The sequence below is a fragment of the Ranitomeya variabilis genome, chromosome 2 (genome assembly GCF_051348905.1).
Source record: "Ranitomeya variabilis isolate aRanVar5 chromosome 2, aRanVar5.hap1, whole genome shotgun sequence".
Classification (NCBI taxonomy): domain Eukaryota; kingdom Metazoa; phylum Chordata; class Amphibia; order Anura; family Dendrobatidae; genus Ranitomeya; species Ranitomeya variabilis.
The window spans coordinates 803699720-803771808 of record NC_135233.1 but is presented as its reverse complement, the minus strand read 5'-3'; positions in this window follow the sequence as shown (position 1 = coordinate 803771808).

Below are 72089 nucleotides of genomic sequence, written 5' to 3'. Positions count from 1 at the left end.
AAAGATTATTAAGAGCAAACTCCGCCAACGGCAAAAAGGCAACCCAATCATCCTGATCCGCAGACACAAAACACCTCAAATACGTCTCCAAAGTTTGATTAGTTCGCTCCGTCTGGCCATTAGTCTGAGGATGGAAGGCAGACGAAAAAGACAAATCAATGCCCAACCTGGCACAGAATGCCCGCCAAAATATAGAAACGAACTGGGTACCCCTATCAGAAACGATATTTTCAGGAATACCATGCAAGCGAACCACATTTTGAAAAAACAAAGGAACCAACTCAGACGAGGAAGGCAACTTCGGCAATGGCACCAAATGAACCATCTTAGAAAAATGGTCACACACCACCCAGATAACAGACATCCTCTGAGAGACAGGAAGATCAGAAATAAAGTCCATCGAGATGTGCGTCCAAGGCCTCTTCGGAATAGGCAAGGGCAACAACAACCCGCTAGCCCTAGAACAACAAGGCTTGGCCCGAGCACACACATCACAAGACTGCACAAAAACACGCACATCACGAGACAGAGATGGCCACCAGAAGGATCTAGCCACCAAATCCCTGGTACCAAAAATTCCAGGATGACCCGCCAGCGTAGAAGAATGAACCTCCGAGATGACTCTACTGGTCCAATCATCAGGAACAAACAGTCTACCAGGTGGACAGCGATCAGGTCTATCCGCCTGAAACTCTTGCAAAGCACGTCGCAGATCTGGGGAAATAGCGGATAATATCACCCCATCCTTAAGGATACCTGTAGGTTCCGAATCACCAGGGGAATCAGGCTCAAAACTCCTAGAAAGGGCATCCGCCTTCACATTCTTAGAACCTGGTAGATATGAGACCACAAAATTAAACCGAGAGAAAAACAACGACCAGCGCGCCTGTCTAGGATTCAGGCGCCTGGCAGACTCAAGATAAATCAGATTCTTGTGATCAGTCAAAACCACCACCTGATGTCTAGCACCCTCAAGCCAATGACGCCACTCCTCAAATGCCCACTTCATGGCCAAAAGCTCCCGATTACCGACATCATAATTTCTTTCGGCGGCAGAAAATTTTCGAGAAAAGAACGCACAAGGTCTCATCACTGAGCAATCGGAACTTTTCTGCGACAAAACCGCCCCCGCTCCGATCTCGGAAGCATCGACCTCAACCTGAAAGGGGAGAGAGACATCGGGCTGGCGCAACACAGGGGCAGACGAAAAGCGGCGCTTAAGTTCCCGAAAGGCCTCCACAGCGGCAGAGGACCAATTGGCAACATCAGCACCCTTCTTAGTCAAATCCGTAAGAGGCTTAGCAACACCAGAAAAACCAGTTATAAATCGACGATAAAAATTAGCAAAGCCCAAGAACTTCTGAAGACCCTTTAGAGAAGTAGGCTGCGTCCAGTCACAAATAGCCCGAACCTTGACAGGGTCCATCTCAACAGAAGAAGGGGAAAAAATGTACCCCAAAAAGGAAATCTTTTGAACCCCAAAAACACACTTAGAACCCTTTACACACAGAGAATTCTCCCGCAAGACCTGAAAAACCCTCCTGACCTGCTGAACATGAGACTCCCAGTCCTCAGAAAAAATCAAAATATCGTCCAAATACACAATCATAAATTTATCCAGATATTCACGGAAAATATCATGCATAAAGGACTGAAAAACTGAAGGCGCATTAGAAAGGCCGAAAGGCATTACTAAATACTCAAAGTGGCCCTCAGGCGTATTAAATGCGGTTTTCCACTCATCCCCTTGCTTAATTCGCACCAAATTATACGCCCCACGGAGATCAATCTTGGAGAACCACTTAGCCCCCCTTATGCGAGCAAACAAATCAGTAAGCAGCGGCAACGGATACTGATATTTGACAGTAATTTTATTCAGGAGTCGATAATCAATACAAGGCCTCAGCGAGCCATCCTTTTTAGAGACAAAGAAAAACCCAGCTCCTAAAGGTGATGAAGAAGGACGAATATGTCCCTTTTCCAGGGACTCCTTAACATATTCTCGCATGGCAGCATGCTCAGGTACAGATAGGTTAAACAAACGACCCTTTGGAAATTTACTGCCTGGAATCAGATCTATGGCGCAATCACACTCTCTGTGGGGAGGGAGAGAACCAATTTTAGGCTCTTCAAAAATATCCCCAAAATCCGACAAAAATGCAGGAATCTCAGAGGGAATAGATGACGAGATAGGAACCAAAGGTATGTCCCCATGAGCCCCCCCGACATCCCCAGCTTAACACAGACATAGTTTTCCAGTCCAGTACTGGGTTATGAGATTGTAACCATGGTAATCCAAGCACTAAAACATCATGTAAATTATACAACACGAGGAAGCGAATCATCTCCTGATGGTCTGGAGTCATACGCATAGTCACTTGCGTCCAGAACTGTGGTCTATTACAAGCCAGAGGTGTAGAATCAATACCCTTCAGAGGTATAGGAACTTCCAGAGGCTCCAAATCAAACCCACAGCGCCTGGCGAAGGACCAATCCATGAGACTCAGAGCGGCGCCAGAGTCCACATAGGCATCCACGGTAATAACTGATAATGAACAAATCAGAGTTACAGACAGAAGAAATTTAGACTGTAAAGTGCCAATAGAAACAGACTTGTCAACCTTCCTAGTACGTTTAGAGCATGCTGATATAACATGCGCGGAATCACCACAGTAGAAGCACAAGCCATTTTTGCGCCTATAATTCTGCCGCTCGCTTCTTGACAGAATTCTGTCACATTGCATTTTCTCTGGCGTCCCTTCAGAAGATACCGCCAAATGGTGCACGGGTTTGCGCTCCCGCAAACGCCGATCAATCTGAATCGCCATTGTCATGGACTCATTCAGACCTGTGGGCGTAGGAAACCCCACCATGACATCCTTAACGGCATCAGAAAGGCCCTCTCTGAAATTTGCCGCTAGGGCACACTCATTCCACTGAGTAAGCACAGACCATTTACGAAATTTTTGGCAGTATATCTCAGCTTCATCTTGCCCTTGAGACAGGGCTATTACAGCTTTTTCAGCTTGAATCTCCAAATTAGGTTCCTCATACAGCAACCCTAAAGCCAGAAAAAACGCATCCACATTGAGCAACGCAGGATCCCCTGGTGTCAATGAAAATGCCCAATTTTGAGGGTCACCTCGCAGCAAAGAAATCACAATCTTAACCTGCTGAACAGGATCTCCAGAGGAGTGAGGTCTGAGAGAAAGGAATAATTTACAATTACATTTGAAATTCAGAAACCGAGATCTATCTCCAGAAAATACCTCTGGTGTAGGAATCTTAGGTTCAGAAATAGGAGTACGTATAACATAATCTTGTAAATTCTGAACCTTCGTAGCAAGATTATTTAAACCTGCAGCCAAACTCTGAGGGTCCATCCTTAAACCGGAGAGATCAGAGCCATTCAAGGATTAGAAGGAGAGAAAGGCAAGGCTGTAAATAGAGCAGAAATACAACTGAGCCAACTAAGTAACAAACATGAGAGGAAAAAAAAAAAAAAAATCTACAGACTTCTTTTACTGTCCTTTCTTCTGCCAATTACTTTAACAGGGCCGGTCATACTGTCATGATTCCCCAATGGCATGGGAACATCAGAAACACAAAAATAACAGACTAGCTCTCGGGTGATGGAAACTCAAGCTGACCGTGACCTAAATCTACCACACAACTAACAGTAGCCAGGAAGCATTCCTACGGCTGCCTAGATGCCATGCGCCAGCCGGAGAACTAACTACGCCTGGAAGAGGAAGGAACAGACCTGGCTTACCTCTAGTGAAATTCCCCAAAGATGATAGTAGCCCCCACGTATATTAACGGTGAGTTCAGAGGAAAAGACATACACAGTATGAAGGTAGATTTAGCAAAGCGAGGTCCACTTACTAGATAGAGGAAGGATACAAAAGAGGACTTCACGGTCAGCTGAAAAACCCTTTCAAAAAACCCATCCTGAAATTACTTTAAGACTCCTGTGTCAACTCATGACACAGGAGTGGCAATTTCAGTCCACAAGAGCTTCCAGTAACAGGAAATGACAAAACTGTAAACTGGACAAGAAAAACAAAACAATAAGGACAAGAGTCCACTTAGCTGATCAGCAGACTAGTAGCAGGAACATGCAACTGAATGACTCAGGTTACAATGATGACCGGCAAGGAAGTGACTGGAGAGCAAGGCTAAATAGGGAACTCCCAAAACTGATGGAAGCAGGTGAGCTGAGGCAGAAAAGCACACACAAGTCTCCAGTACCACCAGCCACCACCAGGGGAGCCAAAAAGCGGATCACAACAGACACCCTTCTAAAACCTGCACCCCTCAAGGTGCTCAAAACCACATTCGAAAAGTTTATTAACCCTTCAGGTGCTTCACAGGAATTTTTGGAATGTGGGAAAAAATGAACATTTACCTTTTTTCCCTAAAAATTTACATCAGATACAACATTTTTTATTTTGACAAAAGTAACAGGAAAAAATGGACCCCAAAATTTGTTGCTCAATTTCTTCTGAGTATGCCAATACCCCATATGAGGGAAAAAAACCACGGTTGCACGGCAGAGATCAGAAGGGAAGGAACGCCATTCGACTTTTTGAATGCGAAATTTGCTGGAACAATTGGCGGATGCCATGTCGCATTTGGAGAGCCTCTGATGTGCCTAACAGTGAAAATCCCCAACAAGTGACACCATTTTGGAAAATAGACCCCTCAAGGAACTAATCTAGGTGTGTGGTGAGCACATTGAACCCTCAGGTGCTTCACAGAAGTTTATAACGTTGAGCAGTAAAAAAAAAAATCACATTTTCCTCACAAATATGATTTTAGCACAAAGTATTGCATTTTCATAAGGGTAACAAGAGAAATTGCACCATGCAATTTGTTTTGCAATTTCTCCTGAATGCCAAAACCCCATATGAAGGAGAAAACCACTGTTTGGGCGAACAGCAGAGCTTGGAAGGGAAGGAGCGCCATTTGACTTTTTGAATGCAAAATTTGCTGCAACAATTGGCAAACGCCATGTCATGTAAGGAGAGCCTTTGATGTGCCTAAACAGTGAAAATCCCCCACAAGTGACACCATTTTGGAAACTAGACCCCTCAGGGAACTGATCGAGATGTGTGGTGAGCACATTGAACCCTCAGGTGCTTCACAGAACTTTATAATGTTGAGCCGTAAAAATTAAAAAAATCTAATTTTCCCCACATATGGTTTTAGCACAAAATATTGCATTTTCATAAGGGTAACAGGAGAAATTGCACCATACAATTTGTTGTGCAATTTCTCCTGAGTACGCCGATACCCAAAATGAGGAAGAAAACCACTGTTTTATAATTAGATTTGACACTTTCACACTAGAAGTGGGCAAAAATTACACCAAAATATGTGCCATAATTTCTACTGAACGTGGCAATACCACATATGTGGCTATACAGTACTACTTAGCAATACGGAGAGACTTGGAGGGAACGGAGCGCTATTTGCCTCCCGGAACGCAGATTTTCCTAGAACAGTTTGCGGACTCTACTGTATATACAGAGCCTCTAATTGCTAATTGAAGAGCAGAATCCCCCCTCAAGTGACCCCATTTGGGAAACTATACCCCTTGGGGAATTTATCTACAGGTGTAATGACCATTTTGACTCCATGGGTAATTTCCAGAAACAAGCAGCAATGAATATTGCCGAATGAAAATTGCAAACTGCAAACTGCAGTATGCTGTAGTAACCAGCAGGTTGCAGTCACCAGTACGTTATGCCCAGCCCGTGCTTCTGGAGGCATGTTCCCATAAGTTAGGCAGGCTCTCATTACTTTAGAAATGCCAAATGTGGACGTAATATGTGGTCTAGGTACACTGTGAGGCCCAGAAGGGAGGGAGCACTTAGATTTGGGAGCGGAGATTTTGCTGAATTTGTTTTGGTGGGTGAGGAGTCATTTAGCTTTTACAGAGCCTTTGTGCTACCAGTAACGTGGGAGCCCCCTATATTTCCGTTAACAGATGACGGACCTGTGCCAGGGCTTGCTTTTTTTGTGGATTGAATTGAAGCTTCTAGTTCGAACATTTTACATAATGTTTGGGATCACATTTATCTGGCACTCTACGCTGACCACTTACTTTGTGGTTTCCATCAAAATCTCTGAGTGACGTGATTCAGATGAAACCCCTGAGGGAGCCATTCACTATAATGAGGCAGCAGAGTTACTCTGGACTCCGTTTGGCATCTGTTCAGCGATGTCCTTCAGAAGTGCACAAAACTGTGGCCGACGTCACTTTTATGCAAGCCAAAAAAGACACAGGATCAAAGGTCAGATGGGGTCCTCCATCTGCCTCATTATAGGGAATCTTCCACCAGAGGTTCCATCTGAATCACGCATTTCAGAGATTTACATGGAAACCCTGGTGTAAGAGCTCAACGCAGAGTGGAGAATAAATGTGGGCCAAGCAATACTGCGATCTATGGGAGGTAGAATGAAAAAATAATCAGCATGTGAAGAATTGGTTTTATTTTTTTTTTTATGCCGCTCCTCCTGCGGTATAAGTGACAAGGCAATTTTATTCTTCAATTACAGCAATACCAGATTTATATTGGGTTTATATGTCTGGCTGCTGTCATATACTAAAAGACACTTTTTATTGCAAAAAATAGTTTTTGCATCACCACATTTTTAGAGCTATAATTTTTCCATATTTTGGCCCGCAGAGTCATGTGAGGTCTTGTTTTTTGCAAGACGAGTTGACAATATTATTGGTACCATTTTCAGACACATAACATTTATTGATCGCTTTTTATTCTGATTTTTGTGAGGCAGAATGAACAAGAAATAGCAATTCAGGAATTTCTTTCAGGGGGGGTTATGCCATTCCTTGTGTGATAAAATTGAATAGGCAGTTTTATTTTTTTGGTCAGTACAATTACCGCGATACCTCATTTACAGAAAAAAAATGTTGCATTGCTTTATTCTTATAGCTATAACTTTTTAATTTTTTCGCTGATGGAGCTTTATGATGGCTTGTTTTTTGTGGGACAAAATGATGTTTTCAGCGTTGCCATGTTTATTTATATCCATCTTTTTGATTGCGTTTTATTCCACTTTTTGCTCGTGGTATGATGATAAACCATTGTTTTTTACCTTGTTTTTTATTTTTTTATGGTGTTCACTAAAGGGGTTAACTAGTGGGACAGTTTTATAGGTTGGGTCGTTGCGGACGTGGTGATACCAAATATGTGTACTTTTATTATAGTTTTTTTTTTTTCAATCAATTATTTATTTAGAGATACAATATCTTTTGATTTTTTTATTATTATTTTTGATATTTTTAAAATATTTTTACATCTATTTAAAAAAATGTTTTTTACATTTTTCTAACTTCTTACTTTGTCCCACTCTGGGACAATAATTTTTTTGCATACTGATCGCTTCTAGAGCATGGAGATTCAACAGCCTCCCCATGCTGCAGAAACTGTCAGCTCTGCAAGTTTGATTTCATGACGACATCAGGTTACCATGGCAATGTTCGGGACCCCACGTGACGCTGCGGGGTCTCCAATCCAAAGACAGAGGGGCTGACAGCCCCTTGCCGATTTCCGTGAATGCTCCAATCGAGTTCTATTGCAGCATTTCAGGAGTTAAAGTGTTGGGAGTGGTCTGTGATCGCTCCTCACAGTTAGTGCTGGGTGTCAGCTGTCAGAATCAGCTGACACCCGATGGCGATCGCCCGCACACCCCTGTGTGCACGGACGATTGCTTAGATGTAATAATCTATCCCTGGTCAAATAGGCCCAGGGCACAGGGACGGATTATTACGTCTGATGTCAGAAAGGGGTTAAGGAATGTTAGCTTCCCCACTTTGGATGTGTACAGAGGAAGCACCTGTCTGTGATCACACCCCCTGCCATGCTAAACACATTTCGACATGACACTTGCCACAGAGCAGGCCAGCACCTCTAAGGTCTAAAGGGCAAGCTAAGGCCATGTGTCCAATTTGGAGACCCAGAAGTTAAATGGGGCAGACCCATCAGTAAGTACATGGAAACATGTGGATAGGTACTCTTCCATCATGTTGTTGAAGTCCAACTACATCCGCCAGATCAACAAGCAGATGTCAAAATATATGCCCAATGCAGCAAATGCACGGACGGACCTCTGAGCCCAATGGACTCATACACTGATGCCCGGGCACAGACTGGACATGAATACTACCTTAATTTACATTTTTTGAAAAACGTATTACATGGTGGTGCCTGATGTTACGGCATCTTACTCCTCCTCTCCGTGCCATGTGTGGACGATAGGCCTAATAATGGTGTGCATTGGCCCTGCCCCTCCTCCTCCTCTCTGAGCTATGTATGGATGATAGGCTTAATAATGGTGTGAATTAACCCTGCACCTCCTCCTGTCTCCTCCTCTCTGAGCCATGTGTGGACTATAGTCTGAATAATGCTGTGAATTAGCCATGCTGTTCCTCCTCCTCCTCAGGAGCCATGTGTGGAAGATAGGCCTAATAATGGTGTGAATTGGCCCTGCCCCTTCTCCTCCACTCCGAGCCATGTGTGGACGATAGGCATAATAATGGTGTGAATTGGACCTGCTCCTCCTCCTCATCTCTGAGCCTCGCATGGACAATAGGATTAATAATGGTGAGAATTGGTCCTGCTCCTCCTCCTCTCTGAGTCATGTGTGGATGATAGGTCTATTAATGGTGTAAATTGGCCCTGCATCTCCTCTTCCTCCCCGAGCCTTGTGTGGATAATAGGCCTAACAATGATGTGAATTGCCCTGCTTCTCCTCATCCTCTCCAAGCAATGTGTGGATGATAGGCTAAATAATTGTATGAATTGGCCCTGCTCCTCCTCCTCTCTGAGCCATGTGGGGATGAGCCTAATGACATGATTAAGATCGAATAGATCGAAACGCGTTGTCTATCCTCATGACTGCATCCACCTTTGTGCAAGGATTTTAATCACGCTATATTTTTATGCACCAATAAAGAATTTCAAGATTTTAGGAGCTGGAGTACACACCTTTTCCTCATCTTCCATGATAAGCCTAATAATGGTATGAATTGGCCCAGCTCCTCCTCTCACACCTCTCCAAGCCATGTGTGGACTATAGGCATAATAATGGTGTGAATTGGCACTGCTCCTCCTCTCCCTCCTCTCCAAGCCATGTGTGGATAATAGGCATAATAATGGTGTGAATTGGCCCTGCTCCTCCTACTCCACTCTGAGCAATGTGTGGACAATAGGCCTAATAATGGTGTGAACTGCTCCTCCTCATCCTCTCCAATCCATGTGTGGATGATAGGCCAAAGAATGGTATGAATTGGCCCTGCTCCTCCTTCTCGCCCAGCCACGTGTGTGGGTGATATGCCTAATAATGGTGTGAATTGGCCTTGCTCCTCCTCCTCCTCTCCGAACCATGTGTGGACGATAGCCCTAATAATGGTGTGAATTGGCCCTGCTCCTCCTGCTTCTCCTCGCCCTCCTCTCTGAGCCATGTGTGCATGATAGGCATAATAATGGTATGAATTGTCCCTGCTCCTCCTGCTCCTTCTCCCCCTCCTCTCCGAGCCATGTGTGGATGATAGGCATAATAATAGTGTGAATTGGCCCTGCTCCTACTCATCCTTTCTGAGCCATGTGTGGATGATAGGCCTAATAAGGGTGTGAATTGTCCCTGCTCCTCTTCCTCTCCAAGCCATGTATGGAGGATAGGCCTAATAGTGGTGTGAATTGACCCTGTTTCTCCTGCTGCTCTTCCTCCTTTTTGTGAGCCATGTGTGGAGGATAGACCCAATAATGGTGTGAATTGACCCTGCTCCTCCTCTCCAAACCATGTGTGGATGATAGGCCTAATAATGGTGTGAATTGACCCTGCTCCTCCTCCTTCTCCTTTCTGAGGCATGTATGGACAATATGCCTAATAATGGTTTGAATTGGGCTTTCTCCTCCTGCTTCTCTTCCTTTGGTGCCACCACCTCATTCATAATCATCACTTTCCAGCAGGCATAGAAGTAGTATAGTAACGCTGACAATGGCATCATCAGCGCTGGCTATATTGGTGGAATATTCAAAGCAGCGCAACATGACACACGTGTTCTGCATGGAGGTCTGTCTACTCATTGGTGGTGAAGTGATGTTGTTCTGCAGAGTGACTCAGCCTGGTCTGGAGGAGGAGCTAGTGTAGTCTGGAGCAGACAGTGAAGGGAAAGGAGCACACAGGAGAGAATAGTGCTCAAGGAGGCTGCGAGTGGGTCTCCAAGGAGGCAGAGCGCAGAGACTGGGTATCGGGAGCCCGAGGCTATGGGGAGCTGCAAGCCCCATAGCAGAACCGGAGGGCATAGTACTACATGTATATTTTGCCCAAATTAAGCCTGTGGTACAGCAGCATTCTGGAGCCTGGAGTCACCGTGCAGAGACCCCAGATGGAACAGCATATGCTGCCTACCATACAGGTACCTGTCCCAGGACAGGGGAAAGAACCAGGACCTTGTTAGAACATTTCAGGCAGCAAGGGACTTATAGTGAGCGCAAAGTGGAAGGCTCCCAACCTGACTTTCCTAGGGGATTTCACTTATTTCCCGGCTGCCTGGACAACTAATGTACCTGTTGCCAGTACCCAGGACTGAGGCCTGTTACCTCTTCAGTAAACCAGGTAAAGACTGCAACGCTGTGTCCTTTACTCATTGATTGGCATACACCATCATTGCCATACACCTTGGGAGCCCTGGGGCCCCGCTTCACCTGTAGGAAGCGTCACCATCATTGCTGCAACAACATCCCCCAGAGGACCCCAGTAACATCCATGAAGTCCGACAGCTCCTCGGGTTGGTAGGCTACTGCAGACGATTTATCAAAGACTTCACTAAGATAGCCACACCACTGCAAGACCTGTTAGTGGGCCAATCCAAGAAAACCAAGGGGGAAAAATCCCCCGTTTGACTGGAATGACAGGCTGGAGGGATCCTTAACTCGGATGAAGTTGGCTCTCACGGGAGATGAGGTAATGGCCTACCCAGAATATGACCAACCATTTGTGCTGTACATGGATGCCAGCAACGTGGGACTGGGAGCAGTGTTGTCCCAGGTTCAGAAGGGGAAAGAAAGAGTAATTGCCTACGCCAGCAGGAAGCTTCGTCCCACTGAAAATAACCCTGAAAGGTACAGTTCCTTTAAGCTGGAGTTCCTCGCTACCATCTGGGTGGTAGCAGAGAGGTTCAAGAACTACCTGGCCTCCGCAAGATTCAGTTTTCACAGAAAACAACCCGCTGACACACCTGGAGACCGCAAAACTAAGTGCCTTGGAGCAGCGATGGATGGCCTGGTTATCCAACTATGAATTGTCCATCAAGTATCGTGCAGGGCACAAGAATGCCAATACCGATGTGCTGTCCAGGATGCCTAACTTACCAGAGATGGGAGAAGATCTGGAAGCACTCAAAGAGATAGAGTTACCTGCTTTCCATCGCCCCAGGGCGACTCAGTATTCCCATTATTTGAGGAACAAGTGCAGCGCCCCAGAGTCCTGGTCGTTGCAGTACTGTTGCTCCGCCACTAAGGGGGGCTATGGTACGTCTGATGGCACTGAAGGAGTTCACCTGACCAGGTATCACAGACACCAATACACTTCACAGTCTGGCCTCTAGGGGGAGCTAAGGGTGCTATGTATTAGGCCACTCCTCACAATCTGGTAAAACTGGGGGTTAGATAGGAAGTTAGTGAGAAGCTGACTGGGTTGGATCCAGGCAACATCCTGTGGCAGAGGGTGTTGCAGGGGAAGATTCAGGGGGGTCCCTGTCAGGGGTGGGATCCTGACAGAGGCCTAGAGAACAGAAAGAACGTAACGGGACCGCGCCTGCACTTCATTGCGGCGGTACTCCAAGAAAGGACAAGAAGCGAGGTTTATTGTGAAGAGTGAGAAACGAGATCAACGCAACAAGGAGATAACACCAGTAGGAGTCGTGCTGTAAGATCGAGGCAACATCCTACTGAGGCGCGTAGCCGGTGGCCGGAAACACCGAAGAAGTATCAGGCTCCAAGCAATACTTCAAATCTACGGCAGGACAGTCAGTTATAGGCGGGCTGTCTTACCTAAATCACCTAAGCAGACATAGGGGGCAACAGTGGGAGAGGGGCGACTCTAGGGTCCCAGAAGAACTCCAGGCCTACCCGTCATACGGGTGCGTCCTATCCATATCATCTGGGGGACGGAGAAGAACATCAGAATCAGTTGTGAGGGAACTTCAGAAACAGACACAACAGTTGTGAGGACTATCCCGTGGTGCTAAGCAGGGAAGGACTACAACACACAAGCGCTAGAAGGAAGGCACAGATTTCCACCTGCAAAGGGAACTCTGGAGGTGCCATCGGACCGGCCGGTTTCAGATATCCCAGTTAACCGTACTCTGGATTGAGGATCCTGAAGCCTTCAGTAAAGAGGTAAAGAGACTGCAACCTGGTGTCCTCGTTATTCATCGCGACCTGCACCACACCACTATCACTCTCAACTTTCAACGTATGATTTTGGGATGTGCGGTTCATGCTCTTTTTTTTCTTTTTGCACAAAGCATGTACTTGTCTCTTTTTTTGGACCAGCACTCCTCCCATTTGGCTCAGGTGATTTTAATTAGCAGGAGACTGCAAAGTAAGGGGTCTAGCCCATTTTGGCTCTCACTGAAGAGCTGGAGGAAGGTGAGTTTAAATGCTCCCTTCATTTTGGTGCTGGTGCTGTGTGGCGGCCATTGTTGCTGTGGCTTTGTGCTGGTGGGGCGGCGCGGTCTGGAGTCATGGGGGCTCAGTCTCGCAGCATGGGTGCTGTGGGGCAACAGGCCGTCCGCCCTGCTGGTGCATGGCCGCTGCGGCGGTGGTTGCCGCACGGCTCCGCTCCGTTAGGGCGTTAGGACCCACTACGAGGTTTGCCGTGAAGGGGCAGTGGGCTTCATACAGTCTGATCAGAATGTTAAACTGAAAACCTCATGTTCAGTATTTAAATTTTTGCCTAGCGGCTTTAGATCAACGTATGATTTTGGGATGTGCGGTTCATGCTCTTTTTTTTCTTTTTGCACTCTCAACTTTAATTGGACGCCCCTCAGCAGGGTCACGGACCAGGTCTAGCCACCGTGACAATCCCAGAACCGAGACAGAAAGGCCCGGTACCAGGTACCCCACGGCCCTGCGATGGTGGGGGAACTCCACAAGCGCAATAACAAGCAAGAAGCCACGCTGAACCCATTGCCCCACCATGGATGGGCAGAGACACAGGACAGTGACCCCGCGGTCCATCTGGTAAAAGAGCTGCTGATGCAAGCAGATTCACACCCTGGTCCAGATGATCCACAAGAGACTCAACAGCTGTGGAAGGAGAAGGGCAAATTGTTTATCTACGACAGTAAGCTGTGCTGGAGGAATATTGATCCATGCACCCACGATTGTTTGTCAATCTGGTTTGGCAGATAGTGGTACTAAGACAAGATGCGCCAATGGTTCTGGAAGTGTACCATGATGGAGCAGGACACTTCAGATGGAAGAAATTAGAGATCCTACTCCATGGAAGGTTCTACTGGATTGGCATGAGAAAAGCCATTGAAAAGTGGTGCCGGGAGTGTGGCCCATGCAACCTGCGCAGAAAGGACCGTGACAGCCAGAGGGCTCCCCTACAGCCAATAGTCACCAAACAGCCACTTGAACTGGTGGCCTTCGACCACGTGAAGCTATCTACAAGCCAGTCAGGCTATGTCTATGCTCTGACCATTGTGGACCATTACTTCAGATTCCAGGTAGTAGTATCTGTCCAGGACCAGACAGCGAAGACAGCAGCCAAAGCCTTCCAGCAACACTTTTGTCAACCACACAGATACCCTGAGAAGGTGCTTACCGACCAAGGCCCAGCCTTTGAAGCGGAAGTGTTTCAAGAGTTCTGCAACCTGTATGGATGCAAAAAGATAAGAACAACCCCATATCACCCACAAACCAACAGTATGTGTGAAAATATGAATCAAATAGTAATTGATTTACTAAAGGCCTTTCCTTTGCATGAAAAAAACTTATGGCTAGAGAAGTTGCCAGACTTGGCAGATTTGTACAATCACATCCTAGTGTATTCCACCAACTGCACTCCAGCCTACCTGATAAGAGGAAGATCTAGCAAATTACCTGTTGATCTAGACATGGGAGTCCTCACACCAGAAACAACTTCGCGAGATGCAGATTGGGATAATGAGCGACAACAGAAATACCGCCATGTACAAGAGTGTGTAGAAAGAAGCTTGTCCCACCACTTGTTCCCAAATCCGATACAACCGATCCACCACAGCATCTACTCCAGGACAATCCGAAGACTCCACCTGACCAGAAGAAAAACGGGGATGAAACCCCGAATTGCAAAAGAAAGGGGAAACCAAAGTGGCAGAACTGGAAAGATTATTAAGAGCAAACTCCGCCAACGGCAAAAAGGCAACCCAATCATCCTGATCCGCAGACACAAAACACCTCAAATACGTTTCCAAAGTTTGATTAGTTCGCTCCGTCTGGCCATTAGTCTGAGGATGGAAGGCAGACGAAAAAGACAAATCAATGCCCAACCTGGCACAGAATGCCCGCCAAAATATAGAAACGAACTGGGTACCCCTATCAGAAACGATATTTTCAGGAATACCATGCAAGCGAACCACATTTTGAAAAAACAAAGGAACCAACTCAGACGAGGAAGGCAACTTCGGCAATGGCACCAAATGAACCATCTTAGAAAAATGGTCACACACCACCCAGATAACAGACATCCTCTGAGAGACAGGAAGATCAGAAATAAAGTCCATCGAGATGTGCGTCCAAGGCCTCTTCGGAATAGGCAAGGGCAACAACAACCCGCTAGCCCTAGAACAACAAGGCTTGGCCCGAGCACACACATCACAAGACTGCACAAAAACACGCACATCACGAGACAGAGATGGCCACCAGAAGGATCTAGCCACCAAATCCCTGGTACCAAAAATTCCAGGATGACCCGCCAGCGTAGAAGAATGAACCTCCGAGATGACTCTACTGGTCCAATCATCAGGAACAAACAGTCTACCAGGTGGACAGCGATCAGGTCTATCCGCCTGAAACTCTTGCAAAGCACGTCGCAGATCTGGGGAAATAGCGGATAATATCACCCCATCCTTAAGGATACCTGTAGGTTCCGAATCACCAGGGGAATCAGGCTCAAAACTCCTAGAAAGGGCATCCGCCTTCACATTCTTAGAACCTGGTAGATATGAGACCACAAAATTAAACCGAGAGAAAAACAACGACCAGCGCGCCTGTCTAGGATTCAGGCGCCTGGCAGACTCAAGATAAATCAGATTCTTGTGATCAGTCAAAACCACCACCTGATGTCTAGCACCCTCAAGCCAATGACGCCACTCCTCAAATGCCCACTTCATGGCCAAAAGCTCCCGATTACCGACATCATAATTTCTTTCGGCGGCAGAAAATTTTCGAGAAAAGAACGCACAAGGTCTCATCACTGAGCAATCGGAACTTTTCTGCGACAAAACCGCCCCCGCTCCGATCTCGGAAGCATCGACCTCAACCTGAAAGGGGAGAGAGACATCGGGCTGGCGCAACACAGGGGCAGACGAAAAGCGGCGCTTAAGTTCCCGAAAGGCCTCCACAGCGGCAGAGGACCAATTGGCAACATCAGCACCCTTCTTAGTCAAATCCGTAAGAGGCTTAGCAACACCAGAAAAACCAGTTATAAATCGACGATAAAAATTAGCAAAGCCCAAGAACTTCTGAAGACCCTTTAGAGAAGTAGGCTGCGTCCAGTCACAAATAGCCCGAACCTTGACAGGGTCCATCTCAACAGAAGAAGGGGAAAAAATGTACCCCAAAAAGGAAATCTTTTGAACCCCAAAAACACACTTAGAACCCTTTACACACAGAGAATTCTCCCGCAAGACCTGAAAAACCCTCCTGACCTGCTGAACATGAGACTCCCAGTCCTCAGAAAAAATCAAAATATCGTCCAAATACACAATCATAAATTTATCCAGATATTCACGGAAAATATCATGCATAAAGGACTGAAAAACTGAAGGCGCATTAGAAAGGCCGAAAGGCATTACTAAATACTCAAAGTGGCCCTCAGGCGTATTAAATGCGGTTTTCCACTCATCCCCTTGCTTAATTCGCACCAAATTATACGCCCCACGGAGATCAATCTTGGAGAACCACTTAGCCCCCCTTATGCGAGCAAACAAATCAGTAAGCAGCGGCAACGGATACTGATATTTGACAGTAATTTTATTCAGGAGTCGATAATCAATACAAGGCCTCAGCGAGCCATCCTTTTTAGAGACAAAGAAAAACCCAGCTCCTAAAGGTGATGAAGAAGGACGAATATGTCCCTTTTCCAGGGACTCCTTAACATATTCTCGCATGGCAGCATGCTCAGGTACAGATAGGTTAAACAAACGACCCTTTGGAAATTTACTGCCTGGAATCAGATCTATGGCGCAATCACACTCTCTGTGGGGAGGGAGAGAACCAATTTTAGGCTCTTCAAAAATATCCCCAAAATCCGACAAAAATGCAGGAATCTCAGAGGGAATAGATGACGAGATAGGAACCAAAGGTATGTCCCCATGAGCCCCCCCGACATCCCCAGCTTAACACAGACATAGTTTTCCAGTCCAGTACTGGGTTATGAGATTGTAACCATGGTAATCCAAGCACTAAAACATCATGTAAATTATACAACACGAGGAAGCGAATCATCTCCTGATGGTCTGGAGTCATACGCATAGTCACTTGCGTCCAGAACTGTGGTCTATTACAAGCCAGAGGTGTAGAATCAATACCCTTCAGAGGTATAGGAACTTCCAGAGGCTCCAAATCAAACCCACAGCGCCTGGCGAAGGACCAATCCATGAGACTCAGAGCGGCGCCAGAGTCCACATAGGCATCCACGGTAATAACTGATAATGAACAAATCAGAGTTACAGACAGAAGAAATTTAGACTGTAAAGTGCCAATAGAAACAGACTTGTCAACCTTCCTAGTACGTTTAGAGCATGCTGATATAACATGCGCGGAATCACCACAGTAGAAGCACAAGCCATTTTTGCGCCTATAATTCTGCCGCTCGCTTCTTGACAGAATTCTGTCACATTGCATTTTCTCTGGCGTCCCTTCAGAAGATACCGCCAAATGGTGCACGGGTTTGCGCTCCCGCAAACGCCGATCAATCTGAATCGCCATTGTCATGGACTCATTCAGACCTGTGGGCGTAGGAAACCCCACCATGACATCCTTAACGGCATCAGAAAGGCCCTCTCTGAAATTTGCCGCTAGGGCACACTCATTCCACTGAGTAAGCACAGACCATTTACGAAATTTTTGGCAGTATATCTCAGCTTCATCTTGCCCTTGAGACAGGGCTATTACAGCTTTTTCAGCTTGAATCTCCAAATTAGGTTCCTCATACAGCAACCCTAAAGCCAGAAAAAACGCATCCACATTGAGCAACGCAGGATCCCCTGGTGTCAATGAAAATGCCCAATTTTGAGGGTCACCTCGCAGCAAAGAAATCACAATCTTAACCTGCTGAACAGGATCTCCAGAGGAGTGAGGTCTGAGAGAAAGGAATAATTTACAATTACATTTGAAATTCAGAAACCGAGATCTATCTCCAGAAAATACCTCTGGTGTAGGAATCTTAGGTTCAGAAATAGGAGTACGTATAACATAATCTTGTAAATTCTGAACCTTCGGAGCAAGATTATTTAAACCTGCAGCCAAACTCTGAGGGTCCATCCTTAAACCGGAGAGATCAGAGCCATTCAAGGATTAGAAGGAGAGAAAGGCAAGGCTGTAAATAGAGCAGAAATACAACTGAGCCAACTAAGTAACAAACATGAGAGGAAAAAAAAAAAAAAAATCTACAGACTTCTTTTACTGTCCTTTCTTCTGCCAATTACTTTAACAGGGCCGGTCATACTGTCATGATTCCCCAATGGCATGGGAACATCAGAAACACAAAAATAACAGACTAGCTCTCGGGTGATGGAAACTCAAGCTGACCGTGACCTAAATCTACCACACAACTAACAGTAGCCAGGAAGCATTCCTACGGCTGCCTAGATGCCATGCGCCAGCCGGAGAACTAACTACGCCTGGAAGAGGAAGGAACAGACCTGGCTTACCTCTAGTGAAATTCCCCAAAGATGATAGTAGCCCCCACGTATATTAACGGTGAGTTCAGAGGAAAAGACATACACAGTATGAAGGTAGATTTAGCAAAGCGAGGTCCACTTACTAGATAGAGGAAGGATACAAAAGAGGACTTCACGGTCAGCTGAAAAACCCTTTCAAAAAACCCATCCTGAAATTACTTTAAGACTCCTGTGTCAACTCATGACACAGGAGTGGCAATTTCAGTCCACAAGAGCTTCCAGTAACAGGAAATGACAAAACTGTAAACTGGACAAGAAAAACAAAACAATAAGGACAAGAGTCCACTTAGCTGATCAGCAGACTAGTAGCAGGAACATGCAACTGAATGACTCAGGTTACAATGATGACCGGCAAGGAAGTGACTGGAGAGCAAGGCTAAATAGGGAACTCCCAAAACTGATGGAAGCAGGTGAGCTGAGGCAGAAAAGCACACACAAGTCTCCAGTACCACCAGCCACCACCAGGGGAGCCAAAAAGCGGATCACAACAGACACCCTTCTAAAACCTGCACCCCTCAAGGTGCTCAAAACCACATTCGAAAAGTTTATTAACCCTTCAGGTGCTTCACAGGAATTTTTGGAATGTGGGAAAAAATGAACATTTACCTTTTTTCCCTAAAAATTTACATCAGATACAACATTTTTTATTTTGACAAAAGTAACAGGAAAAAATGGACCCCAAAATTTGTTGCTCAATTTCTTCTGAGTATGCCAATACCCCATATGAGGGAAAAAAACCACGGTTGCACGGCAGAGATCAGAAGGGAAGGAACGCCATTCGACTTTTTGAATGCGAAATTTGCTGGAACAATTGGCGGATGCCATGTCGCATTTGGAGAGCCTCTGATGTGCCTAACAGTGAAAATCCCCAACAAGTGACACCATTTTGGAAAATAGACCCCTCAAGGAACTAATCTAGGTGTGTGGTGAGCACATTGAACCCTCAGGTGCTTCACAGAAGTTTATAACGTTGAGCAGTAAAAAAAAAATCACATTTTCCTCACAAATATGATTTTAGCACAAAGTATTGCATTTTCATAAGGGTAACAAGAGAAATTGCACCATGCAATTTGTTTTGCAATTTCTCCTGAATGCCAAAACCCCATATGAAGGAGAAAACCACTGTTTGGGCGAACAGCAGAGCTTGGAAGGGAAGGAGCGCCATTTGACTTTTTGAATGCAAAATTTGCTGCAACAATTGGCAAACGCCATGTCATGTAAGGAGAGCCTTTGATGTGCCTAAACAGTGAAAATCCCCCACAAGTGACACCATTTTGGAAACTAGACCCCTCAGGGAACTGATCGAGATGTGTGGTGAGCACATTGAACCCTCAGGTGCTTCACAGAACTTTATAATGTTGAGCCGTAAAAATTAAAAAAATCTAATTTTCCCCACATATGGTTTTAGCACAAAATATTGCATTTTCATAAGGGTAACAGGAGAAATTGCACCATACAATTTGTTGTGCAATTTCTCCTGAGTACGCCGATACCCAAAATGAGGAAGAAAACCACTGTTTTATAATTAGATTTGACACTTTCACACTAGAAGTGGGCAAAAATTACACCAAAATATGTGCCATAATTTCTACTGAACGTGGCAATACCACATATGTGGCTATACAGTACTACTTAGCAATACGGAGAGACTTGGAGGGAACGGAGCGCTATTTGCCTCCCGGAACGCAGATTTTCCTAGAACAGTTTGCGGACTCTACTGTATATACAGAGCCTCTAATTGCTAATTGAAGAGCAGAATCCCCCCTCAAGTGACCCCATTTGGGAAACTATACCCCTTGGGGAATTTATCTACAGGTGTAATGACCATTTTGACTCCATGGGTAATTTCCAGAAACAAGCAGCAATGAATATTGCCGAATGAAAATTGCAAACTGCAAACTGCAGTATGCTGTAGTAACCAGCAGGTTGCAGTCACCAGTACGTTATGCCCAGCCCGTGCTTCTGGAGGCATGTTCCCATAAGTTAGGCAGGCTCTCATTACTTTAGAAATGCCAAATGTGGACGTAATATGTGGTCTAGGTACACTGTGAGGCCCAGAAGGGAGGGAGCACTTAGATTTGGGAGCGGAGATTTTGCTGAATTTGTTTTGGTGGGTGAGGAGTCATTTAGCTTTTACAGAGCCTTTGTGCTACCAGTAACGTGGGAGCCCCCTATATTTCCGTTAACAGATGACGGACCTGTGCCAGGGCTTGCTTTTTTTGTGGATTGAATTGAAGCTTCTAGTTCGAACATTTTACATAATGTTTGGGATCACATTTATCTGGCACTCTACGCTGACCACTTACTTTGTGGTTTCCATCAAAATCTCTGAGTGACGTGATTCAGATGAAACCCCTGAGGGAGCCATTCACTATAATGAGGCAGCAGAGTTACTCTGGACTCCGTTTGGCATCTGTTCAGCGATGTCCTTCAGAAGTGCACAAAACTGTGGCCGACGTCACTTTTATGCAAGCCAAAAAAGACACAGGATCAAAGGTCAGATGGGGTCCTCCATCTGCCTCATTATAGGGAATCTTCCACCAGAGGTTCCATCTGAATCACGCATTTCAGAGATTTACATGGAAACCCTGGTGTAAGAGCTCAACGCAGAGTGGAGAATAAATGTGGGCCAAGCAATACTGCGATCTATGGGAGGTAGAATGAAAAAATAATCAGCATGTGAAGAATTGGTTTTATTTTTTTTTTATGCCGCTCCTCCTGCGGTATAAGTGACAAGGCAATTTTATTCTTCAATTACAGCAATACCAGATTTATATTGGGTTTATATGTCTGGCTGCTGTCATATACTAAAAGACACTTTTTATTGCAAAAAATAGTTTTTGCATCACCACATTTTTAGAGCTATAATTTTTCCATATTTTGGCCCGCAGAGTCATGTGAGGTCTTGTTTTTTGCAAGACGAGTTGACAATATTATTGGTACCATTTTCAGACACATAACATTTATTGATCGCTTTTTATTCTGATTTTTGTGAGGCAGAATGAACAAGAAATAGCAATTCAGGAATTTCTTTCAGGGGGGGTTATGCCATTCCTTGTGTGATAAAATTGAATAGGCAGTTTTATTTTTTTGGTCAGTACAATTACCGCGATACCTCATTTACAGAAAAAAAATGTTGCATTGCTTTATTCTTATAGCTATAACTTTTTAATTTTTTCGCTGATGGAGCTTTATGATGGCTTGTTTTTTGTGGGACAAAATGATGTTTTCAGCGTTGCCATGTTTATTTATATCCATCTTTTTGATTGCGTTTTATTCCACTTTTTGCTCGTGGTATGATGATTAACCATTGTTTTTTACCTTGTTTTTTATTTTTTTATGGTGTTCACTAAAGGGGTTAACTAGTGGGACAGTTTTATAGGTTGGGTCGTTGCGGACGTGGTGATACCAAATATGTGTACTTTTATTATAGTTTTTTTTTTTTCAATCAATTATTTATTTAGAGATACAATATCTTTTGATTTTTTTATTATTATTTTTGATATTTTTAAAATATTTTTACATCTATTTAAAAAAATGTTTTTTACATTTTTCTAACTTCTTACTTTGTCCCACTCTGGGACAATAATTTTTTTGCATACTGATCGCTTCTAGAGCATGGAGATTCAACAGCCTCCCCATGCTGCAGAAACTGTCAGCTCTGCAAGTTTGATTTCATGACGACATCAGGTTACCATGGCAATGTTCGGGACCCCACGTGACGCTGCGGGGTCTCCAATCCAAAGACAGAGGGGCTGACAGCCCCTTGCCGATTTCCGTGAATGCTCCAATCAAGTTCTATTGCAGCATTTCAGGAGTTAAAGTGTTGGGAGTGGTCTGTGATCGCTCCTCACAGTTAGTGCTGGGTGTCAGCTGTCAGAATCAGCTGACACCCGATGGCGATCGCCCGCACACCCCTGTGTGCACGGACGATTGCTTAGATGTAATAATCTATCCCTGGTCAAATAGGCCCAGGGCACAGGGACGGATTATTACGTCTGATGTCAGAAAGGGGTTAAGGAATGTTAGCTTCCCCACTTTGGATGTGTACAGAGGAAGCACCTGTCTGTGATCACACCCCCTGCCATGCTAAACACATTTCGACATGACACTTGCCACAGAGCAGGCCAGCACCTCTAAGGTCTAAAGGGCAAGCTAAGGCCATGTGTCCAATTTGGAGACCCAGAAGTTAAATGGGGCAGACCCATCAGTAAGTACATGGAAACATGTGGATAGGTACTCTTCCATCATGTTGTTGAAGTCCAACTACATCCGCCAGATCAACAAGCAGATGTCAAAATATATGCCCAATGCAGCAAATGCACGGACGGACCTCTGAGCCCAATGGACTCATACACTGATGCCCGGGCACAGACTGGACATGAATACTACCTTAATTTACATTTTTTGAAAAACGTATTACATGGTGGTGCCTGATGTTACGGCATCTTACTCCTCCTCTCCGTGCCATGTGTGGACGATAGGCCTAATAATGGTGTGCATTGGCCCTGCCCCTCCTCCTCCTCTCTGAGCTATGTATGGATGATAGGCTTAATAATGGTGTGAATTAACCCTGCACCTCCTCCTGTCTCCTCCTCTCTGAGCCATGTGTGGACTATAGTCTGAATAATGCTGTGAATTAGCCATGCTGTTCCTCCTCCTCCTCAGGAGCCATGTGTGGAAGATAGGCCTAATAATGGTGTGAATTGGCCCTGCCCCTTCTCCTCCACTCCGAGCCATGTGTGGACGATAGGCATAATAATGGTGTGAATTGGACCTGCTCCTCCTCCTCATCTCTGAGCCTCGCATGGACAATAGGATTAATAATGGTGAGAATTGGTCCTGCTCCTCCTCCTCTCTGAGTCATGTGTGGATGATAGGTCTATTAATGGTGTAAATTGGCCCTGCATCTCCTCTTCCTCCCCGAGCCTTGTGTGGATAATAGGCCTAACAATGATGTGAATTGCCCTGCTTCTCCTCATCCTCTCCAAGCAATGTGTGGATGATAGGCTAAATAATTGTATGAATTGGCCCTGCTCCTCCTCCTCTCTGAGCCATGTGGGGATGAGCCTAATGACATGATTAAGATCGAATAGATCGAAACGCGTTGTCTATCCTCATGACTGCATCCACCTTTGTGCAAGGATTTTAATCACGCTATATTTTTATGCACCAATAAAGAATTTCAAGATTTTAGGAGCTGGAGTACACACCTTTTCCTCATCTTCCATGATAAGCCTAATAATGGTATGAATTGGCCCAGCTCCTCCTCTCACACCTCTCCAAGCCATGTGTGGACTATAGGCATAATAATGGTGTGAATTGGCACTGCTCCTCCTCTCCCTCCTCTCCAAGCCATGTGTGGATAATAGGCATAATAATGGTGTGAATTGGCCCTGCTCCTCCTACTCCACTCTGAGCAATGTGTGGACAATAGGCCTAATAATGGTGTGAACTGCTCCTCCTCATCCTCTCCAATCCATGTGTGGATGATAGGCCAAAGAATGGTATGAATTGGCCCTGCTCCTCCTTCTCGCCCAGCCACGTGTGTGGGTGATATGCCTAATAATGGTGTGAATTGGCCTTGCTCCTCCTCCTCCTCTCCGAACCATGTGTGGACGATAGGCCTAATAATGGTGTGAATTGGCCCTGCTCCTCCTGCTTCTCCTCGCCCTCCTCTCTGAGCCATGTGTGCATGATAGGCATAATAATGGTATGAATTGTCCCTGCTCCTCCTGCTCCTTCTCCCCCTCCTCTCCGAGCCATGTGTGGATGATAGGCATAATAATAGTGTGAATTGGCCCTGCTCCTACTCATCCTTTCTGAGCCATGTGTGGATGATAGGCCTAATAAGGGTGTGAATTGTCCCTGCTCCTCTTCCTCTCCAAGCCATGTATGGAGGATAGGCCTAATAGTGGTGTGAATTGACCCTGTTTCTCCTGCTGCTCTTCCTCCTTTTTGTGAGCCATGTGTGGAGGATAGACCCAATAATGGTGTGAATTGACCCTGCTCCTCCTCTCCAAACCATGTGTGGATGATAGGCCTAATAATGGTGTGAATTGACCCTGCTCCTCCTCCTTCTCCTTTCTGAGGCATGTATGGACAATATGCCTAATAATGGTTTGAATTGGGCTTTCTCCTCCTGCTTCTCTTCCTTTGGTGCCACCACCTCATTCATAATCATCACTTTCCAGCAGGCATAGAAGTAGTATAGTAACGCTGACAATGGCATCATCAGCGCTGGCTATATTGGTGGAATATTCAAAGCAGCGCAACATGACACACGTGTTCTGCATGGAGGTCTGTCTACTCATTGGTGGTGAAGTGATGTTGTTCTGCAGAGTGACTCAGCCTGGTCTGGAGGAGGAGCTAGTGTAGTCTGGAGCAGACAGTGAAGGGAAAGGAGCACACAGGAGAGAATAGTGCTCAAGGAGGCTGCGAGTGGGTCTCCAAGGAGGCAGAGCGCAGAGACTGGGTATCGGGAGCCCGAGGCTATGGGGAGCTGCAAGCCCCATAGCAGAACCGGAGGGCATAGTACTACATGTATATTTTGCCCAAATTAAGCCTGTGGTACAGCAGCATTCTGGAGCCTGGAGTCACCGTGCAGAGACCCCAGATGGAACAGCATATGCTGCCTACCATACAGGTACCTGTCCCAGGACAGGGGAAAGAACCAGGACCTTGTTAGAACATTTCAGGCAGCAAGGGACTTATAGTGAGCGCAAAGTGGAAGGCTCCCAACCTGACTTTCCTAGGGGATTTCACTTATTTCCCGGCTGCCTGGACAACTAATGTACCTGTTGCCAGTACCCAGGACTGAGGCCTGTTACCTCTTCAGTAAACCAGGTAAAGACTGCAACGCTGTGTCCTTTACTCATTGATTGGCATACACCATCATTGCCATACACCTTGGGAGCCCTGGGGCCCCGCTTCACCTGTAGGAAGCGTCACCATCATTGCTGCAACAACATCCCCCAGAGGACCCCAGTAACATCCATGAAGTCCGACAGCTCCTCGGGTTGGTAGGCTACTGCAGACGATTTATCAAAGACTTCACTAAGATAGCCACACCACTGCAAGACCTGTTAGTGGGCCAATCCAAGAAAACCAAGGGGGAAAAATCCCCCGTTTGACTGGAATGACAGGCTGGAGGGATCCTTAACTCGGATGAAGTTGGCTCTCACGGGAGATGAGGTAATGGCCTACCCAGAATATGACCAACCATTTGTGCTGTACATGGATGCCAGCAACGTGGGATTGGGAGCAGTGTTGTCCCAGGTTCAGAAGGGGAAAGAAAGAGTAATTGCCTACGCCAGCAGGAAGCTTCGTCCCACTGAAAATAACCCTGAAAGGTACAGTTCCTTTAAGCTGGAGTTCCTCGCTACCATCTGGGTGGTAGCAGAGAGGTTCAAGAACTACCTGGCCTCCGCAAGATTCAGTTTTCACAGAAAACAACCCGCTGACACACCTGGAGACCGCAAAACTAAGTGCCTTGGAGCAGCGATGGATGGCCTGGTTATCCAACTATGAATTGTCCATCAAGTATCGTGCAGGGCACAAGAATGCCAATACCGATGTGCTGTCCAGGATGCCTAACTTACCAGAGATGGGAGAAGATCTGGAAGCACTCAAAGAGATAGAGTTACCTGCTTTCCATCGCCCCAGGGCGACTCAGTATTCCCATTATTTGAGGAACAAGTGCAGCGCCCCAGAGTCCTGGTCGTTGCAGTACTGTTGCTCCGCCACTAAGGGGGGCTATGGTACGTCTGATGGCACTGAAGGAGTTCACCTGACCAGGTATCACAGACACCAATACACTTCACAGTCTGGCCTCTAGGGGGAGCTAAGGGTGCTATGTATTAGGCCACTCCTCACAATCTGGTAAAACTGGGGGTTAGATAGGAAGTTAGTGAGAAGCTGACTGGGTTGGATCCAGGCAACATCCTGTGGCAGAGGGTGTTGCAGGGGAAGATTCAGGGGGGTCCCTGTCAGGGGTGGGATCCTGACAGAGGCCTAGAGAACAGAAAGAACGTAACGGGACCGCGCCTGCACTTCATTGCGGCGGTACTCCAAGAAAGGACAAGAAGCGAGGTTTATTGTGAAGAGTGAGAAACGAGATCAACGCAACAAGGAGATAACACCAGTAGGAGTCGTGCTGTAAGATCGAGGCAACATCCTACTGAGGCGCGTAGCCGGTGGCCGGAAACACCGAAGAAGTATCAGGCTCCAAGCAATACTTCAAATCTACGGCAGGACAGTCAGTTATAGGCGGGCTGTCTTACCTAAATCACCTAAGCAGACATGGGGGGCAACAGTGGGAGAGGGGCGACTCTAGGGTCCCAGAAGAACTCCAGGCCTACCCGTCATACGGGTGCGTCCTATCCATATCATCTGGGGGACGGAGAAGAACATCAGAATCAGTTGTGAGGGAACTTCAGAAACAGACACAACAGTTGTGAGGACTATCCCGTGGTGCTAAGCAGGGAAGGACTACAACACACAAGCGCTAGAAGGAAGGCACAGATTTCCACCTGCAAAGGGAACTCTGGAGGTGCCATCGGACCGGCCGGTTTCAGATATCCCAGTTAACCGTACTCTGGATTGAGGATCCTGAAGCCTTCAGTAAAGAGGTAAAGAGACTGCAACCTGGTATCCTCGTTATTCATCGCGACCTGCACCACACCACTATCACTCTCAACTTTCAACGTATGATTTTGGGATGTGCGGTTCATGCTCTTTTTTTTCTTTTTGCACAAAGCATGTACTTGTCTCTTTTTTTGGACCAGCACTCCTCCCATTTGGCTCAGGTGATTTTAATTAGCAGGAGACTGCAAAGTAAGGGGTCTAGCCCATTTTGGCTCTCACTGAAGAGCTGGAGGAAGGTGAGTTTAAATGCTCCCTTCATTTTGGTGCTGGTGCTGTGTGGCGGCCATTGTTGCTGTGGCTTTGTGCTGGTGGGGCGGCGCGGTCTGGAGTCATGGGGGCTCAGTCTCGCAGCATGGGTGCTGTGGGGCAACAGGCCGTCCGCCCTGCTGGTGCATGGCCGCTGCGGCGGTGGTTGCCGCACGGCTCCGCTCCGTTAGGGCGTTAGGACCCACTACGAGGTTTGCCGTGAAGGGGCAGTGGGCTTCATACAGTCTGATCAGAATGTTAAACTGAAAACCTCATGTTCAGTATTTAAATTTTTGCCTAGCGGCTTTAGATCAACGTATGATTTTGGGATGTGCGGTTCATGCTCTTTTTTTTCTTTTTGCACTCTCAACTTTAATTGGACGCCCCTCAGCAGGGTCTCGGACCAGGTCTAGCCACCGTGACAATCCCAGAACCGAGACAGAAAGGCCCGGTACCAGGTACCCCACGGCCCTGCGATGGTGGGGGAACTCCACAAGCGCAATAACAAGCAAGAAGCCACGCTGAACCCATTGCCCCACCATGGATGGGCAGAGACACAGGACAGTGACCCCGCGGTCCATCTGGTAAAAGAGCTGCTGATGCAAGCAGATTCACACCCTGGTCCAGATGATCCACAAGAGACTCAACAGCTGTGGAAGGAGAAGGGCAAATTGTTTATCTACGACAGTAAGCTGTGCTGGAGGAATATTGATCCATGCACCCACGATTGTTTGTCAATCTGGTTTGGCAGATAGTGGTACTAAGACAAGATGCGCCAATGGTTCTGGAAGTGTACCATGATGGAGCAGGACACTTCAGATGGAAGAAATTAGAGATCCTACTCCATGGAAGGTTCTACTGGATTGGCATGAGAAAAGCCATTGAAAAGTGGTGCCGGGAGTGTGGCCCATGCAACCTGCGCAGAAAGGACCGTGACAGCCAGAGGGCTCCCCTACAGCCAATAGTCACCAAACAGCCACTTGAACTGGTGGCCTTCGACCACGTGAAGCTATCTACAAGCCAGTCAGGCTATGTCTATGCTCTGACCATTGTGGACCATTACTTCAGATTCCAGGTAGTAGTATCTGTCCAGGACCAGACAGCGAAGACAGCAGCCAAAGCCTTCCAGCAACACTTTTGTCAACCACACAGATACCCTGAGAAGGTGCTTACCGACCAAGGCCCAGCCTTTGAAGCGGAAGTGTTTCAAGAGTTCTGCAACCTGTATGGATGCAAAAAGATAAGAACAACCCCATATCACCCACAAACCAACAGTATGTGTGAAAATATGAATCAAATAGTAATTGATTTACTAAAGGCCTTTCCTTTGCATGAAAAAAACTTATGGCTAGAGAAGTTGCCAGACTTGGCAGATTTGTACAATCACATCCTAGTGTATTCCACCAACTGCACTCCAGCCTACCTGATAAGAGGAAGATCTAGCAAATTACCTGTTGATCTAGACATGGGAGTCCTCACACCAGAAACAACTTCGCGAGATGCAGATTGGGATAATGAGCGACAACAGAAATACCGCCATGTACAAGAGTGTGTAGAAAGAAGCTTGTCCCAGGCAAGACAAAAACAAGAGAGAGACGATAACCAATGTGCCCCTGCAATTCCCTTGTCACCAGGTGAATAAGTGCTAAAGCGTAAGGGAAGAATGCATAAACTTGACGACCTGTGGGAAGCAGAACCATATACCATTTTACCATTAAACTCCGACAATACAAAAGTATGCCTTATAAGCAAAGATGGAGGGGAAACTTCAACTGCGGTATCCAGAGATTACCTTAAAGTATGCCCTGGCAAACTGTGAGAAAAAGAAAAGGACCCAGGAACTTCTCAACCAATGGAGGAAGAAGAAGAAAAATCCACACCGTTCTTGAGATTTTCCCCAGTCTTGGACTCAAATACATCAAGCCATAGTGATACCTGTCCTGACTTTTCCCCAGTTGGAAATACCAGAAGAAGTGACTCAGATCCATCCTGAACCAGAAGAGACTTTACACCAGCGGGCTCAAGCAGCAAACGTCACCCCAGCAGTGGAACCTGAGAATCCACCCTCTGCTATCGGTGAATCTGTCAGACCCATGGTGAATCTAAGAAGTCGCAGACAATTACCCAGTTTACCTACACAATGCAGGCCCACAAGTAGCACAGACACTAGTGGGTACACAACAGCTACAGCAAACATATTAGCCCAGGAACTACGTAGGTCTACTCATAGCACCAAGGGTCAAATACCAGCTTGTTACAGGGACTAAAAATTTCAATAATTGGTGTTACCTGTTTGAAATGTCTGTTAATATTTGTAACAGGTTTAAAATGGACAATGGGGCAATGGACAGTGGATTACCCAAAAACTGTGTTTGTACATAATTGGCACCTTCAAGGTGCACCCTGGTTCTACCCACTTTGCTGTCGTGGGTAGGGCCTTGTTTGTTCAGACCTGAAGCAGAAAACCATCTGGCACAGCCGAACCCCGGATCTGGATACGCCTTGTAGCCCGCCCAAAGACTGCGTTAGGGGTTTATGACGGGTCCCTCACTTCATTACTGATTTATATGAACAAGGACACCCTGGTATAAGACCAGATGTACACTTATAAATTTGTTTGCAAAGTTCAAGCCAATAGTGCCTCCCGTAAGGGAAGAAAAAGTTATTAACCTGTTAATATGTATTTCAAAATGATTTGCACCTTGTTACCTGTTGTTTATGTTTCCTTTTTCCAGTCCAGGAGTACTGGATTTATCGGGGGGGAATGTGGCACCCCAGGAGTTTGGGTTCCACAGTAGTGCTGCCTTCCTCTCGGTGAGGGTAGTGCTATGCTTGGAAACAAGATCTCTGTAGCAGGTAATCTCACACACAACACCTTCTGAATCCAGGCCAGGAGGGGGAGCTCAAAACCCAATTTTAGGGCAGCTTCCCTGAATAAAGATCCTGGTCTGGAGGAGGAGCTAGTGTAGTCTGGAGCAGACAGTGAAGGGAAAGGAGCACACAGGAGAGAATAGGGCTCAAGGAGGCTGTGAGTGGGCCTCCAAGGAGCCAGAGCGCAGAGACCGGGTACAGGGAGCCCGCAGCTGTGGGGAGCTGCAAGCCCCACAGCAGAACCGGAGGGCACAGAATTACATGAATATTGCCCAAATTAAGCCTGTGGTACAGCAGCATTCTGGAGCCTGGAGTCACCATGCAGAGACCCCCAGAAGGAACGGCTCAAGCTGCCTACCATACAGGTACTTGTCCCAGGACAGGGGAAAGAACCAGGACCTTGTTAGAACATTTCAGGCAGCAAGGGACTTATAGTGAGCGCAAAGTGGAATGCTCCCAACCTGACTTGCCAAGGGGATTTCACTTGTTTCCGGGCTGCCTGGACATCTAATGTACCTGTTGCCGGTACCCTGGACTGAGGCCTGTTAGCTCTTCAGTAAACCAGGTAAAGACTGCGACGTTGTGTCTTTTACTCATTGACCAGCATACACCATCATCGCCATACACCTTGGGAGCCCTGGGGACCCCGCTTCATTTGTGGGAAGAGTCACCATCATTGCTGCAACAACATCCCCCAGAGGACCCCTTTAAAGCAGCGTCGGTCCCCCTATTGACCAAACTCCACAGGTGGCGTCAAGACAGACTTTATCACAATTCCCTTTAAAGACCGTTCCCCTTTTACAGTGAGTCCCAGGGCCACAGACCGGGTCGCAGCCACTGTGACATCCCCTTTAATAGCGACCGAACCCAGTGCCGAGTACCCCACTGCCCTGGTGGGTGACTCAGAAACAGTGGACAATAATGCATAGCCTACATGCACAATTGCATGGCTGCAAGAGAGCTAAAGAACCCCGCAATGGGAACATAATAATAAATGAACAGGTATCAAAAACCTCAATGGAATCAATAGTAAGATATGTGTGGGGAGTCTGCAGTGTGGCAGTGCAAGTAACTGACCCTGGATCAAGTAAGGGGCACTAAAAGCATATTGGATAAATGCTAAGTAAACAGGTATATTAGTAGATAACGCATATGTGTATGAAAAAAGTGCTAGGCTGTAGCACAATTACCTACGGTCAGTAGCAGACAGGGGCTCCCCTGGTCAGTGCACCCACTGCACACAAGTTCCTCAAGCCACATATTCATTCAAAAATTATCTACAGAAATGAAAAAGTAAATTGAATGATGGCTAGCAGGATAGCAAGTCAGAGAGCAGCTACAAACTATACTTAGACCACACATGGTAGATCTCCCTATGCACACAAGTTGCAATCCATCCTAGGTATGGAACCCCACGTGTATTGACACAGTGTGTCTTCCTTAGGAGTGACTAAGGAACAATGTACTGCGGGACAGCCACCGCCATCAGTTTTTAAAAACTGTCCATCTCCACGAGCCGGAATGGCAGCATTTAAAAGGCCAGTATGCTGTCTCACTTCAGGGACTGATGACAAAGCGTGCAAACCACCTGTCTGTTGTCGGTAGCATATTCCCTGAAGAAATGCCATGACAGGGAGCTCTTTTGAGCTGTTTTTGGTGTGCTAATTTCAGCAGCGCGGTGAGCAGTAGCAGCCAATATACTGGCTAGGGGCCGCCCACTGTGTCTTTGCACCCTGCTCCCTCTTTTGCTGTGCTGGTTGAGCAGCGTGGCCACTTCCTCTTTCCTCTAACTGTGCACGTCACTAGGATGGCCTCCGCTCTATGTGGGGTCTAGGACTTCCATCATCCCACACATCATCTTCCTCCGACTCCTCAACCCTTCTCTCCTTGCCTTTCTGCACACTGCAGAAAGACCTTACAGTTGGCAACTGAATTTCATCATCATCTGACATGTGCTGTGGTGGTGCACTGATCATGTGTACTAGCCCTCCCATGTACTCATCCAACAATATAACAAGTGATTGGGCATTAGTGCAGTCAGCTTCTTCCAATTCTGGGGCAGGTCAAGTTGGATGGGCCACGGAACCTCAGCCAGCGGATTTGTCAAAAAAACCGAGGAGACTGCTGAATGACTTGGGGCTGAGATAGCTTGGCTGATTCGCAAGGGAGTGAGGTGAAAGTCGAATGACCATGGTACCAACTGTGCATTTTCTGCAGTGGACCGGGTGGAAGATAATGCAAAGGAACTGGAGCCACTGTCACCAATCCAGTCTCACGCCTTTTCAACATCTTGTGGCTTGACCAATCATACAGCATTATTCGGACCTATGAAAGGATGCATAACGATCTGTTGCATTCTTGCAACAGAGGAAGGTATTACATTTGGGCATGTATTGAATGAGGAAGGTATTGAATTTGGGCAATTATTTATTTGGCATAAAAATGGCAATGATACTGTTGATGCCAATAATTAATTTCCCAGAATACCAGAAAACACACACCAGTCCAGAAAATATATTTCTTTGGCCTAGAAATGGCAACGAGATGGCTGATGCCAATTATTTATTTCCCAGACTACTAGAAAACACACACCAGTCCAGATAATATATTTCTTGGGCCTAGAAATGGCAATGAGACTGCTAATGCCAATTATTTATTTCCCAGACTACTAGAAAACACACACTGGTCCAAAAAAATTATTTATTTGGCCTAGAAAAGGCAATGAGATGGCTGATGACAATTATTTATTTCCCAGACTGCGCGAAAACACATACTGGTCGGAAAAAATATTTATTTGGCTTAGAAATGGCAGCGACACAGCTGATGCCAATTATTTAGTTCCTATACTGCTAGAAAACACATGATGGACCAGTCCAGAAAATTCATTTATTTGGCCTATAAATGGCAACGAGATGGTTGATGCCAATTATTTGTTTTCTCTGTGGTCTCGCCGCTAACTCTCTTGCACTGTTCCAGTCTGTCCTCAACTCTGCTGCCCGGCTAATCCACCTCTCTCCTCACTACTCCCCTGCTTCTCCCCTCCACTGGCTCCCAATTCCCTAACGAATCCAGTTCATACTACTAACACTGATCTACAAAGCCATCCACAACCTGTCCCCTCCCTAGATCTCTGAACTAATCTCCCAATATCTTCCCTCACGTAATCTTCGATCCTCCCAAGACCTCCTACTCTCCTCCACACTTATTTGTTCCTCACACAACCGCCTCCAAGATTTCTCCCAAACCCCCCATCCTCTGGAATTCCACGCCTCAATACGTCCGTTTATCCACCACCCTTGGATCCTTCAAGCGGAACCTGAAAACCCATCTCTGCAGGAAAGCCTACAGCCTGCAATAACCATTCTGCCGCCTCACCACCACCCGAGCTGCCGCCTCACCACCACCTGAGCTGCCACTTCACCACCACCTGAGCTGCTGCCTCACCACCACCAGAGCTGCCGAATCACCACCACCAGAGCTGCCGAATCACCACCACCAGAGCTGCCGCCTCACCACCACCCGAGCTGCTGAATCACCACCACCTGAGCTGCCGCCTCGCCACCACCAGAGCTGCCGAACCAACACCACCAGAGCTGCCGAATCACCACCAGAGCTGCCAAATCACCACCACCAGAGCTGCCGCTGCACCCTCAATCTTCTGTCTCTTCCCCATTATCCCGTAGAATGTAAGTCCGCAAGGACAGGGTTAAACTGATTAAAAGCCTTTTCCCATGAACAAAAGCTTATTTTAACATATAGATCTTAAAAATAAGTTTCACAATTGGATGTGTTTAGATAAAATGTTCCTGTGCTGAGATAATCTTATAAATGTGCCCCTGCTGTGTACTGTGTAATGGCTGTGTCTGACCAATGAGGAACGTGGTCTGATCATACCACATATCCTGAGCAGGTGAGGACACAAAAGAGTATACAGACAGTACAGCAGGGAATCACAATTGATTCTTTCTTTGAAGTAAAACATTGTTTAAAAAAAGGCATGGAAATGGCACTCCGCATACAGGCAGTGTAATAATCTGCTGGCCACTCTATCTCTCTCTCTCTGCATACAGGCAGGGTAATACTCTGCACTTTTTCGAGGTGCAAAGGATGTGAACAGGCAAATAACTTAAAGGGATTTTCCCATGGACAAAATTAATTTTAAAGATGATTTTAATCAATACGTTTTGGAATAATAATATTTCCACAGTTGGATGTGTTTTAAAAAATGTTCCTGTGCTGAGATAATCTTATAAATGTGCCCCTGTTGTGTACTGTGTAATGGCTGTGTCTGACAGTCACAGACACAGCCACTGTGTGTGGACAGCCATCTTGAAACAGCAGATAGGCACCATAGTACAGCACAGCTGATAGTTCAAACTTGCATCTTTTAAACGGCAGTGCCAAGTATGTAAACAGGCCCTTTGGATCAGAAGATCGGAGTATGTAAACAGGCATGTTGGTGAAGCGGTGACTGAATGACGCAGCTAAGCAGGACTCCACTATGGTACAGTAGATGAGGCAGAAATTAAACACCAGCTTTATTGAAAAACAGAGGATTATATGCTGGACAATAAGGCTAACAGTTATTGTAATGAGAACATACAAATACATAGAACATAGAAATATTAGATACAAATGGAGATAGCTGGAGCGTGTACATAAGCTGTGCTCCAGCTATGGTAATGAAAATTTCAATACAAACAGTACAAACAAGTTTCACAAACTTCTCTACTCTAACTCACTTACTGACTTTTGTAAACCTATTCAATCTTTAAAATGACTTAGTGTCAAATATTTCCTTATGTATGGTTAAGAATAGTTTAGTTTTTTTCTTTGTAGAAATCTTTGGATGACCCTATGCCTTGCAATGAAATGTTTGTTTTTTTCGGTACCCAGTCTGTAATACAGTAAGGATGCTTTAATTAACAGGCAGTGTGACAAGAAAGATGATGAACATCTATGTGTGGTAGGAGGCATATTAAAATGTAAAAAGTGAATACAATACAGAAAACAGGCTTATATTTTGGAAAATTACAATACACAAAAACAGTCATTTATGGTAACTATGATTATGGCTTATAATTTATGATAACCAGGATAATTACAAAGAATTTATAATTCTAAATTGACTATGCTGCATCATTGCTTTTAATTACTTGGGAAGTTCAATTGCAATTTTAAAGGGTGTGTGCAATATTAACACTGACAGGATTTTTCTATATATCCAGCACAAATGGTAATACATGTGACAGCAAGTATTCAATTTGCATAATAGGGGTTACATGCCGCCTAAATTCAAATGTCAACAAGATTCTCATTTTCTTATCTGTGTGACTACAGATTGCAGAATCCTGATGGTGAGCACGGTGTTTGAGAGAAGTTCCCATGATTTCCAGCGCAAGTGGGCTGCTACGTGACTGCTAATATGTGATTGCATACTTGCGGTCACATACCAACTAGATTCTCATTCACTTCTTTCCATAGAACAATGGCAGAAGCTTATGAGAGAATATTGGGAGAAGTGGTCATGTGCTGACTAGATTCTTCTTTGCTTCTGTAGATAGAAGATTGAGAGAAATGGATGAGAAGCTAGTTGGCACATGACCACGAGTATGCAGATTGCATAATTGAAGTCACGTGACTATCCACTCACTCTGGAGGAAATTCCTGACAGTGTGCATATTGCACACTTTCATGATTCGACAATCTGCAGTCCCATAAAGTGATTGAGAGATGATGTAACGTGAATGAGGGTTTCCAGATATTGTCAAGTTAGAAAAATTCAGTGTGTTGGACATGCCGGATCATTTTTCCCTCCGTGAGGTTAATGCTGTCTTGGACATCTACTTGAATGAAAAAAAAACACAATGCTCTTCTGAAATCTGGGGACCTGGAGGTGGACAGCTAAAAGCTATTATCATGTGTTTGACCAATATTAGTTCTATCTGGGAACCCTTACATGATAATAGCTTTCAGCTGTTCACCTCCAGGTTCCCAAATTTCCTCATGTATTGGGAATTTTGATTGTGAGTCCCAATGGGAACAGTGACTATTATGTCTGTAAATTGCTGAGGAATTAATGTTACAATTAAGTGAGTAAAATAAATAATGCAGCAGATTGGTGGCAGAAATTTGTTCACTTCTTACACATGCTGCAGAAACAAGCCAACATGTTAAACTGATACTATCTTTTGTAATTTACTGCCAGAAACACCCTTCTCAGTTTTCTGTTAGTGGTATATAAAAATCCAAATACAGAACTGCCCCTAAAAGGAAAACATTTGTCAAACAGTTGTACACTTTGTACTGCATTAATGTATTAAATACTTATGTACAAGAAGTCATGAGAAAAACTTAGTGCACCCTATTTAAATGTTATGGTTTTGCATATTAGAACATAACAAAAAATATCTGATCCTTTAATGTACTAAAATTATGTAAATACAATCATGGATGAACAACAGCACATGGGTGTCGCTTGTGGATTGTGGAATCACTGCCCCACGGAGTGGGGAAAGCCTGGAGTAGCGTAATTAAGTACCCACCTGAGTTTTCACTAGATCCCCTGATGATGGGGTTAGACTTCAGCCCAAGTGGATGCCAGGTGTTACTCTGGGATAGATCCCGGTACCGCAGCAGCTAACCCCAAGAGTCAGGACAGCATGAACGGATTAGAAGTCCAACGCAAGACCGGCTACAGATGTTATAGATGTAGCTGCTGGTTCAGACAGGACAGATACTGGAATCAGTAATGGAAGTATGGGTTTCAGGCACCTGTACCACCTGAGTGACAACTGAGATCAGGTACAGCAGGTATAGTTACAGGCACAGGTACCGCAGGTGCGGCTTCAGGTTAGGGTACCACCGGAGCGGTTTCGGTTTCACGTACTGCTGGAGCAGTTTAAGTTTAAGGTATAGTCTCAGACAAGATGGGAATAGGAAAGCAGAACTGGTACTGGTACAGGTTTGACTGGACCGGTTCTGGGACCTGATCACAAGGTAGCAGCTTGCAGACTGACAAACTACAATTGTTGCTCAGGCACCTCCCAAGAGGTGGAGGTTAGTGATGAGCGAGTATACTCGCTGCTTGGGTTTTCCCGAGCACGCTCGGATGGTCTCCGAGTATTTGTTAGTGCTCGGAGATTTCGTTTTTGCCAATGCAGCTGCATGATTTACGACTGCTAGACAGCTTGAATACATGTGGGGATTCCCTAGCAACCAGGCAAACCCCACATGTACTCAGGCTGGCTAGCAGCCGTAAATCATGCAGCTGCGTCCATAAAAACTAAATCTCCGAGCACTAACAAATACTCGGAGACCACCCGGGTGTGCTCTGGAAAACCTGAGCAACGAGTATACTCGCTTATCACTAGTGGAGGTGGATTAAGTACTATGTGTCTCCCAGCTATTGGCAGGAGAGACATAGGATTAAGCGCCTTGTCTCTTTAAGAGACCGGGAGTGTGTGCGCGCTCCCTAAGCATGCTGCCAGGGGAGCAGCAGAGACATGGAAGTCAGAGCAGGAGACATGACAGGACGGCCAGGTCAGTGAGTATATCAGTGGCAGGATCGGAGGCATGCAGGGACATCGGCGTTACAACATGATAAAATACAGTGTCATTATTTAACAAACATTAAGACATAATGTAGAATGAGTGCATGAAAAATAAGTACACCACATGAATTAATAGCTTGCAGAACCATGTTAGTCAGGAATAACTTGTGGCAATTGTCTTCTCTTAGCTGACTGGCTAAACCTAAGGGAAAAGATCCACATTGGCTAGTGATAAATACAGTACATAATGGCAAGTCTCTGCTATAATAAGCACAAACGATGAAAACAGTTCCCTATAATGCTGAGCCACCTATAACCAAAAGGTAGATATAAGTGCAATGATTTAGCTAAGTATAAAGTAATACTAGTGAGAGAAAGCAACCGCATTAAGAATATCAGACCACATGAGAGACCATGCCCATAATAGGTGGGGCACCGTGCCCGCAATAATAGGAGACCGATTTACCTTATAATCTGTAGCTTAGAATGAAGTCCTCTCACCCCGACGCACGTTTCGCCACTTGCCTCTTCCTGGGGACCAGACTGATTCTCCATTACTGAGAAATCAGTGGTTGACTTTATATATAAATGAAGTTTAAGAGCTATTTGGAGATCTGAAGCCTATGTCACTCTAGCTCTAATCCTCACCCAGCGTCACCTTCTCCTTCTTGATTGGCAGCCAATATGCTGTGTGACCTCAGGCATGATCTTCAAGATCATTGCTGATGTATTTCCTCCTTGGCATTGTAGTAACGCCTGAATTCTCCAGACCAGCAATCTGTCAAAACGTCTGCTTTTATACTTTGCTACTTACTTCCCTTAATTCCTATATAAACATTAAGGATGTACTTATTTTTCACACAATGCTTCTGCAATTTGGCATAGTGAAATAAATAATAACATTGTGTAATTTCCCATGTATTCTTGTTTGTATGAGGTTGCACTTACCTAATTTTAAGTCCTCCTTAGGAATAGATTTTTTTATTATGTCCTGATTAGAGATGAGCGGTGTTCGAGTCGAACTGTTCGCCAATTTCAAATTTGAGCTGTTTGGGGCGGTGTTCGAGTCGTTCGACGAACCCAAACAATTTGCTTAAAATTCGGCTGTTCGAGTTTCTGTTCGATAACTGTTCGTTCACCAAAAGCCTAGCTTGATTTGCACATTAAAACTGTATATCATTGTTAATGGACTGTTTCAGTGTATAGTGGGCGGGGGATAGATCTGTGCTGAAATAACGCCGATCTCCTTTTTTTTTTTTCTTTCCCGCATTTACAGAGGGGCGGTGCAGTCTCTCAGCCTATCAGCAGTGCGCACACACACAGCAATGTGCATGTGATGCAGACAAGCAAGGGCATGTGTCATTGGCTGTGTATGTCACATGTCACTCCTGTATGTCCCAATGAGAACCAGCCATTTGCCCCGTCGTCACCATTTCCTCACTGCTGCAGCTTAGTGTTAGACGGCATCGCTGCTGCTGTGGGCGCTATACAGTCAAGGAGTCTTTTTTTGCCAGCAAATTTTCTGAGAGATAGGTTTAGGGAGTCGGGAGTTGGGACTAGTTGTAATATCAGCCCTTTTCAGGGTAGGTTACAGCAGTTCATAGCACTGTTTGCCAGGCAGGTCTGAGCCAGTGCTGTGCAAGTGTTAGTCACAGCATTTGGTGTAATCTAGCTCAGCCAATCCTTTTGGGCTAGTAGCATTGTCTGGTAGTCATCTGAGTAGCCTGTGAAGCTAGCTACACCGCCTGTGTATCTCAATTTTTACTGCATCTAACCCAGTAAATCGTTTTGGGGTTTTGGGCTTAGTAGCATTGTCTGCACGTCAGCAGAGTAGCCCGCCTGTGAAACAAACTATACCGCCTGTGTATCTCTATTTTCACTGCATCTAATCCAGTTGATAGTTTTGGGCCTAGTAGCATTGTCTGCACGTCAGCAGAGTAGCCCGCCTGTGAAACAAACTATATCGCCTGTGTATCTCTATTTTCACTGCATCTAATCCAGTTGATAGTTTTGGGCCTAGTAGCATTGTCTGCACGTCAGCAGAGTAGCCCGCCTGTGAAACAAACTATACCGCCTGTGTATCTCTATTTTCACTGCATCTAATCCAGTTGATAGTTTTGGGCCTAGAAGCATTGTCTGCACGTCAGCAGAGTAGCCCGCCTGTGAAGCTAGCTACACCGCCTGTGTATCTCAATTTTTATGGCATCTAACCCAGTAAATCGTTTTGGGCTTAGTAGCAGTGTCTGCACGTCAGCAGAGTAGCCCACCTGTGAAACAAACTATACCGCCTGTGTATCTCTATTTTCACTGCATCTAATCCCGTTGATAGTTTCGGGCTTAGTAGCATTGTCTGCACGTCAGCAGAGTAGCCCGCCTGTGAAACAAACTATACCGCCTATGTATCTCTATTTTCACTGCATCTAATCCAGTTGATAGTTTGGGGCCTAGCAGCATTGTCTGCACGTCAGCAGAGTAGCCCGCCTGTGAAACAAACTATACCGCCTGTGTATCTCTATTTTCACTGCATCTAATCCAGTTGATAGTTTTGGGCCTAGTAGCATTGTCTGCACGTCAGCAGAGTAGCCTGCCTGTGAAGCTAGCTACACCGCCTGTATATCTCAATTTTTACAGAATCTAACCCAGTTGATCGTTTTGGGCCTAGTAGCATTGGCTGCACGTCAGCAGAGTAGCCCGCCTGTGAAGCTAGCTACACCGCCTGTGTATCTCAATTTTTACAGCATCTAACCCAGTAAATAGTTTTTGGGTTTTGGGCTTAGTAGCAGTGTCTGCACGTCAGCAGAGTAGCCCGCCTGTGAAGCTAGCTACACCGCCTGTGTATCTCAATTTTTACGGAATTTAACCCAGTTGATCGTTTTGGGCCTAGTAGCATTGGCTGCACGTCAGCAGAGTAGCCCGCCTGTGAAACAAACTATACCGCCTATGTATCTCTATTTTCACTGCATCTAATCCAGTTGATAGTTTGGGGCCTAGTAGCATTGTCTGCACGTCAGCAGAGTAGCCCGCCTGTGAAACAAACTATACCGCCTGTGTATCTCTATTTTCACTGCATCTAATCCAGTTGATAGTTTTGGGCCTAGTAGCATTGTCTGCACGTCAGCAGAGTAGCCTGCCTGTGAAGCTAGCTACACCGCCTGTATATCTCAATTTTTACGGAATCTAACCCAGTTGATCGTTTTGGGCCTAGTAGCATTGGCTGCACGTCAGCAGAGTAGCCCGCCTGTGAAGCTAGCTACACCGCCTGTGTATCTCAATTTTTACAGCATCTAACCCAGTAAATAGTTTTTGGGTTTTGGGCTTAGTAGCAGTGTCTGCACGTCAGCAGAGTAGCCCGCCTGTGAAGCTAGCTACACCGCCTGTGTATCTCAATTTTTACGGAATTTAACCCAGTTGATCGTTTTGGGCCTAGTAGCATTGGCTGCACGTCAGCAGAGTAGCCCGCCTGTGAAACAAACTATACCGCCTATGTATCTCTATTTTCACTGCATCTAATCCAGTTGATAGTTTGGGGCCTAGTAGCATTGTCTGCACGTCAGCAGAGTAGCCCGCCTGTGAAACAAACTATACCGCCTGTGTATCTCTATTTTCACTGCATCTAATCCAGTTGATAGTTTTGGGCCTAGTAGCATTGTCTGCACGTCAGCAGAGTAGCCCGCCTGTGAAGCTAGCTACACCACCTGAGTATCTCTATTTTCACTGCATCTAATCCAGTTGATAGTTTTGGGCCTGGTACCACAGTTTGGCCACTCAGTTCTGCTCAGTTTTCATCCATCGGTTGTTGTGCCAACAACTTCAGATACAGAGTTGACAATTAAGCACTAAAATGAGTAGCAAAAGGCCTGCTGTGGTGGAAAAGGGAATAGGCGTGTTGGAAAGGGAAAAAAAGGTTGTGTCCATGGGGTAGGTGGTAAAGCAACAGTAACATCTGCAGAAGAAAGACCATCTTCCAGCCAAAGTAAGATGTCTACTTCTTTTCGTGGACAATCTGATATGATCCCTTTCTTATGACCATCGCTACAAGCATCGCCAAAAATTCCAGATGAGGCACAAAAACAGCAGGTGCTTGAACGGATATCAAGTGCTCATTCAAGTGGGCTCTCCTCCATGTCAACTTCAACATCACAACTACTCCAGTCCTCAGAGTTGTCACCCCAATCGCACTTGCTTCCTCACAGCTCCCAAGTCTCCAGCTGCCCGTCTGAGCATGGGGTAGCACACATGGTTGAGTCTGTAGAGCTGTTTTTGCATACTATAGCCTGGGAATCAGAGGTCTGCTCCAGAGCTTCTGTGAATCCAGACGAGGAAATGATCTGCACTGATGCCCAGAATCTTTGTGAGTCGGATCCAGGCCCAGATGAAGAAGGTTCTGAGCATAATGTAGACCCTCGTTCCCAAACTGTAACTCCTGTTGGTGGAGACAATGAGGAAGATGATGATGAGACTGAGATACCTGATTGGAACGAAAACATGACTTTTCGGTCGGGTCAGGAAGAGGTTGGCTCTGAGGACGACGGGTGTGAGAACACACAGGATGATGATGACGAGGTTGTAGACCCCACTTACTGTCAACCCCCAGTCCGCCAGTCCATGAGGTCAGCAGAGGAGGTGGAGGAGGATGCTAGTGACGAGTCTGACAACGAGGTAACGGTGCGCCTTCCTGGACAGAGACGGAGTACTGGAAGCACGTCAACAACTGCATCCTCAATCCCAATTGTGCCTCAGACCAGAAGTCGTGGTGGCTCTTCAGGTCGCACGGGCTCTAAGCCTTGCATAGCCTGGGCATTTTTTGACATCGCAAAGGATGACCCAACTCATGTTGTCTGTAAGATTTGTCAACAAAATCTCAGTAGAGGCCAAAAAATCACTAGCTTGAGTACTTCATGCATGAACCGTCACATGGATATGAGGCATAAGTTGCAGTGGGAAGCTCACTGTGCTACAATGCGGCCTAATTATGTACAATTATGTGTATGTATGTGTATAGGTGTGTGTGTATGTATGTATATATGTGTGTATATGTGTATATATGTGTATATATATATATATATATATGTACATGTGACATCTTATTGTTACAAAAAATCTTTATGCATATTTTGTATACCCTTATGTAAGTTTTTCTATGTACCTTGCCCTCGGGCATCTATATAAATTTCTTTATGGTTATATTTATTTTTGCATATATCCTGACCCCCTGTTATTTTGTATTACCCCTCTATACATTTGGGTTTGGTGTTTTTTTTTTATACATATATCATTATTTTTGTATGTGTTCCTTGGCTCTATTTCATAGCCATATGCATTTTGTAACTATTATGCAGTTTATCTTTAGGCTTCCCTTCATATGCAGTGCGTTCTGATTCCATTCATTTCTATGCCTGCAGCGCTACTGTTGCTCCATTCCTTCTCTGATCCTGCTCTATTTGTTGTTGTGCGGCCGCACACTTCGCCTGCTCTCCTCTCTCTGCCTGAATACTTCTCTCGGCGGCTCCTCTTCCTCTATCCATGCAAGTGCATCCACTTGCTGGATTGTTTCCTCACATCAGTGCAGGCCTCGCCTCCTCTGACTCACTTCTGGTCCTGTGCTATGGACACAGCACACCGGTATAGTATGTCCTCATTATACTATACATATATAAAGCGGACACTTGCTTAAGTGTACTACTTTCCCTGACGAAGCTGCTTTTTAGCAGCGATACGCGTGAGATCTTTCCACACCCCACATTTTGGCCCTGACATATCTGGGTGTTTTGTGGACTGTTTTCCCTGCTGCCTTTACTTTTCAGCATTGCACAGCGTTCCCTGCTCTCTCTGTGGTCATCTGTTTGTTTGTTTTTTTTCCAGATACATGACTGGGCTCCAGGTTGTATTTATTGCCTGTTTTACTGGAGCTTCTTTACACTTTCTGTGGTTCCCAGGGTTTAATTGCAGGCTCGTACTTTGTGAGATTTAACTCATTTGCAGCATTCCTTTCACCCTTTCAGGGCCACTAGTATATTGTATATGTGTACACGCTCCATGCCCTTTACATTTGCTTTCATTTAGGACACATATAGGGATGCCTATAATGTGTGTGTGCTTTTTAGAGGGCTTGGTCTGTGCTTTTCTGTTATAAACATTCATGTTGGTATACCTCATATTGTATTTCTTGTGAACAAGGTGTTTATCAGCACAGTGTATTTAGCGTGTTTTTTGCAGATTTCGCATTTCCTACATAGGCTGTTATATTGGGGTGTTGTGTACTTTGTTACACGTTTTTTAATTGATTTTATATTTGTATGGTGTTTTTGCTTGTAATAAAATTTATTCTATATTTTGCTATATATTTTGTAGTAGGTGTGCACGTTCTTTTTGGTTCTTTCTCTTCTTTGATCATTTTTGCTGTTTCCATGCCTAATGTAGCACCCTGTTACTTCATTATATACTTGCCTATATTCTAGTGGTGCACCCGCCATTATTCTTATTTCTAGTGGGCCGGGTCAACCACCGTCTGCCCCATCAAGTGCATCCGCATCCTCTTCATCCTCTGTGACTGTGGGGACAGCAGACGCACCTTCCACCTCTTTACCCGCAACAGCCAGTGTGATTGGCAGGTCATCAGGACATTTGCAAGTGGAAACACCTGCTGGTGTTGAGCGCTCTCTGACATCAACACCACATTTTGATCAAGGCAACATAACATCTCCGCCTGCACCTTCCTCACAGACCAGCAGTTTGCCGGGGACACCCTACTCAACTCCGTCTAAATACGGCAGCCAGCCCTCAGTCCCTCAGATGTGGACAAGTAAAAGACCATTTCCTCCTAGCCATGACAAAGCTAAGAGGTTGAATTTCTCCATCTGCAAGCTGTTGGCTACAGAAATGCTGACTTTCCGCCTGGTGGACACAGAGGATTTTCGAGACATTATGTCCGTCGCAGTGCCCCAGTACCAGATGCCCAGTCGCCACTACTTCTCAAAGAAAGCTGTGCCTGCACTACACCAGCATGTCGCACACAACATCACCGCTTCCTTGAGAAACTCAGTGTGTGACAGGGTGCATTTCACCACAGACACTTGGATAAGTAGACATGGACAGGGGCGTTACATGTCGGTGACTGGGCACTGGGTAACTACGGCGACATCAGGAGAAGGGGCTGCTGTCCAAGTCTTGCCATCCCCACGAGTTGCTCATCAATCCTCTGTATCTAGAAGTTCCTCCACTGCTTCTGCCTCCTCAACCTCCTATCGGTCCTCCACCTGCACCCAAAGCCTGTCTGGTAATGCCACCCGCGTTGTAACTGCGCAGAAGGAATCCTGCACACCTCCTCACTATGCTGTCACCAGGGCTCAACGGCATCATGCAGTGTTTACATTGAAATGTCTGGGAAATGTGAGTCACACAGCTGAGGAGTTGTGGTCAGCTCTGGAGACTGAGTTCCATCAATGGTTGTCTCCACTCAACCTGCAGCCAGGGAAGGCCGTGTGCGACAATGCTGCAAACCTGGGTGCGGCCCTTCGCCGGGGCAATGTCACACACGTGCCTTGTATGGCTCACGTTTTGAACCTGGTTGTCCAGCAATTTTTATCCCACTATCCCAGACTAGATGGGCTTCTGCAGAGGGCACGGTCGCTGTGTGCTCACTTCCGCCGTTCGCATCCCACAGCTCGACGACTTACATCTCTACAGAAGTCGTTGGGCCTGCCAGTTCACCGGCTGAAATGCGATGTGCCCACAGGGTGGAATTCAACTCTGCACATGTTGCAGCGACTGTGGCAGCACCGACGAGCCCTTGTGCAATACTGTTGTGAATTTGCTTTTTGCTCCCTCTAGTGGTTACTAGTTTTTTGACTCTGGTTTTTCTGTCATTCCTTTTATCCGCACCTGGGTCGTTAGTTAGGGGTGTTGCTATATAAGCTCCCTGGACCTTCAGTTCAATGCCTGGCAACGTAGTTATCAGAGCTAGTCTGCTGTGCTCTTGTCTACTGATCCTGGTTCCAGTTATATCAGCTAAGTCTGCCTTTTGCTTTTTGCTATTTGTTTTGGTTTTGTATTTTTGTCCAGCTTGTTCCAAATCTATATCCTGACCTTTGCTGGAAGCTCTAGGGGGGCTGGTGTTCTCCCCCCGGACCGTTAGACGGTTCGGGGGTTCTTGAATTTCCAGTGTGGATTTTGATAGGGTTTTTGTTGACCATATAAGTTACCTTTCTTTATTCTGCTATCAGTAAGCGGGCCTCTCTGTGCTAAACCTGGTTCATTTCTGTGTTTGTCATTTCCTCTTACCTCACCGTCATTATTTGTGGGGGGCTTCTATCCAGCTTTGGGGTCCCCTTCTCTGGAGGCAAGAAAGGTCTTTGTTTTCCTCTACTAGGGGTAGCTAGATTCTCCGGCTGGCGCGTGTCATCTAGAATCAACGTAGGAATGATCCCCGGCTACTTCTAGTGTTGGCGTTAGGAGTAGATATATGGTCAACCCAGTTACCACTGCCCTATGAGCTGGATTTTTGTATTCTGCAGACTTCCACGTTCCTCTGAGACCCTCGCCATTGGGGTCATAACAGTTTGCCAGGCCCGTATTAAATGTTTAATGCATTGCAGAAGAGGGATTATAAGAAAGAAGATTCTGAGTTTTTTTTTTCTTCTTCCCCTTTACCTCAGAGTGGCTATGCTTGCTGCAGACATGAATGTCCAGACCTTGATTACAAGTGTGGACCAGCTGGCTACTCGTGTGCAGGGCATACAAGACTATGTTATCAGAAATCCTAGGTCAGAACCTAAAATACCGATTCCTGAACTGTTTTCCGGAGACAGGTTTAAGTTTAGGAATTTCGTGAATAATTGTAAATTGTTTTTGTCCCTGAGACCCTGTTCATCTGGAGATTCTGCTCAGCAAGTAAAAATTGTTATTTCGTTCTTACGGGGCGACCCTCAGGATTGGGCTTTTTCGCTGGCGCCAGGAGATCCGGCATTGGCTGATCTTGATGCGTTTTTTCTGGCGCTCGGTTTACTTTATGAGGAACCCAATCTTGAGATTCAGGCAGAAAAGGCCTTGCTGGCTATGTCTCAGGGGCAGGACGAGGCTGAAGTGTATTGCCAAAAATTTCGGAAATGGTCCGTGCTGACACATTGGAACGAGTGTGCACTGGCCGCTAATTTTAGAAATGGCCTTTCTGAAGCCATTAAGAATGTTATGGTGGGTTTTCCCATTCCCACAGGTCTGAATGATACTATGGCACTGGCTATTCAAATTGACCGGCGGTTGCGGGAGCGCAAAACCGCAAATTCCCTCATGGTGTTGTCTGAACAGACACCTAATTCGGTGCAATGTGATAGAAAAACCGCAAATTCCCTCATGGTGTTGTCTGAACAGACACCTGATTTAATGCAATGTGATAGAATCCTGACTAGAAATGAGCGGAAAATTCATAGACGCCGGAATGGCTTGTGCTACTACTGTGGTGATTCTACACATGTTATCTCAGCATGCTCTAAACGTATAGCTAAGGTTGTTAGTCCTGTCACCGTTGGTAATTTGCAACCTAAATTTATTCTGTCTGTAACTTTGATTTGCTCACTGTCATCTTATCCTGTCATGGCGTTTGTAGATTCAGGTGCTGCCCTGAGTCTCATGGATCTCTCATTTGCTAAGAGCTGTGGTTTTACTCTTGAACCATTAGAAAATCCTATTCCTCTTAGGGGTATTGATGCTACACCATTGGCAGCAAATAAACCGCAGTATTGGACACAGGTTACCATGTGCATGACTCCTGAACACCGCGAGGTGATACGTTTCCTGGTTTTACATAAAATGCATGATTTGGTTGTTTTAGGGCTGCCATGGTTACAGACCCATAATCCAGTCCTGGACTGGAAGGCTATGTCAGTCTCAAGTTGGGGCTGTCGTGGTATTCATGGGGATTCCCTGCCTGTGTCTATTGCTTCTTCTACGCCTTCGGAAGTTCCGGAGTATTTGTCTGATTATCAGGATGTCTTCAGTGAGTCTGAGTCCAGTGCACTGCCTCCTCATAGGGACTGTGACTGTGCTATAGATTTGATCCCAGGCAGTAAATTTCCTAAGGGAAGACTGTTTAATCTGTCGGTACCTGAACATACCGCTATGCGTTCATATATCAAGGAGTCTTTGGAGAAAGGACATATTCGTCCGTCTTCTTCCCCTCTTGGTGCGGGATTCTTTTTTGTGGCAAAAAAGGACGGATCTTTGAGACCTTGTATTGATTATCGGCTTTTAAATAAGATCACTGTCAAATTTCAGTATCCTTTACCGCTGTTGTCTGACTTGTTTGCCCGGATTAAGGGTGCCAAGTGGTTCACCAAGATAGACCTTCGTGGTGCGTACAACCTTGTGCGCATTAAGCAAGGTGATGAATGGAAAACCGCATTCAATACGCCCGAAGGTCATTTTGAGTACTTGGTGATGCCTTTTGGGCTCTCCAATGCGCCTTCAGTTTTTCAGTCCTTTATGCATGACATTTTCCGGAAGTATCTGGATAAATTTTTGATTGTTTATCTGGATGATATTTTGGTTTTTTCTGATAATTGGGATTCGCATGTGGAGCAGGTCAGGTTGGTCTTTAAAATTTTGCGTGAAAATTCTTTGTTTGTCAAGGGCTCAAAGTGTCTCTTTGGTGTACAGAAGGTTCCCTTTTTGGGGTTCATTTTTTCCCCTTCTGCTGTGGAGATGGACCCAGTCAAGGTCCGAGCTATTCTTGATTGGACTCAGCCCTCGTCAGTTAAGAGTCTTCAGAAGTTCTTGGGCTTCGCTAACTTCTACCGTCGTTTTATCGCTAATTTTTCTAGCATTGTGAAACCTTTGACGGATATGACCAAGAAGGGCTCCGATGTAGCTAACTGGGCTCCTGCTGCCGTGGAGGCTTTCCAGGAGTTGAAACGCCGGTTTACTTCGGCGCCTGTTTTGTGCCAGCCTGACGTCTCACTTCCCTTTCAGGTTGAGGTGGATGCTTCGGAGATTGGGGCCGGGGCCGTTTTGTCGCAGAGAGGCCCTGGTTGCTCTGTTATGAAACCTTGTGCCTTTTTCTCTAGGAAGTTTTCGCCTGCCGAGCGAAATTATGATGTGGGCAATCGGGAGTTGTTGGCCATGAAATGGGCATTTGAGGAGTGGCGTCATTGGCTCGAGGGTGCTAAGCATCGTGTGGTGGTCTTGACTGATCACAAAAATCTGATGTATCTCGAGTCTGCTAAACGCCTTAATCCTAGACAGGCCCGCTGGTCATTGTTTTTCTCCCGCTTTGATTTTGTTGTCTCGTATTTACCAGGTTCAAAGAATGTGAAGGCCGATGCTCTTTCTAGGAGCTTTGTGCCTGATGCTCCTGGAGTCGCTGATCCTGTTGGTATTCTTAAAGATGGAGTTATCTTGTCAGCTATTTCTCCGGATCTGCGACGTGTGTTGCAGAGATTTCAGGCTGATAGGCCTGAGTCTTGTCCACCTGACAGACTGTTTGTCCCGGATAAGTGGACCAGCAGAGTCATTTCCGAGGTTCATTCCTCGGTGTTGGCAGGTCACCCGGGAATTTTTGGCACCAGAGATCTGGTGGCCAGGTCCTTTTGGTGGCCTTCCTTGTCAAGGGATGTGCGGTCATTTGTGCAGTCCTGTGGGACTTGTGCTCGAGCTAAGCCTTGCTGTTCTCGTGCCAGCGGTTTGCTCTTGCCCTTGCCTGTCCCGAAGAGACCTTGGACACATATCTCCATGGATTTCATTTCTGATCTTCCGCTATCTCAGGGCATGTCCGTTATCTGGGTGATATGTGATCGCTTCTCCAAGATGGTCCATTTGGTTCCTTTGCCTAAGCTGCCTTCCTCTTCCGATCTGGTTCCTGTGTTTTTCCAGAACGTGGTTCGTTTGCACGGCATCCCTGAGAATATTGTGTCAGACAGAGGATCCCAGTTCGTTTCCAGGTTCTGGCGATCCTTTTGTAGTAGGATGGGCATTGATTTGTCGTTTTCGTCTGCTTTCCATCCTCAGACTAATGGACAGACGGAGCGAACCAATCAGACTTTGGAGGCTTATTTGAGGTGTTTTGTCTCTGCTGATCAGGACGATTGGGTTACTTTCTTGCCGTTGGCTGAGTTTGCCCTTAATAATCGGGCTAGTTCCGCCACCTTGGTTTCGCCTTTTTTCTGCAACTCTGGTTTCCATCCTCGCTTTTCTTCGGGTCATGTGGAGCCTTCTGACTGTCCTGGGGTGGATTCTGTGGTGGATAGGTTGCAGCAGATCTGGAATCATGTGGTGGACAACTTGAAGTTGTCACAGGAGAAGGCTCAGCGCTTTGCCAACCGCCGCCGCGGTGTGGGTCCCCGACTACGCGTTGGGGATTTGGTATGGCTTTCTTCCCGCTTTGTTCCTATGAAGGTCTCCTCTCCCAAATTTAAACCTCGTTTTATTGGGCCTTACAAGATATTGGAAATCCTTAATCCTGTATCTTTTCGTCTGGATCTTCCTGTGTCGTTTGCTATTCACAATGTATTTCATAGGTCCTTGTTGCGGCGGTACATTGTGCCTGTAGTTCCTTCTGCTGAGCCTCCTGCTCCGGTGTTGGTTGAGGGCGAGTTGGAGTACGTGGTGGAGAAGATCTTGGATTCTCGCCTCTCCAGGCGGAGGCTTCAGTACCTGGTCAAGTGGAAGGGCTATGGTCAGGAGGATAATTCCTGGGTGGTCGCCTCTGATGTTCATGCGGCCGATTTAGTTCGTGCCTTTCATGCCGCTCATCCTGATCGCCCTGGTGGTCGTGGTGAGGGTTCGGTGACCCCTCACTAAGGGGGGGGTACTGTTGTGAATTTGCTTTTTGCTCCCTCTAGTGGTTACTAGTTTTTTGACTCTGGTTTTTCTGTCATTCCTTTTATCCGCACCTGGGTCGTTAGTTAGGGGTGTTGCTATATAAGCTCCCTGGACCTTCAGTTCAATGCCTGGCAACGTAGTTATCAGAGCTAGTCTGCTGTGCTCTTGTCTACTGATCCTGGTTCCAGTTATATCAGCTAAGTCTGCCTTTTGCTTTTTGCTATTTGTTTTGGTTTTGTATTTTTGTCCAGCTTGTTCCAAATCTATATCCTGACCTTTGCTGGAAGCTCTAGGGGGGCTGGTGTTCTCCCCCCGGACCGTTAGACGGTTCGGGGGTTCTTGAATTTCCAGTGTGGATTTTGATAGGGTTTTTGTTGACCATATAAGTTACCTTTCTTTATTCTGCTATCAGTAAGCGGGCCTCTCTGTGCTAAACCTGGTTCATTTCTGTGTTTGTCATTTCCTCTTACCTCACCGTCATTATTTGTGGGGGGCTTCTATCCAGCTTTGGGGTCCCCTTCTCTGGAGGCAAGAAAGGTCTTTGTTTTCCTCTACTAGGGGTAGCTAGATTCTCCGGCTGGCGCGTGTCATCTAGAATCAACGTAGGAATGATCCCCGGCTACTTCTAGTGTTGGCGTTAGGAGTAGATATATGGTCAACCCAGTTACCACTGCCCTATGAGCTGGATTTTTGTATTCTGCAGACTTCCACGTTCCTCTGAGACCCTCGCCATTGGGGTCATAACACAATACGTTATGACGTATAGCCTGGGCCAACGAGATCAAGAGGTTGGGCAAATCACGCTGCAGGAGTGGTCTCAGATCAGGGACCTATGCACACTTCTGCACAGTTTTGAAATAGCATAATGATGCCATTATCAGCATGACCATTCCGGTGATTAACATGCTGGAGCACACCTTACACAGTGTTCGGAGTCAGGTGGTGGAACAAGAGGAGGAGGAGGAGGAACAGGAGGAGTCATATGCAGAAGGGATCACATCTCCAAGGTCAAGAAGGTTGGCAGCACCAAGGGGGCTGGCATTGGAGGCTGGGGGAGAGGGATTACCGAGGGTGCATGGTAGCAGCCAAACTGTTGAAGAAGGTGCAGGAGGCGAGGAAGAAGTGGTGGACAAACTGGCGCTGGGCATGGAAGACTCATCAGATGAGGGAGACCTTGATCAAATTTCTGTTGTGCGAGGTTGGGGGGAGAGGGCAGACGATGGAAGCATGATTCTCACCTCGCCACCACCAAGACAACAAGGACTTGGTCCTCCTGGATGCGCAAGACTCATGAGTGCCTTCTTGCTGCACTACCTGCAACATGACCCTCGGATTGTCAGAATCCGAAGTAATGCCGACTACTGGGTTGCCACACTCTTAGATCCCCGGCACAAAAGCAAATTTGGTGAAATAATTCCTGCCATAGAAAGGGATTCACGCATGCAGGAGTATCAGCAGAGACTGTTACAGAATCTAACATCTGCTTTTCCACAAAACACCAGTGGTGCACGTAGTGAATCTCTGAGTTCTAACTTGCCAACCGTGGGACTATCGAGTCATCACTCAAACCGTAACAGTAACATCGTATCTGGTGGTAACAGCAATTTTTTCCAATCGTTTCAAGATTTTTTTAGACCATCCTTTGCAAGGCCACAGGAGACAAGAAGTCTGACGCACAGCCAACTCCTAGAGAGGATGGTACAAGAGTATCTCCAAGTTAACATCTATGCCATGACTGCAGAACTGGACCCTTGCTCATTTTGGGCTTCCAATCTTGAAAAATGGCCTGAGCTCGCCACTCACGCCTTGAAGATCTTGTCATGCCCCGCAGCCAGCGTTCTCTCTGAACGTGTGTTCAGCGCTGCTGGTGGTGTGCTGACAGATAAGCGCACGCAGCTGTCCAGTGATAATGTAGACAGACTAACATTCATCAAGATGAACAAATCCTGGATCCGCAAGGACTTTTCTACCCCTGTGTCATCTTGGGGAGACTAAAAGCTTGATGATTTTTGAAAATCATCTCACCAACCGTTTTAAAAAACTCTGGCGAAATTGATGCCACTTAAGTGGTGTCTGTGGCCGAATTTTTGGAAAAAATAGAGACTCTTTGATTTAGTCTCCTTGCTGAGTTTTACATGACGTTGCCATCGTCAATTCCAGGTAGGTGGGGTCGTCTGCAGAGTTGTTTACTCATACTATGGCCTGGGATTCAGAGGTCTGCTCCAAAGCTTCAGTGTCTGCTAGTCAGCAGAGTAGCCCAGCCACCCACTACCTGTTTACCTAAGTAGTATTTTTAACAGCATCTGGCCCAAGAAATCCTTTGGGGCCTAGTATAATTTGGTGCTACTCAGCAGCGTACTTCACCCATGAAGCAAGCTACACCGCCTGTTTACCTAACTACTATTTTGTAACGACATCTAGCCCAGGAAATCCTTTTGGGCCTAGTAGAATTTAGTGCTACTCAGCAGCGTACCCTACCCATGAAGCAAGCTACACCGCCTGTTTACCTAACTACTATTTTGTAACGGCATCTAGCCCAGGAAATCCTTTTGGGCCTAGTAGAATTTGGTGCAGCTCAGCAGCGTACCACACCCATGAAGCAAGCTACACCACCTGTTTACCTAACTACTATTTTGTAACGGCATCTAGCCCAGGAAATCCTTTTGGGCCTAGTAGAATTTGGTGCAACTCAGCAGCGTACCCCACCCATGAAGCAAGCTACACCACCTGTTTACCTAACTACTATTTTGTAACGGCATCTAGCCCAGGAAATCCTTTTGGGCCTAGTAGAATTTAATGCTACTCAGCAGCGTACCCCAACCATGAAGTAAGCTACATCGCCTGTTGATCTAATTACTAATTTTTAACTGATCTAGCCCAGGAAATCGTTTTGTACCTAATAGCATTTTGTGCTACTCAGCAGAGTACCCCACCTATGAAGCAAGCTACACCGCCTGTTTACCTAACTACTATTTTTTAATGGCATTTGGCCAAGGAAATCCTTTTGGGCCTAGTAGCAATTTCTGCTACTCAGCAGAGTACCCCACCCATGAAGCAAGCTACACCGCCTTCTTTCTTTCTCAATTTAACCCCTCGGCTCTTGCGTGTGCACTCTCCCTCCAGCTCTCTCCTTCTCACAGGTGGACTACCACGTGTTTTCACACTGTGGCGAATCTTTTGGGCCCAGGCATAAGAAGTCGTCGAGGTAATGGATAATATGTGCCGCGTTACAAACGTCCATGACGACACATTCGAGGAAGCAACTAAACGCCTCAAATAGTGAGCAGGATATGGAGCACCCCATGGGCAAACAGCGATCTATGTAGTATGCTCCTTCACAGAAGCAGCCCAATGGGAGGACACTATTCGGAGGCACAGGTAGTAACCGGAACGCCCCCACAATGTCTGTTTTGGCCATTAGGGTGCCCCTTCCCAACTTCTTGACCCACCTGATTGCCTCGTCAAAGGAGGTACAGTACATAGTACTGTACTTGGTTCCGCATCGATGTTGTCGTTTACTGACCTGCCCCTTGGATATGACAAATGGTGGATTAGTCTGAATGCATTGGGTTCATTTTTTGGCACAACTCCCAACAGGGGTACCACTACGTCTTCTAAGGAAAGTGTTCTGAATGGAGCCGCCACCATTCTACCTAAAGATATTTCTTTTTTATATTTTGTCAAGATGCCTGGGTGTTGGTAGAGTGAGTTTAGATTTTTACTCCAGCCTTTCTTAACTTTAGAAGGGCATGACATGCCTATATCTGTGTCTCCTCCTCCTTTTAATCCTCCACCTCGTTTCTTTTCGCATGACTATGTGTAGTTGTGACTTTTCCATGTGTTTGTTGTGTCTTCTGAGCAGTTTGTCAGCTTTTGGACACCTTTTAAGGTGTTTTCTATGTGTTTTCCATGTGTTTGTATGTGTTTGTGTTTGCCTGCAATTGGTTTCAATGGGGTTCGACGGTGTTCGTCGAACAGTTCGACGAACAGTTCGGCGAACATCTCCCTGTTCAACGAACTGAACCGAACCCGAACACTAGGGAGGTGGCTCATCTCTAGTCCTGATATGCAAAAGTATATAGTAGTTGTGCTTAGTTTTTATTCATGACTGTATAACATTTCATATGAAGCAAATTTGTCTTTTTCCCTCCAGAGATTATGTTTTTGCCGTTTGTACATGTTTTAAACACCTCTCATGCCTACTGTTCATATTTTGCAGGCTATAATTGGTGACTATTGTAATAATTACTTCAGACTATGAAGAATGATTGTTTTTAATGTAATCAGGAAGTTTTGAGAGTCAGCAATTTGTAACTGTGCTCGGCTGGCCTTGATGTGCTCAGCAGAGAAATGTGTTTTCTTTTTTAATTTCTATGCCCTACTGCCGTGATAATATAATTGGGCTCATTGTTGTATAGCATTGTTTTTGAGGGGATTTATATGTTAGAAGACAGCTCTAATTATATTCACTGCGATTTTTCTTGTAAATGTCAGGTATATGTGGAGTTCTAAAATATCTTTATCTGACTTATTGTAGAAAACAATGGTTTCATTTCAGATCAATCAGTGATGGTTTTGTACAAAGGTTTTTCTATTATAGTCTTTAATTTCTATGTTGTTATGATAATTGTTTCTAATTTTCATATTTCAAATACTAGCACAGACAAAAGAAATCACACAAATAGCTTTCAATACACACATTATTTACTTGGAATTAGATTTCAAATGTAATCAAAAGGCTCTATGCCTTTACAACATTTTCTGTCTATCAAACCTTTTCTACAGATTATTGATTTATTGCAACTTATTTGAGAAATATTAGTCAATCTGTCAACAGAATAGAAACCAATCTTTTTGTCAAACTTACAGTAAATGCAAAAATATACCCAGAATTATTATTGGAAACATGAATGTAGATTCTCTGTATGGAATTTATACAAGTGACACCTGGAGTACAGCATATAATCAAAAGAATATGTTTTCTGTAGATCAATGTCAATCTTAACATACATTAAAGTAGAAAGGTGAAGCAATCTGAAAGACCTCAAATGAGGCATAGTTTTCAGTCTAAAGACTAGTTAGTAAAGACAAGCAAATTTTCATAAATCGAATTTGCCTACTTCAGTGAATATTCCGCAAAAATTCAATTTGAGGTGAATAAATTTGTGTGAATCTCAATACTGGAAAGCTTGCAATTGCCCAGAAAATACATGTGGTTGAGAGAGATACATCTCTGCTGGGCAAAGAGATTACACTCTACAGGAGAGAGAGGACCCGCTGTCAATAAGAGCTTATACTCTAGAAGGGTGAGGGCGAGGACCCTGCGTCACGCCCCCTGAGGAAGGAGCAGTATTGCTCCGAAACGCGCGTCGGGTGCGCTCCTGGCTGCTGGTTCTAATCAATAAGGTATTTATACCATGCACTATGTTTTTCTGGAAAAAAGGAGAAGATCCAGCTCAACGATATAGTGAAAAGTCCATAGTTTTATTTCACCTCGAAAATAGCATGGTGTAAGGACAAAACATCAGCATACAAAAGGGTTAAAAACCAAGATCAACGCGTTTCCGGTGACTAAGCACCCTTAATCATGATTAAGGGTGCTTAGTCACCGGAAACGCGTTGATCTTGGTTTTTAACCCTTTTGTATGCTGATGTTTTGTCCTTACACCATGCTATTTTCGAGGTGAAATAAAACTATGGACTTTTCACTATATCGTTGAGCTGGATCTTCTCCTTTTTTCCTGTTTGTTCACGCCCTGACACAGCGGTTCCGTGCTCCGAGACCTGGGGAATGTCGGTATGGTGAGCTGGACTTTGTTCCTTTACACTATGTTTTTCTGCATATGGCCATTAGTGGCGGTGGTGGGGGGCATTGATTTTTCATGAGTACTCACTTTAGGCCCCGTTGCTTATGCATATTGTTTACTTACACCGCACTAATGTTATTGTAACCCAGTTCGCCCGGAGCCTTTGGGCTTAGTGTCCGTTGTCTATGTCGCATTTTTGTTTCTCTCTGCTACCCATTTACCTGTTCTGATTTTTATGTAAATTTTAACATATACTAATAAAGATATAGTTTTTATGGGAATTCTGGACTGCGTATCTGTGAAGTATTTTTGCCTGTGGCTGGCAGTTGTTTCCTGACTACGGTCTGGTTATGTATGTAGTAAGGTACCTTTTGATATTTATTACATCACTATTTTTGGACATAGGTATCGCTGCATTATTATGTTTCTAACATATCTTTTGTACAGATAGGATAAAAGCAGAACCACAGAACCACAGCAGGACTAGCCAGGGAGAGCCAGAGAAAAAGGGCAAGAGGAGATGATAGACACAATAGTACTTACGTACCACTTGTAGGAGAAAGACACTGAGATAATCCGGAACAGCACGGATAGGGAATGGGGTCCCTGTAAAAACTGAGAGTGGAGGGCTTATTGGATAAGGCAGCGTTAGAAAGGGTACGCAAGTACGTAGCAGCATGGAGCGTACCTGGTGGGTCCTATGTCAGGAGGAGCAGCGGTGGTGTGGCCCAAGTGTGGTGGCTGCGGTTTAAGTACATACGGGGCCGGAAATGAGAAGGGGCTGGTGGGAGGCAGGCACCTGCGCACTGTGTGTAAGGGGGTCAGGGTGGAACGTAAGAGAGCGCAGGCGCCAGGAAGTCAGCGCTCCTCTGTCATGCAGGGTGCCGGCGCACAAGGAGAGATCACATCCCGCATGCGCACAGCAGCGGCGGTCAACGCTGTATCAGAGCCAGGATGAAAGCGCGTGCGCATAGAGGGCAAGCACAATGCGCGTGCGCGCAGCGGCAGTAGCCCGGCGGTGAGAAGCTAGAGGCAAGGCGTTTAGGTAAAAAAGGGGGGGGGAAACGGCGCATGCGCGGAGGGAATGCTACTATGGTAGCGGTGGCTCAGCTGTATTAGAGCCGAGGGAGCCGTATAGTAAGAAGCAAGAAAGGGAGCCTGATATGGAGAAGAAGGAAAGGAGAAAATAAAGATGACCAAACAAGACAAAGGAGATGATAGGGGAGAAAATAGGAAAAAATAAATACGATAAATAAATAAAAAAATAAAAATGGGAAATGGAAAAATAATAAATGAAAAAATAAATGAAAAAATAATTGAAAAAATAATAATTGAAAAAATAAATAATGAAAAAATACAAAATAAAATAAAAAATAAAATAAAAAAGATCAAAGAGATAAAAATAAAAATTATGTAATGAAATAATAATAGTAAAACTGAAACCGGAAAAATGATATTGGAAGAATATGCCAGAAAAAATATAAAATAAGAATAAAAAATAAATTATAAATAATAAATAATAATAATGTGAAGGAGCTGTTATCTAGCAAAATAAGGAAAATGAAGATGAAAAATAAAAATAGAGAAAAAAAAAATGAAATAAAAGATAAAGTAAAATAGAAAAAGAGAAAAACAAAGTGAAAATAAAATGAAAGATAAAATAAAAAATAAAAAACAAAAAACTAAAATTAAGGAATAAAAATTGAAAACTAAAAAATAAGATTTAGAGTAAGAAATAAAAATGAAAAAATGAAAACAATGAAAAAATGAAAAAAAGAAAAATGATGAAAAAAAATGAAAAAATGAAAACAAGGAAAAAATAATACAAATAAAAATAAGAACGAAAATAAAAACAAAATAGGTCTGGGTACTTACCCCAGTAGAGCGTGATGAATAGCGATATTCAGGCTACCTACAAGTGGGATGATAGGTTAGTAAATTGAAGATAAAGAAGGTCAGCATGCTAACACCTACATAAGGAAAGTAAAGTAGAATTATTGCCGGAAACATACAAAAAATACAAAGCGATATGGTATGCAATAACATATGACACAGCAGGAGATCATGTGGCCACCTAAAGGAGAAACCTTGATTAAACCAAGTCGAGTTCCCTATTGAGACCTTTCGGCGTGAGTGTCTGTAAGGTAAAAATCCAATAGGATTCACGTTGGCGTAGTAATTTTATGTGGTTCCCACCTCGTCTAGGGCGCTCGACCTGTTCGAGCACCTGAAAGCGTAGTTGGGACACTGAGTGATTGGCCGCTATGAAATGATATGGGAGAGGGAGCCAGGTTTTCTTGCACCTAATAGTGGACTTGTGGCTAGATATACGTTCGCGGATGTGCTGCGTCGTTTCACCCACATACAGAAGCCCACATGGGCATTTCACGGCGTAGACCACGTTATTAGATTCGCAAGTGAAGAATCCTCTAATTGGGATAAGTTTGCCGGAGTGAGGATGGTTGATAGTACTAGATTTGATCACATTGGAGCAACAGGCGCAATTTAAACAAGGATATGTGCCTCGCCTTTCGGTGCCCAAAAAGGTTTGGCGTGGTAGCCTGGAGGAACTGCCGAGGTCTGCCTTAACAACTCGGTCCCTGATATTGTTCGGTCTACGTTTACGCATGAGGGGTGGTGTCCGAAAGGCTTCTATGTGTGGATATGCATTATGCAGTAGAGGCCAGTGCTTGCGGATGCTGTTGTAGACTATGGGCATGACCGGGTGATGGGTGTGGACAAAGGGAACCCGTTCTAGTTTAGTTGATGATGTAGGGTTAGGAGATGGACTAAGAGCCAGCGTCTTTTCTCTGGCAAGTAGATTGCTAGGATATTGTCTTGCTGTGAATTTTCGCGACATGTCATCAAGACGTGTGGTCAGTAAATCAGGATTAGAGACAATGCGTGCCACCCTTTTAAATTGCGACCGGGGAAAGCTATTCTTGGTGGAGGCTGGATGACAACTGTGGTAATGCAAAAGACTGTTGGTGTCAGTGGGTTTTGAGAAGAGGTCAGTGCTGAGGCCTCCATCGGGGTTTCTGATGACCAGAGTGTCTAAAAATGAAATTTGGGATGCACTGAAGTTCAATGTAAATTGAAGCTCAGTGCGAGCAGAGTTGAGCTGATCAGTAACGGTGATGAGGGAATCCTGTGCTTTTATCCTATCTGCCATTTTGCTCTAGTCTCTGCCTCCCTCAGTACTCTATCTTCATTGTACATTCTTCTTTTCACCTCCCCAGGAGCCTACGTATCCCTCTGGACGTTAGCTCATTTTTTCCTTCTTGAAGGTCAGTTATGTCTAAATGCTTTGCATGTTGCTATTATTAATCGCTGTGTGTACTTATCCATAAATGGTTACTGCATCACATTGTTCGTAACTTTGGTATAAGATTGACATCATCGTCTACCTCCCTCACCCTCGCCGCCTTGTCTTGCAGTAATACATCATGATTCTTGATACTCCGCTTCAGGGCAATTTTTGTAAATTTTGTATATACTATATATTAGATTGTGTTATTGTGCAATTTTTTGTACGGGTTTTCTGCCACCTTGCATGTGCTGCCTAAATGTTCCCCTCTTTGTTCTCCCATTTTTATACTCAGTATGTTGTAACTGTATATGTACAAACTTGTTTTATGCTATACATGATTTCTAATATTATGTTTTTTGCATTTTTTCAGTGAGGTTTGACAAAGGCCCATAGGGTCGAAACGTTACCTCAGCAATTGTCTATATCACTGTGGTGTTCCTATTAAAGATTCTTCACATTTATGATGCAAATATACAAATTGAGTGCGGTTGGTTTCTTCAATTTCTGAATGACCATAAGAACCTAAACTTTATAAGAGAGAGAGAAAGAAAGAAGATCCCGTTGACCATAAGATTTTACAGTCTGCAGGCAAGAGAGAGAGGACCCTGCTGGCCAAAACAGCTTAGACTTTACAGGAGAGAGATACAGGACCCTATTGACAATAAAAGCTTACACTCTATAGGAGAGAAAGACTTAACCAGTGACTCTGGAGATGGCAAATGACTCTGATAATCCATAAAATGTCATAACTGTACTGCATTATGTGGAGGCCCACATGGCCATGCAAAAAGACACTAGCCAGGTTTCTGATGCTTCAGCCGTGTGGGAAACAGTGATAGGAAAGTTTTTTATTTTTTTGAGAACCAAACTGAATTGAATCTCAAAATATTCAAATTGGTATGAAACTGCAGATTTCAGGAAATTCTACTCAATCCTTCGCGGATCAATCTGCTCAGCTCTACTATTCAAGATAGTAAGACAATAAGCCAACCTTGTGCCAACTAAAAATGGTTTGATGAAGAAAAAACATCCAATGAAATAAGATCCTGTGGATGTCAACAACTTGTTGACCAAAGATGTCCGAGGAGGATGTCAAGTATCATTCTGAAGCACCAACAGTGACAGTCAAGCAAATTGCAAGTATATGAATTACTTGAGCTCAAAATACTGGCTCCAAAAAAATAAGTGTTTGAAAAAAATCTTTGTGAGTTTTCAAAGTGTTTTATATCCAGGTGCGGAAAAATGTTGTAACTTTTGGTGTTTTCATTGGCATTTCATTTCGGGCAGCTTCACCAATTGGCCAGAGCTGGGTAGGTAAATGGCAGGACCGAGCGTGTCTCCAGCTGTGCGTAAAATTAATGAAAAGTGGTGGTGTTTCTTATGCCTCAAATGTTACTCCAGTCCCTAGCTGTAGCAACATTTCTGGGGTGGAGCACGAAGGCACACGCTGCTGATAAGATACACCAAATTAAGTGGCATGCTCCTCTTAATGAATTTGGCACATCTTATGCCTAGAACTAGCATACAAAACTCCAATCTTAATCATTCAGGGCCAACTCGTCATGCATTGAAGATCTATAATAAAAGATGACTAATTCAAGTGCTCTTACTATCTAAATGGAAAGGAAAAACTCCATTGAGCAAATAGGCTGCAGGAATGATTATTGAGCAGGGGAAAAACATTGCCTGATCAGATGAATCTAGATTTCTGTTACACCATGCTGATTGGAGAGTCATAACGTGGCACAAACAGAATGAATCATTGAAAACTTCCTCTCAGCTCTCAGCAGTTCAAGCTGGAAGAGGTGGAGTAATTGTGTGGGGAAAAAGTTCTTGGCATATCCTGGGTACAATGACACACATGAATTGATATCGGGACAGTAAACTTAAATAAGTATTGTGGCTATCCAAGTTCATATCTTCAAGGCAACAGACTAGCCTTTGGTAGAATGGCACCTACAGTACAGTGCTCAATTGCACATGGGCTATATAGTTATGGTTTACATCCTGGAACATGATACAAAGTTTTCCTTCCTTACCTGGCCATCTGTCCCCAGATCTTATTCATATAGAGTATCTCGTAGCTAATCCACAATGTGCTGTTCATGGTATTTCAGTTACTTCATCTAATTTGTGAAAAATTAAGCTTTCCTGTTTGCATGGGGCAATATTCCTGCAGAATAATTTCAACAACTGATGGAGTATATGCCAAATCAATTTGCTGTGGTTCTAAAAGCCAAAGGAGGTCCAATGCACCACCAGAGGAATGTGCCTCTAATGAACTGACCATTTAGTGGAGAAGCGTAGAAAAGGTTATCATGACTTAAAGTGCATTTACTCAAGCCAATATTGCTTCCTTAAACTACTTTTTATTGGTAAGTTTTAACCGACTGACGGTCTTTTCTTAGCCTGTTTACACAGGCAGACCTCTCTTCAGTTGTGCAGTGAATGATCTGTAAGAGAATAATGATCTTTTGTACTACTTAAAGGATCATTTCACCTAACGAAGGAGGATTTCATGGCTATATGCCTCCTCAGGATGCAAATAGCGGTGAATAGAATGGTGGAGTAGGGACAGCCAGTTCCTTCTTCCAACATTCAGTGTGTGCGACTGAAACAGCAGACGTGAGGATTAGGGTTGAGCGAAACGGGTCGGCCATTTTCAGAAGTCGCCGACTTTTGGCAAAGTCGGGTTTCATGAAACCCGACCCGACCCCTCTGTGGGGTCGGCCATGAGGTCGGCGATCTTCTGAATCTGGTATCGGAATTCCGATACCGAGTTCCGATATGTTTGCGATATCGGAAATCAGTATCGGAATCCACATTTAAGTGTAAAATAAAGAATTAAAATAAAAAATATTGATATACTCACCTCTCCGGAGGCCCATGGACATCACCGCTGGTAACCGGCAGCCTTCTTTGCTTAAAATGAGTGCGTTTACGGCCTTCCATGACATCACGGCTTCTGATTGGTCGCGTTCCGCTCATGTGACCGCCACGCGACCAATCACAAGCCGTGACGTAATTCTCAGGTCCTAAATTCCTAATTCTTGGAATTTAGGACCTGAGAATTACGTCACGGCTTGCGATTGGTCGCGTGGCGGTCACATGGGTGGCCGCGACCAATCACAAGCCGTGACGTCATCTAAGGCCCTTAACGTGCTCATTCTTAAGAAGGAAGGCTGCCGGAAAGAAGCAGGGCGCGTCCGAGGGTGAGTATATACCTAATAGGAATATACTCACCCTCGGCTTCTTTCTGGCAGCCTTCCTTCCTAAGAATGAGCGCGTTCAGGGCCTTAGATGATGTCACGGCTTGTGATTGGTCGCAGCCGCCCATGTGACCGCCACGCAACCAATCGCAAGCCGTGACGTAATTCTCAGGTCCTAAATTCCTAGAATTAGGAATTTAGGACCTGAGAATTACGTCACGGCTTGTGATTGGTCGCGTGGCGGTCACATGAGCGGCACGCGACCAATCAGAAGCCGTGACGTCATGGAAGGCCCTGAATGCGCTCATTTTAAGCAAAGAAGGCTGCCGGTTACCAGCGGTAAGGTCCAGGCTGCGTCGGAGAGGTGAGTATATCAATATTTTTTATTTTAATTCTTTATTTTACACATTAATATGGATCCCAGGGCCTGAAGTAGAGTTTCCTCTCCTTCAGACCCTGGGAACCATAGTATCCCATTGCACTGCATTGGGTTTCGTGTTTCGGCCGACCCCAACCCCGACTTTTTTATAGGATCGGCCGATTTCACTCGACCCGACTTTTGAGAAAGTCGGGTTTCGTGAAACCCGACCCGATCCTATAAAAATAAAAGTCGCTCAACCCTAGTGAGGATGTCAATACAACACATCTGCTGTGCTCATTCTATATATATAGTGGAGCTGTGTGGGGGCTCACACTGTATATAGAGGGTGCTGTGTCTGATCATTCTGTATGTAGGGGCTGTGTGGACTCAGGCAGTATATAGGGGGTCAATACACTTAATTTTGCTAAATATTAAAGGGGTTGTCCAATCTTAAATGAAAAGTCTTGTGAATCCTGATAGAGTATGCATTGTGTGCTGTGAGGATTTGCTGTTGTCTGCCACAGGAACAGTGGTCAAGTATTGTATTGAGCGAGGCCGCGCCCACTAGACAGGGTTAGCATATCACAAACTTGACCACTGTTCCCAAGGCTGACAGCAACTAACCCTCACGGTGTACAATGAATGTGCTGGGAGGATTCACAAGTTTGCAGTCACACAGAGTCACTGCAGACTTTTCATTTTAGGCCAGACAACCACCTCTGCTCAGGACCAAAGACCACTGCTTTATTTGTTTGAAGACACCATGAATCTCTCTGAACAGTGGTGGCCAGGCACTGTAGCAGGGGCGTAACTACAACAGGTGCAGGGGTTGCAGTCGCACCCGGGCCCTGGAGCTTAGGGGGCCCTAAAAGTCCCTTTGGCCTATAGAAAAAGACTATTGCTATTAAAGATTTTAAAAAATTGGGGGCCCCGTTGGAGCTTTCGCATCGTGGCCCATGAGTTTCACGTTATGCCACTGCAATGTAAGTATAACCATGGTGTGTGGGGGGGGTGGTAAGTGCTATTTACAGAGGAAGTGGGTCACTTTTTTATTTTTATTAAAATTATTATCAGGACAACACAAGCAAGTTTTTAAATATTAGATCTAAGTGAGATTATAAAATAAAAATAGCTATATATTTTTTGCAGACTGTTGTATTTCTCAGGGGTACCATGGGGGGGACAGCAAACGGTCTCATAGAGTTTCATTGATGTATACACATGTCCATTTGAAAAACGGATTCATGTCTCTGGTCCAGGAGGAGACTCAGAAGAACGGGTCCTATTCTCATCCGTTTTGCATTTAAAACTCGGACATTGAGGTCTATGGAAATCTGTATGATATGGATGAAACACGGAAGACATACTATGTACTTCAGTGAATATCATCTGTTTTTTACTGATCCATTGCTAAGGTTCAATGGATGAAGTTTAGACAGCCTGTCTGCTTTAGTTTTTAAAAATGAATGAGATCAAAAAGGATGCAAAATGGAGGCAATAAAGATGACCAATGAGGGAAAAACGGTCTTTTTCTCACAGATGTAAAAATAGACATGTTTCTATGAATGTTGCCTATCTACAGCTCTGGCAAAAATTAAGAGACCGCTGCAAAATGTTCAGTTTGTCTGATTTTTCTCTTTATAGGTATATTTTTGAGTAAAATTTGAATTATTCTTTTATTCTATAGACTTCTGACAACGTCTCTGAATTTCCAAGCAATATATTTTGTATTTTTTTCTGAAAAAGAAAAATGGTCAAAATTAAAAAAAAAAAAGTGCTTTCAGACCACAACAATACTAATGTTTTAACTCGGGAAGAGTTCAGAAATCAATATTTTGTGGAATAACCATGATTTTTCATCACAGCTTTCATGTGTCTTGGCATGCTTTTCACCAGTCTATCACACTGCTTCTGGCACAAAAATGTAAGCAGTTCATCTTTGTTTGATGATTTGTGACTATCCATCATCCTCTTGATTACATTCCAGAGGTTTCCAATGGGGCTCAGGTCTGAAGATTGGGCTGCCCATGACAGGGTTTTGATGTCGTGGTCTCTTAATTTTTGCCAGAGCTGTATTATTAACTTTTTATGAGGAAAAATAAAAAACTGCTATTATTACCTTTGTACAATAAATATACTGCTTAAAAAAACTTTTATATTTGTGTTGCCATATTATGAAAGCCAGATTTTTCAGATTTTTCCTTTCAACAGACATTTATGATGGATATTTATTTCTTTTGTGTGACCAATTGTAGTTTTCATTGGTATCATTTTGTTGTGACATTTTGATCACTTTTTGGAAAGTGGAATGAACAAAAAAATAACAGCTATTCTATTTTTTTGTAAATATCTTTCATCATGAAGTATTGTCATATTAACTTTTTATCTGGAGGTCAGTATAATTATCACAAGCTTTGTGTTTATATGTGTTTTTCAACATTTTTGTTTATTTCATTTTTTTAGGTGGGATGACCAAAACATGTGTTTTATATTTTTTGAAAATGTTCACCATGCAGGATTATTGACAGGTTAAATATTGTTAGCAAGGTAATACCCTATTTAGTTTTTTATAATTGAAAATTGAAAAAAAAAGTGCAATTTCGCAATATTTTTTTTAGAGGGATGTTCACGACTACACAGTAAAACTGACATGGCAATAAGATCTGCAGCTCAGTATGATCACGCAGATTCCAAAAATGTACATTTTTTTAACCCTAGAACGCATACCTGGGGCCTCGCAGGCCTGCCAGGTTACTTATTTTCTATTTTCTGAAAAAGTACTTTAGTTAGAATTTTGAAAATCTAGGTAATTCTCAGGTATATAGTTGTTAGTAATTTCCAGTTATTCATATATTTTTATGTTACAGACATTTCGATATAACAACCTTTTTTTGGGACTACCCCATATTCATGCACCTGGGGCCTTTTAGGCCTGTACTAGGTTTACATGTGATACTCAGTCTTTTTGTCTGTATTGTTGCTGGGGAAGAACTTTTATGACTCTGCTATTGCTGGGAAGAGTGTGGATTCTGCATTCTCTTTTTTCCAATATCCTTGATGTGTCAGCCCTCAATAGCTACATTATTGTCAAACTAATCCAGAATTCCATGCCAACAGGAAAGACAAGAGACGTCTATTTTTGACAGAACTTTGTTATGAACTTTTGATGCCTACTATGATGGAGAGGAGCAGCATGATATGCTTATCAAGGCAAATTACAGAGGCAATGATCCGATGTGGAATATGCTTTCTGGAACATCCAGAGCAAAGAGAAAAAAAAAGAAAGCGCTGCTATATTTGTCCAGCAAAGAAGGAAAGAAAATCGGAGCGTTTCTGTTCTACTTGCGGACAAAATGTATGCAAGGAACATTCAGCCGAAAAAATAATATGCGAGAATTGTCGGGGGAATATGTAAAGTTACAAATAAATATTCCTGCACCAAGTTTGCTACAACCAAAAAATGTTTTCATAAAAAAATTGCATATAGAATGCCTATATTTGGCGTGCCCGTTTACTTACTTTTTTGCTGTTTTATGCACATAATTATGTTTTGAAATATACACATCTTAGGCTGTGTTACCAGTAGCACTGGGGTTCGCCAGAAGGGGATCCATAATGGATCTGACCTCCTGGTAACTCCAGCTAAGGCTGCCGGAATGGCGGGATTCCGCCAGCCTTAGCTGGGGTCACCAGGAGGTCAGATCCATTACGGATCCCCTCCTGGCGGACCCCAGCGCTAGTTGGAATGCATCCTTACCTTGCAATTGTAAAATACATTTTGAAAAGTATTTTTATTTGAGTTATTCCGTGTTATTTGCACACAGGCCTAAAAGGCCCCAGGTGCGTGAATATGGGGTAGTCCCAAAAAAAGGTTGTTATACCGAAATGCCTATAACATAAAAATATATGAACAACTGGAAATTACTAACAACTACATACCTGAGGAATACCTAGAGTTTCAAAATTCTAACTAAAGTAATTTTACAGAAAATAGAAAACAAGTAACCTGGCAGGCCTGCAAGGCCCCAGGTATGCGTCCGCCAGCCTTAGCTGGGGTCACCAGGAGGTCAGATCCATTACGGAATCCCGTCCTGGCGGACCCCTGCGCTAGTGGGAATGCATCCTTACTTTGCAATAAACTTTAAAAAGTATTTTTATTTCAGTTATTCCATGATAATTGTAAACAGGCCTAAAAGGCCCCAGGTGCGTGAATGTGTAGATTTCTATGGGTATGCGTTCTAGGGTTAAGTGGTGAAAAAAAATTCAGAAGTTCATAAATAAATCCCTCTTTTCTTTTGTCGCCATTTTCGGAGACTAGGAACAATTTTTGGGATCTAGTGCTGTGTGATGGCTTATTTTTTGCTCCCCGAGCTAACATTTTTATTGAAACTATTTTGGGATAGATATTATTTTTTGATCGCTTCTTATTGTAATGTTGTAGCTGCCAAAAACACTGTTTACTGATAGGATTTATTTACTTTATACTATGATAGACCAGAACGAAGCAATACCAAATATGTGTATTTTTTTAATTGTTTTATTTTTAATGGAGCAAAAGGGGGTGATTTGAACTTTTATTTTTTCATATTATTAAAAAAAAAATTCTTTTTACTGTATGTAATATTCCCAAATAGGTGACTGGAAGCTGAAATCTAATGACCCTCGATCTTCTGAAAAAAATGGAAAAATAAAAAAACAACAATATCCCATACCTGTCAGCCGTATAGTCATGTCCCACGATGTACATTCATCTGAAGGGGTTAAATAATTTTACAACCAGGAGCCTGCTAATGCAGCTGCCCCTGGCTGTAAAAACTGGGGCATGAATGGAATGCAGGGGAATGTAGCTTCGTACACTTGCGGTGATGCGCCCCCCTTCAGATGGATTTACATCGTGGAACATGACTGTACGGTGGACAGGTCTGGGATATTGTTGCTTTTATATTTTCCCTTTTTTTCAAATGACAAGGGTCGTCAGTTGGATTGAGCATACAATAAAGATGTTAAAACCCATGTGTATTTATTTCATTAAAATACTTTATTCATAATGTGTGTGTGTTTTTTAACCCTTTAATACTATTGGATTAATAATGGATAGGTGTCTTATTGACATCTCTTCATTATTAACCTGGCTTAATGTCACCTTACATATAGCAAGGAGACATTAACCCTTTATTACCCCATATCCCACCGCTACTCGGGAGTGGGAAGAGAGAGGCTAAGTGCCAGAATAGGTGCATCTTACAGATGTGCCTTTTATAGGGTGGCTGGGGGGCAGATGTTTTTAGCCAGGGGGGGCCAATAACCATGGTCCCTCTCTAGGCTATTAATATCTGCCCTCAGTCACTGGCATTCCCACACTGGCGGAGAAAATTGCACGGGAGCCCACACCAGTTTTTTCTGTGATTTAACCCTTTATTTTAACACCTAGAGCTCCCAGATTTTGCACACAGACACTTCTTACATTATTAGTGAGGAATATGTAAAAAAATAAGGGATATGAAATGGTTTACTGTATGTAAACCATGTCTCACATCCTGTCGGATTTGATAAGGACTGTTATGACCCCAATGGCAGAGGGTCTCAGAGGTTATTACCAAGTCTGCACACACAAAAAACCAGCTCATAGGGCAGTGGTAACTAGGCTGACCGTATAACTGATCCTAGCACAACAAATAGCAGTAGCCGGGGAACGTACCTACGTTGGTTCTAGACGTCTCGCGCCAGCCGGAGAACTAACTAACCCTAAAGGGAAACAATAGACCTTTCTTGCCTCCAGAGAAAAGACCCCAAAAGTTGGATACAAGCCCCCAACAAATAATAACGGTGAGGTAAGAAGAAAAGACAAACGTAAGAATGAACTAGGTTTTAGCAAAGAGAGGCCCACTGACTAATAGCAGAATATAGGAAGATGACTTATACGGTCAGCAAAAACCCTATCAAAATTTCCACGCTGAATATTCAAGAACCCCCGAACCGTCTAACGGCACGGGGGGAGAATATCAGCCCCCTAGAGCTTCCAGCAATATCAGGAATCACATTTAGTACAAGCTGGACAAAAATAAGAGCAATGCAAATAACCAAAAAAATAAGGAAGCAGGACTTAGCTTATTTTGCAAAGAACCAGGACCAGCAGACAGGAGCAAACAGAAAGGAACTGATTACAACGATGCCAGGCACCAGACTGAGAATCCAGGGAGTTTAAATAGCAACACCCCTGGACTAACGAACCAGGTGGGTACCAAGCTGGGGAAAGAAAATCAAAGTGTCATGTCGCTAGTGACCACAAGAGGGAGCCAAAAAGTTCAATTCACAACAGTACCCCCCCTTAAGGAGGGGTCACCGAACCCTCACCAAGACCACCAGGGCGATCAGGATGAGCAGCGTGAAAGGCACGAACCAAATCGGCCGCATGAACATCAGAGGCGACCACCCAGGAATTATCCTCCTGACCATAGCCCTTCCACTTGACCAGATACTGAAGCCTCCGACTGGAGAGACGAGAATCCAAGATCTTCGCCACCACGTACTCCAACTCGCCCTCAACCAACACCGGAGCAGGAGGCTCAACAGAAGGAACCACCGGCACAACGTACCGCCGCAACAAAGACCTATGGAACACGTTGTGAATGGCAAACGACACCGGAAGATCCAAGCGAAAGGACACTGGATTAAGGATTTCCAAAATCTTATAAGGACCGATGAAGCGAGGCTTAAATTTAGGAGAGGAGACCTTCATAGGAACAAACCGAGAAGACAGCCACACCAAATCCCCAACGCAAAGTCGGGGACCCACACCGCGGCGGCGGTTGGCAAAACGCTGAGCCTTCTCCTGTGACAACTTTAAGTTGTCCACCACATGATTCCAAATCCGCTGCAACCTATCCACCACAGAATCTACCCCAGGACAGTCAGAGGGCTCAACATGTCCCGAGGAAAAACGAGGATGAAAACCAGAGTTGCAGAAAAATGGCGAAACCAAAGTAGCGGAACTAGCCCGATTATTAAGGGCAAACTCAGCCAATGGCAAGAAGGTCACCCAATCATCCTGATCTGCAGAAACAAAACACCTCAAATAAGCCTCTAGAGTCTGATTTGTTCGCTCAGTTTGGCCATTAGTCTGAGGATGAAAGGCAGATGAAAACGACAAATCAATGCCCATCTTAGCACAAAAGGATCGCCAGAACCTGGAAACAAACTGGGATCCTCTGTCAGACACGATATTCTCAGGAATGCCGTGCAAACGAACCACATTCTGAAAGAATAGAGGAACCAGATCGGAAGAGGAAGGCAGCTTAGGCAAGGACACCAAATGGACCATCTTGGAAAAACGATCACATACCACGCAGATGACAGACATGCCCTGAGACACCGGAAGATCTGAAATGAAATCCATGGAAATGTGTGTCCAAGGCCTCTTCGGGACAGGCAAGGGCAAGAGCAACCCGCTGGCACGAGAACAGCAAGGCTTAGCTCGAGCACAAGTCCCACAGGACTGCACAAACGACCGCACATCCCGTGACAAGGAAGGCCACCAAAAGGACCTAGCCACCAAATCTCTGGTGCCAAAAATCCCCGGATGCCCTGCCAACACCGAGGAATGAACCTCGGAAATGACTCTGCTGGTCCATTTATCAGGAACAAACAGTCTGTCAGGTGGACAAGAGTTAGGTCTACCAGCCTGAAATCTCTGCAACACACGTCGCAAATCTGGAGAAATGGCCGACAAGATAACTCCCTCTTTAAGAATACCAGCTGGCTCTGAGACTCCAGGAGAGTCAGGCACAAAGCTCCTAGAAAGAGCATCAGCCTTCACATTCTTTGAACCCGGTAGGTACGAGACCACAAAGTCAAAACGGGAGAAAAACAATGACCAACGGGCCTGTCTAGGATTCAGGCGTTTAGCAGACTCGAGATACATCAGATTTTTGTGATCAGTCAAGACCACCACACGATGCTTAGCACCCTCGAGCCAATGACGCCACTCCTCAAATGCCCACTTCATGGCCAACAACTCCCGATTGCCAACATCATAGTTCCGCTCAGCAGGCGAAAACTTCCTAGAAAAAAAAGCACATGGTCTCATTATAGAGCAACCAGGGTCTCTCTGCGACAAAACGGCCCCTGCACCGATCTCAGAAGCATCCACTTCAACCTGAAAGGGAAGTGAGACATCAGGCTGACACAAAACAGGCGCCGAAGTAAACCGGCGCTTCAGCTCTTGGAAAGCTTCCACGGCTGCAGGAGCCCAGTTAGCAACATCAGAACCTTTCTTGGTCATATCCGTCAAAGGTTTAACAACGCTAGAAAAGTTAGCGATAAAACGACGGTAGAAGTTAGCAAAACCCAAGAACTTCTGAAGACTCTTAACTGACGTGGGTTGAGTCCAATCATGAATAGCTCGGACCTTGACTGGGTCCATCTCCACTGCAGAAGGGGAGAAAATAAAACCCAAAAAGGGAACCTTCTGCACTCCAAAGAGACACTTTGAGCCCTTGACAAACAAAGCATTCTCACGCAAAACCTGAAACACCATCCTGACCTGCTTTATATGGGAGTCCCAATCATCAGAAAAAAACAGAATATCATCCAGATAAACGATCATAAATTTATCCAGGTACTTCCGGAAAATATCATGCATAAAGGACTGAAACACTGAAGGGGCATTAGAGAGCCCAAAAGGCATCACCAAGTACTCAAAATGACCTTCGGGCGTATTAAATGCAGTTTTCCATTCATCTCCCTGCTTAATGCGCACAAGGTTGTACGCACCACGAAGATCTATCTTGGTGAACCACTTGGCACCCTTAATCCAGGCAAACAAGTCCGACAACAGAGGCAAAGGATACTGAAATTTAACAGTGATTTTATTCAGAAGCCGATAGTCTATACAAGGTCTCAAAGATCCGTCCTTCTTGGCCACAAAAAAGAATCCCGCACCAAGAGGGGAAGAGGATGGATGAATATGCCCCTTCTCCAGAGACTCCTTGATATACGAACGCATTGCGGTATGCTCAGGTACATACAAATTAAATATTCTTCCCTTAGGAAATTTACTACCCGGA